Source organism: Bos taurus, chromosome 16 (genome assembly GCF_002263795.3).
Source record: "Bos taurus isolate L1 Dominette 01449 registration number 42190680 breed Hereford chromosome 16, ARS-UCD2.0, whole genome shotgun sequence".
Classification (NCBI taxonomy): Eukaryota; Metazoa; Chordata; class Mammalia; order Artiodactyla; family Bovidae; genus Bos; species Bos taurus.
The window spans coordinates 23404952-23463672 of record NC_037343.1 but is presented as its reverse complement, the minus strand read 5'-3'; the positions used below and the strand labels follow the sequence as shown (position 1 = coordinate 23463672).

Sequence of the window (58721 nt, the reverse complement as noted above, 5' to 3'; positions counted from 1 at the left end):
TGGTCATGTATGGATGTGAGAGTTGGACTGTGAAGAAAGCTGAGTGCCGAAGAATTGATGCTTTTGAGCTGTGGTGTTGGAGAAGACTCTTGAGAGTCCCTTGGACTGCAAGGAGATCCAACCAGTCCATTCTAAAGGAGATCAGTCCTGGGTGTTCATTAGAAGGACTGATGCTAAAGCTGAAACTCCAGTACTTTGGCCACCTCATGCGAAGAGTTGACTCATTGGAAAAGACTCTGATGCTGGGAGGGATTGGGGTCAGGAGGAGAAGGGGACGACAGAGGATGAGATGGCTGGATGGAGTCACCGACTTGATGGACATGAGTTTGTGTGAACTCCGGGAGTTGGTGATGGACAGGGAGGCCTGGCGTGCTGCAATTCATGGGGTCGCAAAGAGTCGGACACGACTGAGCGACTGAACTGAACTGAACTGTGAGATACCAAGGAAATTATTAGGGCTACATCTAAGTAGTCATATTTTAGTCAAAATCAGTGTATTAGTCTTAAGTTCTTCAGATAAATAGAACCAGTAGGATATGTATATAAATAGAGACTTACTAAAAGGAATTGGTTCCTGCCATTATGAAGGCTGAGAAAGTCCCAATGTCAAAATGGCAAGCAGAGACCTATGGTGTAGTTTTAGTCTAAAGGCCCACAGGCTCTAGACCCAGGAAGAGCCAAGCTTTCAGTCTGACCCTGAAAGCTGGAAAAAAGCCAGTGTCCCAGTTTGAAGGCAGGCAGTCAGAGGAATCTTCCCTTACTTGCAGGAGAGTCAGCCAGTTTGTTCTGTTCAGGCCTTCAACTGATTGGATGAGGCCCCCACTAAGGATGTATGTGTGTTATGTGTTAGTCGCTCAGTTGTGCTCGACTCTTTGCAACCCCATGGACTGCACTCCACCAGGCTCCTCTGTCCATGAGATTTTCCAGGCAAGGATACTGGAGTGGGTTGCCTGTTTTACTTAGTCTACTGATTCAACTGTTAGTCCCACCCAAAAACACCTTCATGGAAACACTCACAGTAATGTCTGACCAAATATCTGGGCACCTGCAAACCCAGTCAAATTGATGCATAAAACTAGCCATCACAGTCAGACTTCAAATTCAGTTAGGATTGGGTATAGTCATTTCAATCTGTATTTCTTTAAAGGATTGACTGTAGGCAGTCTACTCAAAGCAATAGCAGCTACTGTTGTTTTAGATATTTGGGAACTGGTAAACCTTTAAGGCTTATACATGACAGAAGATAATATTAAAAGCAAAAATATCTTCTTACATCGGTTAAATCAAGACACTGTAATTTGACTTTCTTCCTAAAACTAACTGGGATTATGTCTTTAGCTCCTTTAAAGGTATTATATCTTTCCTAAACATGAAGAATGTTTTTTTTTTTGTCTTATTTATGGAAAGGGTTTGGAAGTGGGGTGCTTGTTTATTCCAGATCAGTGCGCAAGGCAGAAGAAAAAAATCACCCGAGCTGTTTTTTGGCTTTCACTTACTGTAGCTCTAATCTCTGGATTACTGACCCCTAGAATATTCCCTGTTCCATGTAGTATACAGAATTAAAAGCCACTCACACACCAGGTTGACAAGATATGATTGTTTATGTAAAATGTCACAACGATTATTGCAAACACGGAGTGTGGAATCTAGAAAGGCCATAGCCATACATGAGTTTGTGCATAATTCAGACACAGAGGCTCTTGACTTTTGTAATGATACACACAAATGAGCAAAAGAAGCCCCTCCAGTTCATATCTGGAAGTTGGTGTCTTCTATTTCCATAAGTCCCTGCTCACGTGACATCTCTTGCTTAATTGCCCTTTAAACTGTTTTATGGCTTTATAGCAGCCTGTAAAAAGTGATTTTCAAATATGACAGGCGCTGAAAGGCTGTAGGGGAGAGCTATCCAAGAGCTGTGATCTCTACATCTGCTCCCCTAAGAGCTCAGCCTTCCCAGGAAAAGGAGAGGGACAGCAGAGCGCCATGGGGCGATACTCAGGGAGAAGTTTCCGTTTAATCCTCATGTGCATTGTGAGCATGCTCCTTTTCGTGATGGAGCTAGTGATCTCCCACATAGGCAACTCCCTCTCGCTGACCTCCGATGCTTTTGCGGTCCTCTCCCACTTAGTCTCCATGATCATCGGTCTTTTTGGCGTCAGGGCCAGCAGCATACAGCAGCACCGGAAAAGCACATTTGGCTTTCTCCGGGCAGATGTCGTGGGCGCATTTGGCAACTCCGTTTTCGCTGTGGCCCTGATGTTCAGCATCCTGGTGGAAGCTGTCAAAAGGTATATTGATCCACAGAAGACAGAGAGGCCGCTGCTGGTTCTCAGTGCTGGAGTCATCGGGCTATTCTTCAATATTCTCAACTATGCCATCTTCTTGGACTGCTGTTACTGCGCGGCGCGGGGGCCCCAGGGAGACGCTGAAGCAGGTAAACGCCTCCTCAGATGTTGTAGTTTGGTCAGAGTCCTGCCAGGTGCTATCTTGGGGGCCTCTGGGGGTGTTGTGGAGTGAGACTCCATTCCATCAGTCTTTCGTTCCCCAAACTTTACTAAAGGTCTTTCTCCAAAGCGTCACTTCCAGTCCAAAGTTCCTTATGAGCTGGGTGGCAGCTGACCACGTAGGGGTCTTTTTTAGTAACTGGGGATGAAAAATGTGCAGACAGGTAGAGTGATAAACCGTGGCCATAGAGGGAGTCCTTTGCCAGAAAGTGGATGTGCCATGCAAAGCTGTCTCCTTTATTTAGTGACTCCCTTTTGTCTATCCAGATGTGACATGACTGTGTTTGAGTTTTAAAATAATATTTTAATTTTCTTTCCCCCGAATTGTTCGAAAACTACTAGGCTCCATTACCAGCTCACTTGGAGCAAAGGCTCAAAAACCATCGGTTAGGTTTAGGTTTATAGCCTCTTAAGAATATATTCAAGGAATGTGATGTAAAATGGAGAAAGAAAAAATAAAGATGATCTAGTAAACTTAGCTCTATTTCTGAATCGGAATATTTGTATCTATTTATTGTAGACATCTGTCTTGTTTGAGAAAAAGGAAAGCTATTTATATGTAAATCTTTAGGAGGAACTTAGGAGTGGGTACCAAACTCATTGGATTATCTGTCAAAGGATCAAATTAAATCTCAGAAGAGAACAATACATTGAAAAACATGGATTCCAAAAGATTAGTTGTTAGATAGAACCATGTTTCTTTAGTGCCACAAAAGGAATTTTAAAAATATATGTTAAAAGCTTTTTGCAGAAGAGCAATTTTCAGGGCTTTTTAAGAAGTCCTATAGAGTGAACAGACCAGGTCCAAATCATGGTTCTCCTACAGGGCAGCTGTCAAATTACTTCCCCTGGCTGTGGGCCCACCTGTAATCTAGAGTCAATAAGGACTCAATGGGCTTCTAAGTGCTTAGCATTTAATAGGCTCTTGGTATAGACTAGTTATTGTTCTTTTACAGAAATCACAATGCAAATCTGAATTATGTGATCATCCAGTATCATTGAATTCTGATTGCTTATCTGGATTTTAAGAAATTTCAAGATTTTTCTTATTTGATGCTGAAAAGTTTTCTCTCATTAGTCAGAGGGTCATGTAACTCAATAGGGGGCCTCAGAGTAAGACTTTGCATTTTTATTGTATTCCTCCTGTCTCTCCTGCCATTGTAAGTTTTCCCAGCTGGGAGCAGTCCTATATTCTATCTCTGCCTAAATTTTCCTATTAGTAGAAGATGCATCTTGAAAACACCTATAGTATGTGTTAGGTATAAAAGGGAACAGACAAGAAACTAGAGTCTGTATCTTTATTTTATTTAATGAATCAGTTAGGGCCTCATCTTTTGTAAAATATAATAGTTAACTTGAGATCATATACCTTGTTTACATCAGTCATCATATACTGGAGGTTCAATATCATAAAATTCACATATTTGATAGAAGAAAACTATTTATTGCTAAGTATAAGGCAAGGAAGCTGATCAAATCAACGGTTAGTATTGGCATTGCTAAACTTACCTTGTGTTTTTAATTCTAATTTTTTCTTTACTTTTGACATATGATATTTACCTGCATATAGTAAAAGCAATGTAGGCAAAGAGTTTGACTTCTTGACCAACATGAAAACTGGTAGATAACTGTTGTTCTATTTTTATAAACTGAATTATTATCAAGTAGATCTTAGTTCAGCTCTTGTTTGGGAAGCAGTGATTTCTAATGTTTATGTTCATATTCAGATAAGAAGAGGCTTAAAGACAAATATTTTACCCTGACCATATGGATTTCTACTGTCTTAATTCTAGAGTATCTATCTCCTTCTGAAATGTTTGATGCTGTATAGTAGTCTTCTTTAAATAATTATAATGATAGGTACTATACATACATATAAATGATGCTTTAAGATTCGTATTCTATATTTATTATTTTAGGTACTATGCACACATATAGCTAATGCTTTAAGGTCCATGTTCTATATTGGAATTTTTACTTTGGTAGCTTTTGGTATTGCTGAATTCTTCTTAGAAATTTTAGAGTGTTTAAATCCTCCTAGTGATTTTAGGATAGCTACTTAGTGTCTTAGCATTTATATTTTGAGTTACATATTTATCACTTTCCCTAAAACATATATTTTAATATCCTTCAAATTAGTTAAATAAACTTAGAGTCAATATTTGGCTTAAATAAATCTCATAAACTGACATTAACCCAATTGTCTCTTAGTCTAAGAAAAAATGTGATTAATCCATACATATTGATTTATACCAGGACCTCCTGGTATAAAATATGAAGAAAAAATGATTCTTGATTTCAAAAGATTCAACTCAAATTTAGGAATAAGATTTTCTATATACTAAATTCTAACTTGAAGGGTTTTAAAGTCCTATAAACTAAAGAACTATTGTATCTACTGGTTGAGTGATCAGAATCAAATAATCCATCACTTTTTTTTGGTGCAATGTGTGACCAAAGAGAATTTTTTACTTAGCAAGCCTTTAGTCTCTTCCAGTTCTGTGGATCTTTTAGTTGTTTTATCTGTTTGATAACAGTTATATTTTATGTCTGAGATTATAGGTAAAAAGAAGACCACTAATTTATTCTAAATGTGAACAAAACAGAATGTATATACTGTTAAGACTTGAAAAACCTCTCTGGGATTCATGGAGTAAGATACATTGAAGAATTGGACAGAGGGAGTTAGAAATTTTAAAAATCACCTGGGAGTAAAGAATGTCTGGAACACTAAGCTAAGACTGTGATTGTGGAAGCCTTATACCAGTATCTAGTCAGTGGGAGTCCATCCCCAACAGGAAAAAATGATGGTGGAACAGATATTTGTAGCTAAAGAAAAAGGAAAAGGAAAAAGGAAAAATTGCAAGCACAAAAGAAAAAAAACAAACAGGTTTAAGGTTCAAATTTGGATGGCTATATTTGTGAGATTATTAGGAGGAAGAGAGTTATAAATGTGTTTGAAGAAACGGAAGAGGAGTGAAAACAAGTCAGTTCAGATCCTAGGAAATACAGGGCACCCCTACCTTCTTTCTCTAGACTTACGAATGAAATTTGCTTTGCTTGCAGTTTTTCCTACAGCTTGTTTACTTTATTAGATTTTCCTTGACTTTCACCTTATCTTTTATGTGTGCACTTTTTTTTCCAATTATTTTTCATGTTTGAGTTTTCTTTAAAATTTAACAGACAGAACTCTCTTTTCCTTGACTTGTGTTTGAACAATACTTTGCCTTACATTGGTGCCTCAGAGGGTAAAGCCTACAGTGCAGGAGACAAGGGTTAGATCCCTGGGTTGGGACGATCCCCTGGAGAAGGGAATGTCTACCCAGTCCAGTATTCTTGCCTGGAGAATTCCATGGACAGAAGAGCCGGGCGGGCTACAGTCCATGGGGTTGCAAAGAGCTGTGCATGACTGAATGACTAACACTCGCTTCTCACTGGCTTTTATTTTAAACCAAAAGTAATTTTGTGCAGCTCTGTCTAGGATAGGCTTGCCATTTACACAATTTATGAATGGCACATTTAGGTCTGAAATATGTATTTATTATTAAACATTTTTTAACCAAATGCCTTCCCTGTGAATTTACTTAAATTTTGTTTTGATTTCCAAACTGTGTTCTTTCCCTCTCTCTTCCTCTCTTTGCCACTCTCTCTCATCACCTTTCTGGCATATTTCCTCAACCAACCTGCTAGGGGCAGTGACAGCCTAGAACAGGCTGCTGACTGGGGGCTTTCCCAAGCTTCTCATTAAGTCTGAATGCTACAGCCTAATGGGAACATTTCACACAGACAGTCCTGTAGATACTGAAAGCAAATAGGGTTTGTTTTCCTTTAAGAGCTTGTGTAGGCAGGGCTCTGAGGGTTTAGGAGGGGCCGGGAGGAACTGGCTACCTCCCTCCCAGCAGCAAGTACCACAGAATAAGTCAGGGATCAGAAACTGCACAAGGGAAGGTGGCTTTTCAGACTGGAAAGAGAAAGAAGATTTTCCAGGTATCGGTTCCCTGGGTTCTCTTTGTACTTTGGAGGCAGGATTGGAATGAACAATAATTATTAAATGATTTTACGAACCGTGATGCTTAATTCCCAGAAGCTGTTACTTTGCTGTTTGTATATATCGGACATAATTGTTTTCCAAGTGTTTTGAACAATTCACTTCCGCAGGAGCACTCAGTGTACACGCACCTGTCACAGATCACAGCATCTCCACTAGTGCTTCACAGATTACCTTAGGTCTCTCTCTGTACACTCAGGTCAGCTTGCTTAGCCTCTCACCTCTCTTGCTGCCCAGGGACGGGGTTCTGGGTCATTTACAGGGAATGAGTAAGAAAAATCAAAGGAAGACTGAAAACTTCGTGCTGTTTCACGTTCGTGAAATCAAATTCAACTGAAGACAACAAAACCAGAAGATAAAGAGACCCGTTCCTTATTCTCAGCCATGTTCTTTCAATATGCAGAGGCTACTCTGACTGACCCCTCAGGTAAATCTTAATGAAAACCAAGGTCTTTCTTGACATCTGTGAGTCGTCAGGCACTGTCAAAGTGTGGGAGGATAACCCCAGCAGTGTATCACATGCATTTGGAGAATTATATGTTTTGTGAAATAATTAGCAAGAAGGAATACTTGGTATTTGTTTTTTTTCAGATAAGGAAACAAAAACTGAGAGTCAGGACCACAACCATGCAGCGAGTGAATGGTTGTGGACAGAGAATTACAAGGCTAAATCTAAGGCTTTAGTTATAAACCTACTCTTCTTGACCAAAGAAAGAAAAAAAAATAACGAACAGTGAAAAGTTATTTGGAAATAATCACAAAATGGCATGTCAAAAAGTATGAATCAGGGAATGCCCTAGTGGTCCAGTGGTTAGGACTTGGTGCCAAAACAAAAGTATAAATCAATACTCCATAGGTAGAATCCTAATTCCAGTAGCTGAATGACCTCCAGAAAGTTACTTCAACTTACTAAACCTCAGTTTCTTCTTCTGTAAAGTGGGTAATTATTTATCTCGTCAGGACATCGTGAAGAAAGTATATTCTGTGTAAATTCCTCAACATGGCACTTGGTGGCGGTGGTTGATAGTGAGTGTCCAAGGGCTAAAGAGACAAGAATAAAGGTCATATTAGGCAATGGCACCCGACTCCAGTACTCTTGCCTGGAAAATCCCACGAATGGAGGAGCCTGGTAGGCTGCAGTCCATGGGGTCGCTGAGGGTTGGACACGACTGGGTGACTTCACTTTCACTTTTCACTTTCATGCATTGGAGAAGGAAATGGCAACACACTCCAGTGTTCTTGCCTTGAGAATCCCAGTAATGGGAGCCCGGTAGGCTGCCGTCTATGGGGTCACACAGAGTTGGACACGACTGAAGTGACTTAGCAGCAGTTAGTTCCTCGGTGGACAAGTCCTTGCCTGCTCCACATCCATAAACTGGCAGCCAAACTCATCCTGGGCCAACACCCACAATGGATTGCTGTTATCCATACTTATGATCCATATAGATCCATCACCATTTCTGGCCATGCCATGTGCTATGTGCTCAGCTGTGTCTGACTCTTTGAAACCCCATGGACTGTAGCTCACTAGGCTCCTTTGTCCATGGGATTCTCCAAGCAGGAATACTGGAGTGGGTTGCCATGCCTTTCTCCAGGGAATATTCCCAACCCAGGGATCCAACCAGCATCTCTTACATCTCCTGCATCGGCAGGCAGGTTCTTTATCACTAGCGCCACCTGGGAAACCCATCTACATGTGTGTGTGTGTGTGTGTGTGTGTGTGTGTGTGTGTGTGTGTGTGTGTATATATAAAAAACTCAGGATGATTTGCCTTTTAAACATTTTCCTGCAGTTCTGTCTATATAGTCCCATTTTCCTTACTGAGAGGTTTACTTTCCCAACAAAGTGGAGTAAAAGTAAGCTTATTTTTTTTTCTTTTGGTCGGATGCTTACAGAATATAAAGAATATATTTATTACCTTTTGCCTTCTTCTTGCTCTTTCGTGGAGACAGTAGTCACTGTGATTTATATAAATCACATTGTGTATAGCTGCCTCTGATGATTATGACAAATACTAGTCTTGTCATCATTTTTTATAAGAGGCAATGGTATCTAGAGACTCCTTTGTCTTAGAAGAATGTCTTCCACAGTCTGTGTCCTGATATTTATTGTCTACATCTGAGAAGTTGTCTCCAGAGAATTTTGAATGAAGTAATTTTTGATGAAGTATATCTGGGCTCTTGTTCTTTGTCTGCTGTGACAACTCAAGAAATGTATCAGCCCAATAGACAATAGAAAAAAAATGATAGTCCTGACTCAGGCCAATGAGAACTAGTGGTTGACTGCTTAGATAGAAGAGCAGCCAAGAAATCAGGTTGAAGATGGAACTATCTGGACAGACCACCTGTTTAATGTCTAATTCTTAACTTGAAGAAACCACCTTGAGATTTTACAGGAGAGAAAAGAGAGGAGCTGGCAACCAGCTCTACAGCTCCTGACCAGTTGATTGATGACATTGTTGGGACTTTATGGGACCAATAAATAATGTCCACTCATGAGCCTAGAACTAACTGAGAGCTAAGGGAGCAAAGATAGTCAGATGGCAATAAAAATTGTTTTTGATAAAGGCTGAATTGGAAGGTGGACCTTTGATGTCCCAATAGCTTCCTAATACTTATCTCAGCAGTAAATATACCCATCATCTTCTTCAGGGCCCAGCTCAACAGTGGGAGGCATAGAGGTGGGCCCAGGCGCAGAGAGGATGGACACTCCGAGGGGCATATTGTTCAAAGGATAAACCCTGGGAGGGGCTGAGCCAGGCTTCTGTTCCTTCCGCTAAACCCACCAATGCTTCCCTGGTGGCTCAGCTGGTAAAGAATCTGCCTGCGATGTGGGAGACCTGGGTTTGATCCCTGGATTGGGAAGATCCCCTGGAGAAGGGAAAGGCTACCCTCTCCAGTATTCTGACCTGGAGTATTCCATGGACTGCATAGTTCATGGGGTCACAAAGAGTTGGACATGACTGAGTGACTTTCACTAAACCCACCAATAAAAGGAGACCTTCTTACCCTAGGAGTGGCTTCTCCCATGGAGAAGGAATGAAGGGGTCAGTCAGAGCCAATATGGCAGTCTCCTCAAGGAAACGTAAGACCAGAGGAATCATCTCCCCCCAGTACTCTCCAATTTTATGTGCCCTTCACTGGGGGCTTCCCTTGACGGGCTAGATAGAGAGTTATCAGGAGAGTATTGATGCTGGTATTCTCAAGGCCTGCACCTCCTACAATAACCACTTTTTCCTTTGGGTATAATCCTTGGGTCCAGTGTTTGGTAATTTCGAAACCCATCTCCTCAATGACTAAAATGGATTAGAACAGTAAGTATATTAGTTCAGTAAGTGTATTAGTTAAATGAACACTGAGGCCCCACAAATGTTAAGAATTGCTCATTAGAGACTGCAGAGTGACGTGAAACGATAGCATCAAGATAACTCTCTGGCTGGGAGGAATAGGGCTGCCTTCTATTGAGTTTTTAATCTCAAGTAATGTATTCTTCATTTACAGTGCCTTGATCTTTATTTTTACTTTTCGTACCTTCCCTTATTCCCATATATTAAATATGCTCAGTTTATTTTCTGCATCTTATATTCTTAAAATCAGCAATTTTTGAATGCTCGATTCTGCTGTTTATTAGTTTTGCTGCCTCTCTCAAGATGGTTTGCTTCTTCATGTTTTGTGAGTTTCATGATGTTTTATTGTGAACTCATGATCAGTGGAATTTTCTTTGAGGGAATTTTTTGAGGAAGATTGTAAATACATTTTCCCGCAGAAGATTTACTTTTCTTTTCACTGGGTCCCTGAAGCCATTAGAAACTGGTGAGCAGTTAAAAAATTCTTTGCTTGAGGATGATAATTATAGTGAGAATTTAGACTACATTCCCACATGAAGGCCAGAGTATAGTTCCAACTTGCCACAGGGGATATTTTTCTCTCTACCTAAAACCAAGAGTGAAACATGCAAGTTTTCATGCTGTCTCCTTCGAGGCAGTGAGTTTTTGTGTGTTTATTTTATTGTTTGTTTTGATTCAACCTTTTACCAAAGGATTGAGCTTTATGAGGGGATCTCTGATCTCACCATGGCTGCATCTCAGTTTTGTCTCTTGCATCATACCCTGTCACACGGCTGTTAAAATCCAAGGCGAGATCCTTTGTCTTTGGTGGGCAGACATCCTTAAGTCAGGTTCTGGCTTCAACTCTCCTTTCTGGATTTTGGCTTTCACTTCATTGTTTGACCTCAAAGTCAATAATGTCCTGCCACACTTTTTATATACACAATGGAGTATTACTCAGCCATTAAAAAGAGTACATTTGAATCAGTTCTAATAAGATGAATGAAACTGGGGCCTATTATACAGAGTGAAGTAAGCCAGAAAGAAAAACACCAATACAGTATACTAACGCATATATATGGAATTTAGAAAGATGGTAACACAACCCTGTATGCGAGACAGCAAAAGAGACACAGATATATAGAACAGTCTTTTGGACTCTGTAGGAGAAGGAGGGGGAGGATGATTTGGGAGAATGGCATTAAAACATGTACAATATCATATAAGAAATGAATAGCCAGTCCAGGTTTGATGCAGGATACAGGAAGCTTGGGGCTGGTGCACTGGGATGACCCAGAGAGAGAGTATGGGGAGGGAGGTGGGAGGGGGGTTCAGGATGGGGAATATGTGTACACCCGTAGCAGATGCATGTTGATGTATGGCAAAATCAATACAATATTGTAAAGTAAAAAATAATAATAATAAAAAATTAAAAAAATAATAAAAAATAAAGAGTTCAAAAAGCTTGACAGAAGCACATAGTATTAACCCAGAGCTAGAGCACTTAATATAGGTAAATTTCAGTTCCCAGAACTCAGCACTTAATATAAGGCAGGCCCTCATTACCACTTACAAGGATCAGAGCAGAGACTCAACAGTGTCAGGAGAGGGGCGACTGACAGATGGAGTCCTCTCCGTTTCTGCTTCTCTCAGAGGTGGGTCAGCATGTGCCAGCAGACCTGGCTCTGCCAGCAGACCTCACAACAAGAGGTTAATTATGCTACCAAGATTTTTGTATCTGTAAAACACATTGCATCCTTTTCCAGGAAGCAATGTTTAAAATATTCCTGCCTACTTGTAGAGTAGGCTTTAAAGACTTCTGAGGCTCCAGGTTGTGTGAGAGAGAGAGAGAAAGAGAGAGGGAGGGAGAAAGAGGGGGAAGGAAGGAATGGAGAATGCAAGCAAGCAACCCCCTGGATTCCGTTTCCATCTCGAGCTCCTATTCCTGCTCTGTCTGTGCTCTCAGTCCTATGTCTCAGGGGTTGCTGCCACCACCTCCGTCTCCAGAGCTGCTGAGGCCTGTGACTCTTGCTTCCTCAGGAAGCTTCTCCCTTGAGCCCATGTGGGCTTCTGCCTGAGGGCCGTAGATTTCTTAGCTGAAGCTGTCTGGATGTTGCAAGCTCACCCTGTTGCCCCTGCTCCTGCTTTCTGACCCTCCAGTGACTGTCTGCCTTCCCACAGCCCTTGACTGATCTTCTGTCTTCTGTTCTGAAGTGTTGAAGGGGCCTCCAGGGTTTTCCCGTCTCTCTTCCTGCTCTTCTCTCAGAAGGCTCAGTTGAACTGTTCATGGTTTCATGGTTTAATCAAGTTCTTAAAGTTGCTCCTTTTCTTTCTCTACTCCACATAAGGCTGGTGTTTTTGTTGGACTTTTCCCCCTTTTATTTGGTCCTTGTTTTCTGGGTCAGGCATTTATTTTTCCAATGTAGTTTTTTTCCCCCTTATCACAGTGAGAGAAATGAAGTCAGTGTTCAGGAGCCTGCCAAAAGCAGCTGTTTTCCAAACAAATCTCTTCAACTCTCACCTCTCTGAGTTGGGCCATCTCACTTGAAAAGCATTTTCCAAGTGAGCCCAAAGTCTAAGTTGGGTGTGGCCTCGCACTATTGTGTTCTTGCCTTGATCCCCTTCACTGTGCCTCATCCTCCTTTTTCCTGTCATAGGTGTCCTAATTCTGTCTGTTCCCCATGGGTCCCACAGGAGCAGACAAACCCCCACATCCATGATAACCGTTTTGCTTTGAATCGCTTCTAATAATAGACCCCATGGACTGTAGCCCGCCAGGCTCCTGTGGCCATGGGGTTCTCTAGGCAGGAATACTGGAGTCGGTAGCCATTCCCTTCTCTCAGGGATCTTCCCAACCCAGGGATTGAACCTGGGTCTCCTGTAGGCAGATTCTTGACCATCTGAGCCACCAGGGAAGCCCAATAATACCTTAAATATTTTATGCTAATCTTCCTACTTTCTCCTCTCAAATAGCTCCAAATTGTATAGGAATTTTGTATAGCTCTGCCAATCTTTACATGGTGGTTCCTCATTCTACTTAACTATGTAACAAACCATTACACACAGTGGCGTAAAACAGCAACCATCTGATGATACTATACTCAGGATTCTCTGGGCAGGAACTGGGAAAGGACACAGTGGGAACAGCTTGTCTGGGGCCTCAGCTGGGATGATTCTAAGGCTGAGGGTGGCAAGGTGATGACCGGAGACTGCATCACCGTATGTCTGGCTCTTGGGCTGAAAGGACTGCTTACTGGACCACCGACACAGGCTCTCGCTGTGTGGCTTGGATTCCTCACAGAGCATCGCCCCAAGACATCGTCTGTGGTGGCTCAGGTTTCAAACATGAGTGTCCCATCAAACAAGGTAGATGCCTCCCTGCCTTTTCTGGCCCAAACTCAGATTGTATGGGATACAAGCAAGTGAGAAGATGGAAGGAGTGTCAAGCCCTCAGACCTGTTTCTGAATGGAAGGAGCGTCAAGGTCTGCCTATGAGAAAACATGTTGAATGGGAGATAATGTTGTGGCCATCTTTGGAAAAAAATGCTCTGCATAGTCTGCCCTCCACCTACAGCTCATCTCAGTTCTATACGCAAAATTACTCACTGCTCCCCAGAGCCTTACCGTCTCATCCCATGGGGCATCCACTTCACGTTTAGGCTCTTACTCAAGGCGAGGGCAAGTGAGGCTCCTCAGGGGCTTTTTAGGTATCCTCTCCTCCATCTGAAGATCTGCGAACTAAAGAAACAAAGAAAGGGCTTGCTCTTCACATCCCCAGCACATGACAATGGGACAGATATAGGATAATTGCTGGATTCCCCAGTTGCTTTTATTTCAGATGGTACAGCAGCTTTAAGAGGATGACTTTTTTAAAAAAAAAACTAGACTTCTATTTTTTAATTTTTTAAAAATTTATTTTATTGAAGTACAGTTAATTTACAATATTGTGTTAATTTCTACTGTACAGCAAAGTGATTATTTATACATATACATACATTCTTTTTCATATTCTTTTCCACGATGGCTTGTCACAGGATATCAGATATAGTTCCCATTGCTACCCAGTAGGACCTTGTCGTTTATCCTTCTCATATGTAATAGTTTGCATCTGCTAACCCAAACTCCCAATCTATCCCCCTCCTCAGCCTTGGCAACCATAAGTCCGTTCTAAGGATGACTTTGAATAGCTCCCCGCCTCTGGTTCCCTCTGGGGCTGGTGAGGTGCATTCCTCGATGCCAATCAGCCATCCGGTGTCTTGCCTTCCTGTCTCTGAAAGATATCTTTGGTTCCCAGTTCCCAGTCTGATCTAATCTAATCCCCTCTAAGTATATTTAGATAGATGTGCATCTCCTTTTCTTTTTTGCATCTTTCTCTCTTCCTCTGGTGCAATTTCCCTGCAGTTTCTGAGAGCAAACTACTCTCTCTCTCCCACTTTCTTTGCACAATAAGACTGAAGCATAAGTAAAAACAGTCTTAAAAACTCATGCTCGCGAAGGCCCATTAGAATATCCCTGCATCTATAATAACAGTCATAGGTGATAAGCAGCTTTGATTTGCCAAGGTCAAAATCCTTGCCTGGCTCACTCTTGAGCCAGTGTGTGTTTGTGTGTGTTAAGTCGCTGAGTCATGTCCAACTTTTTGTGTGTCCAATTGTGTAGTCGTTTCCAACTACAACCCATGGACTGTAGCCCACCAGACACCTCTGTCCATTCTCCAGGCAAGAATACTGGAGTGGGTTGCCATTTCCTTCTCCAGGACAGGCTAATAGCACAGCTCTAAATTCATATCAGAGCTGCCTCCTCATGGGCTATAATGCAAATGTTGACAGTTTCTCCCTATCAACAGCCCAAAGTGGTGTGGACCACTACCTAATTTTTATCTTTTTTTGTCTCATGCCTTTATTATTTAAAAAAAGTCACCTCAGTTAAAGTGTCTTTTAAGTTTTAATATATTCTAAAAATCTTCATGGAAGAGAAATACATACTTTTGCATACAAAAATACCTTTGAGTTATGAACTGTTACAAATATACATATTATATGAATTTATCAATGAAGAACTGATTTGTACATAAGATTCCTCAGCTACCTAGAGAAGCAATTTCCTTTTGAAAAGTCATGTTTGTAATATGCTCAGCATGTTTGGAGCTGGGCTGATGATGAGAAAGGGCCATCCTTTGATTATGTATTTGCAGTCTGAAGACAGTGCTGTGCAGAAAAAGAGCCACCTCTTCTTTTGAGTAAGAATTTGCTGCCTTGGACAACATGTCTGCTCTTTTCTCCGAAGGAAGCATCTTCTCTTGTCAAGGAGAACTGAAAAATGAAAACAATAACAGCTGCTTTTTAAATTTCTAAAAAAAAATAGTCTTTTTAGTTTCTGAGCTAAACACCAAGGTACTGAGGTCCAGCCCCAGTGGATCCAGGGAATTCGAAGGGGAGACGGCGTTGGCGATCAGGATATGATAGAATTAAAGATATAAAGAGTGGTTAAATAGGGATAGCTCAGCTAAGAAATTCAGTGAAGAAAAGAGACTGAATAACTTGGTTTATGTGGAAAACCAATAAAATTCCAAGACAAGGAATTTACGCCACCTATGTAGGCCTCAGGGGTCCTCCCGTTCTCCCGAAGGAGAGGAGACACTAAAGCCTCCCCGGTCAGATCGTAGAAGCCCAGGCAAAATTAGTAGGCTTGGCGAGCCTCCACACTCCAGGTGGGAGTTCAGCCAGAGGGTGAGAGAAAGAATGACATGGGGAGACCAAGCTTCAGTGAGCAAGGCCCGCACTTTATTTTCCAAAGTAGTTTTTATACCTTAAGTTGTGCATAGAGGATAATGGGGGAAGGGGTAGAGTCATGCAAGGTCAGCAGTCCTTGATCCTTATCAAAGCCAGGCTTTCTTCCTGCAAACTTACCATATGCAAAACTTTAGGTGATTTACATCATCTTCTGGCCAGGAGGCCTATTAACATTTTATGATCCTTTCTTCAGAAAACTTATTTTTCTCTAAAGGTGATTATTCTAAAGTCAGGCTCCACCCTCCGAAAGCATTAGATAAAGTTGCATTCCTATAGGGCAAAGGTGTGGTGGGCTATAACAAGAAAAGAATTAACTCAAGGGTCCAAGGTTACAAACATTAAAGCTACTACTTACATTCACCAACATATATTAATATGTTATATATACACCAACTATATTAATCAATACACTCCCAGGAACACAGTAGGTAAGGGATATGGAAACTTAGCGGCGAACATTGGCCCAATAAATGAAAACCCTTCACCAATATAATTTCTAATCAACCCACTATACTATACTAATAATCTTCTAACTGCTCAAAGGAATCTGTATTTAGAAAGTTTAGAACATCTCATGCCTCTCATGGTTGGGAGGCTGTGAACAATCACATGTGGCCGGAAGAACCTGTTCAGGCAGGCTAGAGAACTTCCAAAGGAGTTTGTGAACTAAAACACTCTTGTCACGCCCAGGAACTTTATTAACTGGAGCTCTAAGTTAACTCCTCTGAGAGAGGTGGTAGGGGACAGCCCCCCATAAAGTCAGAGGTGTAGGTGAGAGCACAAAGCAGTAAAGTAGGCAGACTCTGGTTTTGGGGGTAGATGCTCGAGAATTTCCAGGGGGGACTCCTGAGGCTCGATCCCAGTTTTGCGTATGCCAAGCCTCCTTCCTCATGACCTTTGCCACGGGCGGAGTTCTTCACGCTGGCTCCCGGCACCAATGTAAAAGAATTTCGGGTGTCATAATCAGACTTTATGAATTGTAGCACATCAAGTGAAAAAGTTGGCTTAAAGCTCAACATTCAGAAAACGAAGATCATGGCATCCGGTCCCATCACTTCATGGGAAATAGATGGGGAAACAGTGGAAACAGTGTCAGACTTTATTTTTCAGGGCTCCAAAATCACTGCAGATGGTGACTGCAGCCATGAAATTAAAAGACGCTTACTCCTTGGAAGGAAAGTTATGACCAACCTAGATAGCATATTCAAAAGCAGAGACATTACTTTGCCAACAAAGGTTCGTCTAGTCAAGGCTATGGTTTTTCCTGTGGTAATGTATGGATGTGAGAGTTGGGCTGTGAAGAAGGCTGAGCGCTGAAGAATTGATGCTTTTGAACTGTGGTGTTGGAGAAGACTCTTGAGAGTCCCTTGGACTGCAAGGAGATCCAACCAGTCCATTCTGAAGGATATCAGCCCTGGGATTTCTTTGGAAGGAATGATGCTAAAGCTGAAACTCCAGTACTTTGGCCACCTCATGTGAAGAGTTGACTCATTGGAAAAGACTCTGATGTTGGGAGGGATTGGGGGCAAGAGGAGAAGGGGACGACAGAGGATGAGATGGCTGGATGGTATCACTGACTCGATGGACATGAGTCTGAGTGAACTCCGGGAGTTGGTGATGGACAGGGAGGCCTGGGGTGCTGGGGTTCATGGGGTCGCAAAGAGTCGGACACAACTGAGTGACTGATCTGATCTGAGCACATCAAGTCCTGTACCCGTAGATGATGAACTTTAAAAAAAGTTCTTTCATTTGTTTAGAACAAAAGAAGTGTTAAGAATGATCAAATTAGTATAATGTGGGGGCAAAGTGTAAAAGTACACTGAAGAGTTTGATGCCTAGATAGTATTTCTGTTTTATCATTTACAGATTGTGTGATTTTAGGCGATTTATTGGGTTGGCTAATAAATTATTGTGTTTTACCATAAGATGTTACAAAAATCTTAAAATCTTTAGGGCTTTATGTTCCTGACTTACAAAGTAAATGCAGACATGTATTTGCATAAAATATTCCTTATTTTATTGTGCTTCGATTAATTGTGCTTGGAAGACAGATACTGTGTATTTTACAAATCAAAGGTTTGTGGCGACCCTGCATTAAAGGAAGTCTATTGGTGCCATTTTTCCAAGGGCATTTGCTCACTTTTTGTCTTTGTGTCACATTATGGAAAGTCTCAAGGTGTTTCAAATTTTTTCATAACTATTGTATTTGTTTTGGTGATCTGTGATCAATGATCTTTACGTTACGACCATGACTCAGTAAAGGCTCAGGTGATGATTATAATTTTTTAAGCAATAAAGTATTTTTAATCAAGTATGTACATTGTATGTACATTTTTTTTAGACATAATGCTATTGCAAACTTTACAGACCACAGTACAGTTTGAACATAACTTTTAAATGCACTGGGAAACCCGAAGCTCCTGTGATTCACTTTATGTGATATTCACTTCATTGAGGTGGTCTGGAACCAAATCTGCAGTATCTCTGAAGTCTGCCTGTACTTATTTTATGGGGCTCTTATGAAAATGAAGTGAAGAAGTGAAAGTGAAGTCATTCAGTTGTGTCTGACTCTTTGCGACTCCACAGACTGTAGCCTACCATAGACTGTAGCCTACAGGCTTCTCCATCCATGGGATTTTCCAGGCAAGAGTACCGGAGTGGGTTGTCATTTCCTTCTCCAAAGATGAAGTGAGATAATGACTATAAAGTGCTCAGCACAGGGTTGGGCAGAGAATCAGAACTCAATGAACAAAACTACTGAAACCTCATAATTTATAATAACTGTAAGATACAGTCTGAATTTTTGGCAATTAACTTAGATTATATATAACCTATATACATATAGATGTTTTTGTATATATACACAGACACCAACTAGTATATGTATGCGTGAGTGCATGCATGCTAAGTCACTTCAGTCATGTCTGACTCTTTGTGACCCATGGACTGTAGCCCGCCAAGCTCCTCTGTCCATGGAATTCTCCAGGCAAGAATACTGGAGTGAATTGGTGCCTTCTTCCAGGCGACCTTCCTGACCCACGGATTGAACCTACATCTCTGGCATCTCCTGCATTGGCAGGCAGGTTCTTTACCACTAGCTTCACCTGGGAAGCCTCTTACATATGTATACATGCAGACAACTATGAAATGGTTGAATAGCATCACTGACTCAATGGAAGTGAGTTTGAGCAAACTCCAGGAGCTAGTGAAGGACAGGGAATCCTGGAGTGCTGCAGTCCATGGGGTTGCAAGGAGTTGTACATGACTTAGTGACTAAACAACAACACAACTATATACATGTACACACAACTATATGTGTATATATACAAATACATATGTGTATATATATGTAGTTATGGTTATTTAGTCAAAACATTTTCCTAAATGCTTTTGGTTGATACCCTTAGCCTTTAGCCTTTCTTCAAGTCAGGAACTAGGCCCTGGGCAGGGCACTACAGCTCCAACCTATGCTTACTTGGTCGCTGGCTTTCAGGTTCCATCGATTGCCCTCTGGGGCAATGACATAATTCTTCTTATCTGCCTTCGGTTAGGGGAATGACTGGGCAACAGGCACAAGTGAGATAGTCCTGCTGCTCTAAGGTTTTTCTTGTAGTTGTGAATGGCAGAGAAGTGCAGTCAGTGAGGTCTGTGTTAGCAATGTCAAGTTATCTCCAAAAGGCCTCTTTCTTTTGTGGTGACTGCTTGGCTTGCTCTCATAGATTACATGTCTCAGGGGACTCATAGTCTGCACTACTTGGGCATCACTCTTCTCAAATTAGAGTCTGCCTCAGTTAGTAATTCTGTTACATGTGCTGTATTACCAATACCTATGCAAATATACTCTCAATTCTCATATGCTCATATTCTCATGTGAGAATATGCTCAAAATTCTCCAAGCCAGGCTTCAATAGTATGTGAACTATGAACTTCCAGATGTTCAAGCTAGATTTAGGAAAGGCAGAGGAATAAGAGATCAAATTGCCAACATCCACTGGATCATTTAAAAGGCAAGAGAGTTCCAGAGAAACATCTATTTCTGCTTTATTGACTATGCCAAAGCCTTTGACTATGTGGATCACAACAAACTGTGGAAAGTTCTTAAAGAGATGAGAATACCAGACCACCTGACCTGCCTCCTGAGAAATCTGTACTCAGGTCAAGAAGCAGCAGTTAGAACTGGACATGGAACAACAGACTGGTTCCAAATCGGGAAAGGAGTACATCAAGGCTGTATATTGTCACCCTGCTTATTTAACTTATATGCAGAGTTCAGTTCAGTTCAGTCACTCAGTCATGTCCGACTCTTTGCAACCCCATGAACTGCAGCACACCAGGCCTCCCTGTCCATCACCAACTCCCGGAGTTCACACAAACTCATGTCCATCGAGTCAGTGATGCCATCCAGCCATCTCATCCTCTGTCGTCCCCTTTTCCTCCTGACCCCATTCCCTCCCAGCATCAGAGTCTTTTCCAATGGGTCAACTCTTCGCATGAGGAGAGTTGACCCATTGGAGTCCAAAGTATTGGAGTTTCAGCTTTAGCATCATTACTTCCAAAGAACACCCAGGACTGATCTCCTTTAGAATGGACTGGTTGGATCTCCTTGCAGTCCAAGGGACTCTCAAGAGTCTTCTCCAACACCACAGTTCAAAAGCATCAATTCTTCGGCGCTCAGCTTTCTTCACAGTCCACCTCTCACATCCATACATTACCACAGGAAAAACCATAGCCTTGACTAGACGAACCTTTGTTGGCAAAGTAATGTCTCTGCTTTTGAATATGCTATCTAGGTTGGTCATAACTTTCCTTCAAGGAGTAAGCGTCTTTTAATTTCATGGCTGCAGTCACCATCTGCAGTGATTTTGGAGCCCTGAAAAATAAAGTCTGACACTGTTTCCACTGTTTCCCCATCTATTTGCCATGAAATGATGGGACCAGATGCTATGATCTTAGTTTTCTGAATTCTGAACTTTAAGCCAACTTTTTCACTCTCCTCTTTCACTTTCATCAAGAGGCTTTTGAGTTCCTCTTCACTTTCTGCCATAAGGGTGGTGTCATCTGCCTATCTGAGGTTATTGATATTTCTCCCAGCAATCTTGATTCCAGATTGTGCTTCTTCCAGCCCAGAATTTCTTATGATGTATTCTGCATATAAATTAAATAAGCAGGGTGACAATATACAGCCTTGACATACTCCTTTTCCTATTTGGAATCAGTCTGTTCTTCCATGTCCAGTTCTAACTGTTGCTTCCTGACCTGCATATAGGTTTCTCAAGAGGCAGGTCAGGTGGTCTGGTATTCCCATCTCTTTCAGAATTTTCCACAGTTTATTGTGATCCACACAGTCAAAGGCTTTGGCATAGTCAATAAAGCAGAAATAGATATTTTTCTGGAACTCTCTTGCTTTTTCCATGATCCAGCAGATGTTGGCAATTTGATCTCTGATTCCTCTGCCTTTTCTAAAACCAGCTTGAACATCTGGAAGTTCATGGTTCATGTATTGCTGAAGCTTGGCTTGGAGAATACGTCATGGGAAATGCGGGCTGGATGAAACACAAGCTGGAATCAAGATTGTTGGGAAAAATATCAATAACCTCAGATGTGCAAATGACATGACCCTTATGGCAGAAAGCAAAGAAGACCTTAAAAGCCTCTTGATGAAAGTGAAAGAAGAGAGTGAAAAAGTTGGCTTAAAACTCAACATTCAAAAAACTAAGATCATGGTATCAGGTTCCATCACTTCACGGGGAATATGTGGAAATATGGTGAAACAATGGAAACAGTGACAGGCTTTATTTTGGGGGGCTCCAAGATCACTGCAAATGGTGACTGCAGCCATGAAATTAAAAGATAGAAGAAAAACTTGCTTGCTTGGAAGGAAAGCTATGATACACCTAGATTAAAAAGCATATTAAAAAGCAGAGACATTACTTTGCTGACAAAGGTCTGTCTAGTCAAAGCTATGATTTTTCCAGTAGTCATGTATGGATGTGACAGTTGGACTATAAAGAAAGCTGAGCACCGAAGAACTAATGCTTTTGAATTGTGTTGTTGGACAAGACTTTTGAGAGTCCGTTGGACAGCAAGGAGATCAAACCAGTCAGTCTTAAGAGAAATCAGTCCTGAGCATTCATTGGAAGGATTGATGGTGAAGCTGAAATGCCAATACTTTGGCCACCTGATGCGAAGAACTGACTCATTGGAAATGACCCTGATGCTGGGCAAGATTGAAGGCAGGAGGAGAAGGGGACAACATAGGATAAGATGGTTGGATGGCATCACCGACTTGATGGACAGGCGTTTGAGCAAGCTCTGGGAGTTGGTGATGGACAGGGAAGCCTGGTGTACTGCAGTCCATGGGGTCGCAAAGAGTCAGAGAGGACTGAGCAACCAAACGAAACTGAACTGAGTGTGGCCCTCTGGATTACTTCACTCTTCCCTCCTCTTGCCTAGTTTCTTTTTCCTCACTCCATACCTTCTATTTCTTCCTGTCTGCTTTTTTAAATTTTTTTAATCAGCAGCTAACATTTATTGACTGCTTGCTATTATAATCTGTTACAATATCACTGTTATAGTCACTTTATGCCTACTAACCCATTCAATCCTCATAACCCTGTGAGAATACACTGTTATTATTCCCTCTTTACAGTAGTTAAAACTGGCCTGGACAATTAAAGAACTTGTGTGAGGCCACTCAGCTTCAAAACTTTCATTGGCCTGTATCTCCTTACTGCTTTTACGTTCTTGATCATTTTAATATTAATTTTTAGAGAAGACTTTGAAAGATCAATTTCCTCAGTTCTCAGTGTACTGATATTTTCCTGGAAGTGGGAAAGGAATGCATAATAGTCTCCCCGAATTTAGAATTTCAAGGCTCACCTGATATTAGGTGGAATGCTCAGATTCAGGAGGTTTTTGCATGCATTTTAAGGCCCCTCAGGGACCATTAAAAGACAAGATCATGATTTACAAGGCTAAGACAATGGGAATTAGGATTAGAATGTTCCGTGAATGGATTCTGTGGCTTTTTTGGAGTGAGACATTTTTATTCATTTCCAAGCCCAAACCAGATGTGTGTGTGCGCATGTGTGTGTGTGTGTGTGTGTGTGTTTGTGTGTGTGTTTATCAATGGTTAAAGTTCAGGAGTTGGGTAATGGGGGAGGGAGAAGAGCGATCATCTGACTTCACCCTCAGATCTTTTTCAGAATGAGACAAAAGTATAACACTGAAACAAACCAATAAAGGAAACCTGCAAGGGTTCCCCTCACCCCACTCCCTGAACTGACTAGGAGCAAACACCCTTTTTCCAGGACGCCTATCCTTGGTTTCTCCCTGAGAAACCCTCTTCTGGGCTTCTTCACTTGGACTACAGCCTGTTCTCAACAGAAGATCTCTATTTGGGATGTCTTCATGTAGGTCAGTCACTGAACTCTTGAGTATCAGGTCATGTTGGGAGGGACCCACCGGGGTGAAGAGATACTCTCTTCAACTGAGAACGAGACAAGTACACAGAGGGGGCCGACCCTGGCTTCTTTGGTGGCCCAGGGACCTGCACCTACTGCAAAGAAACTGCCTTTCTGAGCGCTGGGTGGGAGGCGGGACGCACAGTCCAATCTGCCCTCTCCCCCAGGGCTGCCTGCGGCTTATCTCCGGAAGGCCGCCTTGTGAGCCAAGATCCTCAAAGGAAGATGCTGGGCCATGAAGGGGTGACAGCAGCGACAACGTGCCCTTTAAGAAGGCTGTGAACAAGAAGAGTGGAATAAAATAGCTCTACTACGGTGGTAGTGGAGTGGGAGCCCCGAGTCAGCTCAGACTTCAGAAATGCAAGGCAGGAAGCACGGGAAGGGCAGTGGGGAACAGGTCAGTGCTCCCGGGTTAGTGGGGAATGAATTGGTGTCTGGGCACGTATGCGAAGGTGCTCACGTCCACCACTGCGAACACACCCCACAGCAGTCAAGGTCCTTATCCCTGAGTCAACAGTCACGGCCCGGGTGACCCGAGGGGCTTCAGAAGCGGGTCGTCGGGTGAACCCCACCGCTGCTTAGGGGGTGTCTGTGACGAGTGCCGTGCAGGCACGCCCCCTCTTTTGGGCAGCCCCCCTCTCTGCCCACTTCCGTTCTTAGGAGCACAGACACTGGCCGGTGGCCACGTGCCAAGTGAGGCCGAGCAGCGAGGGAGGGGCAGCGGCCGGGGAGGCGGCGGAAGGTCCCGCCCGGCCCCTCCTTTAGACTCTGGACGTGCGAGGACTGGGACCGCCGGCCTCCGCCTCCGCCTTATAAGAAGCCCCGGGCGCCGGCCGGCAGGGCGGCCCGGGAGGCGGGGACCGGGGCACCGCGGAGTGCAGGACGTCGCGCCCCACCTGTGGCGGCGGAGGCGGCGCGGGGCGTCCGGCCGGGCCGGGATGGGCCGCTACTCCGGCAAGACGTGCCGCCTGCTCTTCATGCTCGTGCTCACCGTCGCCTTCTTCGTGGCGGAGCTGGTGTCGGGCTACCTGGGCAACTCCATCGCGCTTCTGTCTGACTCCTTCAACATGCTCTCGGACCTGATCTCGCTGTGCGTGGGGCTGAGCGCCGGCTACATCGCCCGGCGCCCCCGCGGGGGGCTGGGCGCCACCTACGGCTACGCCCGCGCCGAGGTGGTGGGCGCGCTCAGCAACGCAGTCTTCCTCACCGCGCTTTGCTTCACCATCTTCGTGGAGGCCGTGCTGCGCTTGGCCCGGCCCGAGCGCATTGATGACCCCGAACTGGTGCTCATCGTGGGCGCCCTGGGGCTGGCGGTCAACGTGGTGGGGCTGCTCATCTTCCAGGACTGCGCCGCCTGGTTCGCCTGCTGTGGCCGCCGCCGCCGACTGCAGCAGCAGCAGCATCCGCAGCCCGCGGCCGGGGTCGGCAGCCGCGGCGCTTTCGGGGATCCCCAAGGCGCCGAATGTGGCTGGCACGCCGGCGCCCTGCCCACCCCCGGCCGCGACTCGGCCGTGACCCTCCGCGCGTCCTCGGTGGACAGGAAGGATGAGAAGGGGGCCACCGTGTTCTCAAACGTAGCAGGTGCCTTTCGGTTGCATCCTCTGGCCCGCGTTGCCCTTCCCTCCTCCCGCGCGGTCCCTTCCTCCTCGCCCTCTTTTATACCTGCCTGCTTAAAAGTAATCGATTTCCACTGCAGGCCGGCTTTAGGTCTCTGCCGCTAACTGAACATATTCCTACAATTTCTCTTTTTCCTCCTGGATCCTTGGGCCCCTCTTTCCCCCTCCCTCTTGTATAGGAGTCTCCTTGTATAAGAGTATTGATTTCCTTGGAGATCAGTTATTATTATTGGGCAACAGATAGCACCCCTCCCCCTCCATTGTAGCTATCTGCACCTTGTTTGCCCTCTCCCCCTTTGCGCATCCTTCAGTCTTCTTGCGAGTTAAAGGTTTGGGGGGGATGAGGGTGGGTTCCCATGTCCGCCCCCCCTTTTTTGTAAATCACAAGGCTCATTTCAAGGCCAAAATTGGACTGCGTGTTTGGAGAGGCGGGAATCTGGGAAGGTAGTAGGATTTGAAAATAACAAAACTGTGTTTTGAGTCCATTGGTTCTTTTTGCTTGTAGAACTTATACACAACACGAGGTTTCTTCTTTGAATGCAGGTGATTCCCTGAACACCCAGAATGAGCCAGAAGAGACGATGAAAAAGGAGAAAAAGTCCGAAGCCCTGAATATCAGAGGTAGGATTGACTTGGGGTTAAGTTGAAATCCTTTTAAGTGTTACATATGGACTGCGCTGAACTCTTCATTTGTTTGCCTTTTCATAGGTGTGTTAGAAAGTTGGCCGGTTACATGTAGAGACTATGACCTTAGTCTCTTGCCTAATGGTGGCATCGATTCTCGATTCTCGGGAGACAGAGTTGCTAATGATTTATCCTTGTTCTACTTAGGCTCATGCTCATGCTGCCTGCTCCAGGGCCCCCCAGATCTCTGGCTTGCTACTGCTCCATTTTGCCCACCCATGGATATTGTGAACATAAAGCGCAGCCTGTTTGAATTGAGTATCATTTTGATAAAGCTTGGAAGAGAGTAGGTGGGATCTATCCGAGGTCATGCCCCAAGTGAACTTGCTCAGTGACCCTCATTGCTTCACTTATTTTGGCCAGAAATATGCTCCTGTGATGGGTCTGTCTGTTGGTTCACTTGAATCTCCACCTCCATGTCCAAAGTGGGGGTTCGGGGAGACAGAAGGAAGGCACATCACTAGCATCTCTCCTACTGTGAGCTCAAGGTCAGACTCAGGGTGAAGGTCAGCACTGAGATTTCAAAAGTTTTCTCACTGGACACTAACATGGTATACTATATCTCCCCTCTCCAACTTCTTGAGTACAGGTTTTTCTTCAGAGAGATTCAGGAAGGGTCAATCCCCAAACTGATGGAGAATTTCAGCAAAGAGTGAAAGAGAAAGTGTTAGTCAATCAATTGTGTTCGACTCTTGGCAACTCATGGATTGTAGCCCACCGGGCTCCTCTGTCCATGGGATTCTCCAGGCAAGAACACTGGAGTGGGTTGCCATCCCCTTCTCCAGGAGATCTTCCCAACCCAGGGATCAAACCTGAGTCTCCTGCATTACAGGCAGTTTCTTTATAGTGAGTTACCAGGAAAGCCAGAACAAAGATTATGCAGCCCTTTATCTTTAATTGATTTGAGGAAGGTGGAAGTGGGGCTTAGAGGTAAATATTACAAAGAAAAACAAGTAATACAGAAGATATCTTCAGTTCTGAGAATCTCACATCTGTTTTATAAAGTGATATCCAGAATGAATCCAGAGAGAAAAGCAAAAAAGAACAACAGCAACACATGAGCTCCTAAACATTTCTAAATGAATTTGTTTAAAAAAAGTTAACTGCAATAGGGGAATTTCTAAAAAGTGTGGTGGTGACACTTTTTGAAAAGAGAATCTATGATGAAAACTCATAATCCTTTAATTTATCCTTTTTTTTAAGGTTCAGTTTATATATATATATATATATATATATATATATATATATAAAATTTAGTGAATTTTAAAAATGGAGTTCACCATCATAGCATTTTACCATTTCAAAGCACATTCTGTTTTTATTCTTTTTTAATTGAGATATAGTTGGCATATAACATTAGTTTCAGGTATATAATATAATGATTCGATCTTTGTATAATATTGTGAAGTGATCACCAGTGTATAAATATTAACAGATTAATAGCAGTGCATGCTTAATGTCCATTGTCATACATAGTAAGTTTTTGTTTTCTCTTGATGAGAAATTTTAAGATATACTCTCTTAGCAACTGTCAAATATGGGTTACAGTATTATGAATTATAATCACCGTGATGTACATTGCATCTCTAGGGCTTATTTATCTTATAATAAGCTTGTACCTTTTGACTCCATCTACCCATTTTGCACCCACCGCTCCCTGCCACCACCTCTGTCAACCACCAATCTGTTCTCTGTATCTGTGAGCTTGTTTTTTAACTTTTTTAAGATGCCACATATGTGAGCTTGTTGGTTACTCATCCTCATCTTATGTTACTGAGAAAGAGAACAGGTAGGTGGAAAGGAGCAAAGAATGAAGAGTAGGTCCCAGTAGATATTGTGACCTCGTTTGGGAAACATACGTAAGGGAAAACTGGATGATCCTGCTCATTTTCGCTCCACAGCTATTGGAACTCCTGGGTAGAAAAACATCAGTGGTGAAGTGCCTTGCCGTACCTAGCTGAGCCCTGCGGTCCACAGGGGCTGACAAAATGCACTGGTAGCTCCCATAGAGGTAAAGAATTCAGAGGCAAAAAGATTGGGGTTGGGCTCAAGCTGCCTGGGTTTGGGTCTGGGCTCTGCCACTTAAGAACCAGATGACTTGAGGCAACTTTTGAACCTGTCTCAGCCTCCCAACCCCTCATCTTTAAAATGAGGATAGCAGTAGTACCCATTTCATGGGGTTGTTGTTTAAGGGGGTCTGGGAGGTCTGAGACATCTGGGAGCTAACATTTTTATGGAGGGCACACTTGCTCTTAGGCACCATTCATGAATAGGTCACTTAGCATTCAGAACAACCTGAAGAGCGGGATTCTATTGTGCTTCAGGTGGTGAGTGGAATTGCTGGGTCCCAACCTAAGCTGCTTCAGGGACAGGTGAGCTCAGTGCCTGGCTGTGTTAACAGGAGCCTGTCTGTATTTCAGGCCAAGGGGCAAGCTGGCCTTACCTTGAATCCTGTGTCCTCATTCAGGGAAAGACCACAGCATGTTACAGCTGGAAAGGCCTTGGGGAAATTAGACTCCAAGGCCTTCACTTTATAGATGAGCAAAAGGGACCAGAGATTCTGGTGACTTCTTAAGTCACCCCAGCTAACAGTGGAGGCAGGGCTGGGATCTTGGGCTTCCGTTTCTGGCTCTTTCTGTCATCTTGCACTGCCTCTGGACTCCATCAGGATGGCTGGCTTCTCCAGTGTCCACAGTCCACTGAATGGTTACATTTCTGACATTTTAGTCACTGCTTTAGAAAGCAAGACTGTCCTTCCCAGACACTCAGGGGAACAAACAGCTGATGTGAAGTCTTGTGAACAAAAACCATTTCTCTTTTTTTAACTTAAAAATTTTACTCAAGTATAATATACATACTCAGAAGTACATATATCATAAATATGCAATCAGTGGATTTTAGTGAACTGAACACTTCCATGTACAACACCCAGATCAAGAAATAGAAGATACCATCACCCCAGGGCTCCCCCCCCTCCACCCGCCCCGCATGCTCCTGTCTAGTCACTAGCCACCCTCCCAGGTCACCACTATTCTGACTTGTAACAGCATGGATTCATTGTACTTGCGTTTGTACTTTATATGAATGGAATCTTATAGTTGGTACAATTTTTGCCCAGCTTCTTCTACTCAACATTACATTGAGGAGATTCATCCATATTGTTGAAGGTTGTCCTAGATCATTCATTTTCATTATAATGTTCCACTGTGTGAATATTCCACCTTGTAGTTATCCATTCTTGGTTAATGGACATTTAGGTAACTTTCTGGTTTTGATTTCTGAGAATAGCATGGCAAAAGCCATTTCTTGATTTTCTTATTTCCATGGAATAAAAAATGCCTTCTAAAAAACACACCCCATCTTCTGCTGCAAAGCACAGCAGAAGCACATTTCTTTAAAATTCTCATCAGAGAAACAAGTGCCCTTTGTTGTGGTTGATTTTATTTATTAGGCTCAAACATGATCCATTAAGAAAAACTGCAACAGGGTATCAGAAAGACAATTAACCCTTTTTATTTCAGTATAAATATAAATGGGTGAATAACAATCTTGACATCTTTTGAAAAGAAATCTCCTGGGATGAAGTATTTCTTTTATTTTCTTTTTAATTGGAGTATAATTGCTTTACAATGTTGTGTTGACTTCTGCTGTACAACGTGAAACAGCTGTTATGTATACATATATCCCCTCTCTCTTGAGGAGGTGTTTCTTTTTAATTCTTGTGGGTTTTTTTTTTTAACCCATTAAGAAAGATCTCCCATCCTTCCTTAGCACTTGATAATGTCCAGTGCTAAGGTACTATGTTTCCAGTTATTCAATAAATTCAGTACCACTGATACATGCTGGGACACACATTAACTTATATCAAGTTTCCAGGCTATATGCCAGTGTTTTGGTTTTGTTTTTATCTTAAGACAGCAAGCCAGGACTAAGGGTCCTCGCTTTTGCAGAGCTACCTGTGAGCACCGTGACTAATCAGGTGACTGGGTGTCTCCTGGTGGCAATCTTTGCCTCTCAGACAGTACTTACTGCCTGATCTATCTTTCTGAATCACAGATGAGGTCTCAGCAGAATCTGCTCTGAAACCTTCATTGCATCCAGAATGAGGCCCTGACACTGCAGACATTCAAGGACTTGCTGTTCTAGTGCCAATGCTCCTTTCTAGACATTTCTGTCCTTCTGTTCACTCATTTACTGCCTCACCCTTACCCTTTAACAGTCTCCCTGACTTCCCCACTGTTACCGACTGGGGTTCTTGGCCTCCTTAATCAATAAAAATTGACTAGAGGCCAGACAAGAAAGTCAAGGGTGCTCAGCAACTGCAGGCACTCCGATAATCTACTGTTGTTTAGTTGCTCAGTCATGTCTGACTCTTGCGACCCCACAGCTATAGTCTGCCAGGCCCCTCTGTCCATGGAATTTTCCAGGCGACAATACTGGAGTGGGTTGCCATTTCCTCCTCCAGGGGATCTTCTGGACCCAGGAATCGAACCCACCCCTCCTGAGTTTTTGGGGTTGCGGGTGAGTGAGAACAAGTAACAGTTTAGCTGTTTCCCTATATGGGGTGAAGGTGGGGGTCAGCCGGGATTGGGTTGGAGAATTGGCTTACTTAGGTGGTTTGCCCACCCCTTTGGTAGTGACGTGTGCGTGGAGGGCATTCTCAGTCCCCTGCTTTTGCTCCAGGCTCTTCAAAAGTGGAAGTTGGGCTTTTTGGTCTTTTTGTATCTTGAGTGAGTGAAGTCGCTCAGTCGTGTCTGACTCTTTGAGACCCCATGGAGTGTAGCCCACCAGGCTCCTCCATCCATGGAATTTTCTAGGCAAGAGTACTGGAGTAGGTTGCCATTTCCTTCTCCAGGGGATCTTCCGGACCCAGGTATCGGACCCGGGTCTCCCACATTGCAGGCAGACGCTTTACCGTCTGAGCCACCAGGGAATCCTTACTGTTCATAATATGCCCCAACTGCCCATACACCCAGCTATTTTTAGTCCCTTATAGTTTCTTTGTATTTTGTTGCTGGAGGAGGCCTTTGTCCAGTTGCAAGCACTGCAACAAAGGGTCCCAGGTTTCAGGGCCCAGGTCACTCGTAGAGCGGGTGAGGAATGTGCTTAGCAGGGAGGTCTGGTTTGAGTTCTGTCTCTGCCTTTAACTAGCTGGGTGACCTTGGGCAAGCAAAGTATCCTCTTTGAGTTTCAGTTTCCTTATCTATGTAAGGGAGATAATAGCAGTGTGAACATCGCTGTGTTATTGCGAGAGATACATGCTGGTCGGAACAGCACGGAGGATTCCCTTAACCAGTTGCCTCCCCATCAGTTCAGTGCGCTTACTTCTCAGTGGGTTTCCGGATGTTGTTTCACGGCCTCTTCAGAGCTAGCCTCTTTGGGAAGTGAGGCTGACGTTATTACCATCCCCAGTTCACCAGTGAGAATCTTGCTGCTGTAAGAGGTTGATGTTCACAAGGTCCGTGAGTCATAGAGAGAGAGACCGTCAGGTCTGTCTCTCACGTTGCCTCACAAGTCTTCATCTGCAGCCTCGTTCCAGTTCTGTGCTTGGAACACATTCCGGCTGTTTCCCTGCCTGGGACATCATTGCCTTTTGAAGTCTGCCTCCTCTCTGGAGGCTTGAGAACCCTTTCCTGAAGCTTGAGAACCGTCTCTTGAGACCCCTTTCCTGAGATTTCCCATCACAGGGAATAGTCTTCCCTCTAGAAGTTACTGACCTACTTATCTCAGAATCCTGCCAGTGGACTGTGGTCCCCAGAAGATAAAGACCATTTCTGCGTGGGAGGCCAGAAAACACACCGCAGTGACCAGTCTCAGGAATTTAGTGACATGATGCTGTAAGCAGTTTTTCAAACAGGTCATGATAGTTTGGGTCATAAAATCAATTTAGTAGAGTATGATCATCATTTAGAAAATAAACTAGAATTGAATGAAATAGAAAAATAGTAATGAATCCTGTATAAGGACAGGTTTTTGGTTTTTCCAGAAATATTTCTTTCACTGTACGTTTATGCCTGGGCTAGGATGCAAAATAGGGTCCTTACTGTGGATTATGTGAAAAATAAGTTTGAACATTTTTTTAGGAGCTAGTAGTGGGACTTCTCAGAAGGAGAACCTGAAACTGGAATTTGGGACTTAGATGGGGCAGGATATGTAATGGTTCTCTAGTCAGACTATGCAGACTTATTTCCCCACTCAAACATGTTTTAGCTGTGTGATCTTGGATAAGTCACTTAGCTACTCTGTGCTTCAGTTTCCTCATTTGTAAAACGGAGAGACTAACCACTTCAGAGAGTCCTCAAAAGCACTCAATGTATAAATATCAATACATGTAACATACAACTATGTCTGGTGCATATATCTTAGCTGTCATTACAGTTATTCTTACTAAGAGGCAGAAGTTACTTTGTATTGTGGGAGTTCTGACTAATCAACCAGAAAATACTTTTTAAGTGTCTAGATGGTATACTTCCAGTGCTAAATAAACAAAGGAAATTTAGGGTACAACCCTCACCCTTATGTTACTTATAGTCTAAATGAAGAGTGAAAAAGAGAAGGACAGTCTCAGGCAGTGAAAATGATGTTGAGTGCATAAAGGCAATAATTGGTCTTCATATTTTTATGGTAGTGTTTGGTACTGCCCTGGGGAAGGTTAAAGCTTTGATCTTCAGTTTCTTCTCGAGACCAACTCTTGGGAACATTTTGAGATTGTCTTGGTGGCTGAGGACAAGGACTGGGAAGTAAGACACTTCTGTGGGGGTGGGGTGGACAGAGTGGGCACAGAATTTAAAAATCGGACTGTTTAATGTATTTATTGAATCAGGATCCTATTGCCACTAGTAGATACTCAGCCTGGAGGAGATGTGGAGCTTCCTTTTATTCTTGTGCTTCTTTGGTTGAGGGAAGTTGCCACAATTTACATTTGGTATGTTTTCAAAATGCCATTTGACACCATGATGCTACTCAGAAGTTGCCAAGAGGAAGAGTTAGCCTCTTCTAAGTGGAACGATTCAGTCGCAGCCATGAGTGAGTTTGTTAGTATTTTAGATCATTATTAATTCTATTGAGTGAATCTGGGATACCTGGAGAGACAGAGCAGATCTTTCTTAGTTCATATGCTTTCTTCTAGAGAAGCGCTTTGAAATTTTTATCTGCATTTGAATCACCTGGGGAATCTTATTAAAATGCAGAATTGGACTCAAAAGATTGGAAGTGGGGCCTGAGATTCTGTATGTCTCACGAGCTTCTAGGTGATACTGAAGCTGCGAACCATACTTTGAAGAGAGAGATTCTGATGTACAGAAAGTTAAAAAAAAGACACAAAAACAAAAAATGTTATGTTTATACTGTATAATCCTTCTGACAAATCTTCACCTAATTCACTAAATCCCAATTTAGTCTGGGCTTCCTCGATGGCTCAGACAGTAAAGAATCCACCTGCAATGTGGGAGACCTGGGCTCGATCCCTGGGTTGGGAAGATCCTCTGGAGGAGAGTATGGCAACCTACTCTGGTATTCTTGTCTGGAGAATTCCCATGGACAGAGGTGCCTGGCAGGCTATAGTTCATGGGATCGCAAAGAGTCAGATAGGACTGAATGACTAAGCACAGTTTATTTAGTCTATGTCCAACAAATGACTGGACATTTAGATCTTCTTTGCTGGGATGACATGTTTTCTATATCATAATTAAAGCTTTTCAAAGTGGTTCCCTTAAGTAAAGGCAACCCCAATTTTTGCTATTATCTGTAGAATTTAAATGTTATTTTATTGAGACAAAGAGTTCTTTAGTGGGAACATTCCGGAGGATCTCTTACACCAAATGCAGTTTAAGTAACCACAGGCTAAGTCAAAAGTAGGCAAATATATTTCGGGAAGGGAATGTGGCAGTTTGAACTAGCCCAGTCCATCTTCCTGCAGGCGTTTGCAGCTCAGAATCTTCTTAGGCTATTCCGGGTTCTCTGGGTCATGGGATGGTGGTCTGGGGTTTTGTTTTTCTGTGATGCAATGGTCATTGTTTTTGCTTTCTAATCCAGCCTGCTGTTCTAACAGAACAGAAAAAAAGTAGCAACAGGTATTCATGGAGCTGGGAAGCCAAGTCACTGAGTGTCATGCGGCTCCCAGACCTGGATCTGGGCTTGATTGGTCTTTCTTTCTTCCCCACAGGGGTACTTTTGCATGTGATGGGGGATGCCCTGGGGTCAGTGGTGGTGGTGATCACGGCCATCATATTCTATGTGCTTCCCCTGAAACGCGAGGACCCGTGTAACTGGCAGTGCTACATTGACCCCAGCCTGACTGTCGTCATGGTCATCATCATTTTATCATCTGCCTTCCCACTCATCAAGGAGACTGCTGCCATTCTGCTGCAGATGGTCCCCAAAGGTGTCAACATGGAAGAGCTGAGTAAGTCATGCCATTCAGATCTCAAACCGCTGCCCACTGAATGTTCTTCAGGCCAAAGCGCCAGCATTATTTCAGAGCAGTGTTTGATTTATGTATCTTGAAATACTTTAAATCACCAAGCAATTGAGACATCCTTCTATGTTTCGTAGACGACTACAGCTACTAAGATGACTCGCAGCTCCGAGAACCAGAGGTCCTTTTTAGCCCGTCATTCTCTGACTTTACCGCGAGTTTTTGAGAATGTGTTCCTTGGGCAGTCCCTATTAATATTCCTGGGATATTTATTGACTTCATGTCAAGGATTTATTCTAACTCAGATAAGGCCACTCTGCCCAGGACTTGATTTGTATTCCCCCTATTCTGAAAATATGAGTCATTCCTTCATATTCTAGATCCTGCTTTCTAGTTAATTGATTTTTGTGGGCATGCAAGTCACCGTGTGTCTTAAAACACAGGCAAATGGACCATGTTTCAATCCACTCATTCAGTAGTGAAATCTGTTTCTTTGCTCTGCTCAAACAGAAGGGCAAGCTCTCACTGCAGTTTATGTGCATCTGAGAATAACATTTTTAGGGACCTTCTAGAATGTCTAAATGGGAGCTGTCCAGATATTGGTGAGAAACTGAATTTACAGCTTTAGTTCTAGTGTTTTTAAATGGAAAGAATGTTTTTTATAGGAAAACACTTTTTTAAATGAATCTTTGCTATTTTTCTATCATTACTTCATTGGTGAGACCATGAACATGAACTAAAGCCCAGGCCCACTATGTGGCTGAAAATTGGAAGACCTTATTTCATGACAGCTAGCTGAAGTTAGATTTGATGGGTCTTAATACACTGTATTGCCGTGGCTAGGCTTTCCCTCCAGAGGCGTGATTTACAGTGTGACTGTTCTGCATACCTAATCTTTGTGCAGTGCTGCAGGCTGGGGAGGACAGAGGTGAAGGAGGCTCTCTCCAGGGGCTTGTTTCCTCATGGAGAGAGCAAAATAAACACATACTGGGTTGACCAAAAAGTTCTTTGGGGTTCTTCCATAACATCTTGGAAAAACCTGAGTGAACTTTTGGCCAACCCAATGGCAATTTGTGATATATATCCTTTTATTGCCTTTTAACAAAGTTATATATATATGTATATATCCCTGGAGAAGGGAAAGGCTACCCACTCTAGTATTCTGGCCTGCAGAGTTCCATGGACCACATAGTCTATGGGGTTGCAAAGAGTTGGACATGACTGAGTGACTTTCACACACATACACATACATATGTATATATATAAAGCAGATATTAATATTAAAATTAGATTGTAATAACAATAGCAACACTTTAATGGCACTGATTACATGCTAGGTAATATTGTCCAGATGCTTTGCTTGTATTAACTCATATTAATCTTAAAATAATCCTATGAGGTACTGTGATTATCTTAATTTCCAGGTAGGGAAACTGAGGCACAGAGGGACTGGGTAAGGTCATGCAGGTCCTGCAGGTAGTAAATGACTAAACTGGAATTCAGATTATCTGGCTATAGGTTGCTTGGATTCACTGTTCAATACCATGTTTATAAATGCTAGAAAGTATGAAAAATATAGAAGAGCCTAAATAAGGAAACAGAAATCTCTCATAATCCTACCACCCAGAAATTAACACTCAGTATTTTTGTGTCAGTCATTCACTGAAACAAGACTTTATCTGCCTAAGAATTTTTGTGTGTGTATATACACCGTTTAATTAAAAAAAGGGGAAAAGATCATGCCACATATACAGTCCAGCTATTGGCTTTTTCATTTAAAAATACCTTATATACCTTTCCTCATAGCCTTAAATATGCAGTTTGCTTTTTCACAGCTATGTCATCACCTGTCACGTAATTGACTGTTTCCTTGCTGTTTCCATTTTTTTTTCATTAACACAAAAAGTATTGCCCAAAGCATTCTCATATGTAAATATTTGGTTGTTTCCTTTTGGTTAATTTCCTAGTATTAGAATTGCTGCTAAAAGTTTTTGTTCTATATTGCCAAATCCCCTTTAAAAAAAGGCATCCTATTTTATATTCCTATGCCAATCCATCAGAGCACTTAATGCCTTGTACACTCAACAACCTGGGCATTTTGGGAGGGCTGTTGTGAATCTTATTTTCTTCAATTGCCTTTTATGGGCTAACCCTGTATGTTAGAGGAACTCAGAGAGGAAGAAGAAGATTATGGGAAAATGTGCTCGTATAGGTACAGCTGTTTTCCTTTCTTTATTCTTAATAATGACATCATTCTGGTGAGAAGGCATACAGGGACCCTACCTGTCCCACGGTGGTTCCATGTTCCAATTACAGCCCTCACCTTGGCTATTGTTTTCTCTTCCTTATTCTAGTGAGTAAGCTCTCTGCTGTGCCTGGAATTAGCAGTCTCCATGAAGTCCACATCTGGGAGCTTATAAGTGGGAAGATCATTGCCACTCTGCACATCAAGTGTCAGCAGGATGGGGGAGATCAGGATGCCAACAGAAAAATTCGAGAAATCTTCCACAACGCCGGAATTCACAGTGTGACCATCCAGTTTGAGAAGGCAGACCTGAAGGAGCCCCTGGAGCAGAAGGACTTGCAGCTGCTCTGCAGCTCCCCTTGCATTGCCAAGAGCTGTGCCAAGCAGCTGTGCTGTCCCCCTGGGGCCCTGCCACTGGCCCATGTCAATGGCTGTGCGGAGCACAATGGCTGTCCCCCTCTAGACATGTCCCAGGGTGATGTCCTCCGTAGACGACAGACCACCGAAGTGGCTATTGAAGTATCTTTGGAAGGTTGTCTGACTGACCACGGACAAGCTCTTGGCAAACCTCAGGAGGACTCACGTTATGTCAACAGCACACATTTTTAATCTGGTGCCCACATCAGTAAGACTATATCGACGAGGCACTTTGGAACCACTCGCTTGGCTTGTGGGAAGAACTTTGTGGGCTATAGGCAGTGACCAGTGAGCACGCTCTGTGTTCCGTAAGCAGCTGGTGGTTTGAGATGCTAGTTGAACTGGTCTGTTAATTGTTATGTGACTGAGAACTCCTTTACATTATCCTGGGTGTTTCATGCTGCTCTTCAACAGTTTTGTTTGAACATTTATTTTCCGAAGCAAATGCGCTAGTGTACACATCAGGGACATTGAAAGCTGGGACTCTGATCGTGGACCCAGGATTCAAAGTAGCTTTTTGTTTTAAATTGACTAGAACTTCTAGCTGACTCTCAGGTGAGCTCATAGCCAAGTACGTCAAAAAAACTCAAGAACCATAACAGCTATATTCTTTTCCATTCCACTGGGTGACCATAAAAGAGAAAAGTTAGGTAATCTTATCATGGCAGAAGTTTTTTTTTCTTTGACTCATTTTTTAATGAATGTAAAATGAATACCTGGTAAGATAGAAAATATTCTCAGAACATTAGAGGATGTTGAGTTTACTGAGGATGTGGAAAGGCAGGAAGAAAATGCATTTTGATGATTTCTTCATTTCAGGAAGTGGTGAGAAAAAGACTTTCTGCTGTGAACTACAACTATTCAGTTCAGTTGAGTTAAGTCTCTCAGTTGTGTCCGACTCTTTGTGACCCCATGGACTGCAGCACGCCAGGCCTCCCTGTCCATCACCAACTCCCGGAGCCTGCTCAAACTTATGTCCATTGAGTCAGCGATGCCATCCAACCGTCTCATCCTCTGTCATCCCCTAATCTTCCTGCCTTCAATCTTTCCCAACATCAAGGTCTTTTCCAATGAGTCAGTTCTTTGCATCAGGTGGCCAAAGTATTGGAGCTTCAGCTTCACATCAGTCCTTCCAATGAATATTCGGGACTGATTTCTTTTAGGATTGACTGGTTTGATCTCCTTGCAGTCCAAAGGACTCTCAAGAGTCTTCTCCAACATCACAGTTCAAAAGCATCAGTTATTTGGCACTCAGCTTTCTTCATGGTCCAACTCTCACATCCATACATGACTACTGGAAAAACCACAGCTTTGACTAGATGGACCTTTGTCGGCACAGTAATATCTCTGCCTTTTAATATGCTGTCCAGGTGTGTCATAGCTTTTCTTCCAAGGATCAAGTATCTTTTAATTTTATCCACCACCTGCAGTGATTTTGGAGCCCAAGAAAATAAACTACAACTATAGGTTGCTTCAAATGTTTAAGAATACAAGATGCTTGTGTTTTTCACTTGGAAGTATGGGAATATCTCTACTTCTTTAAGTATGACACAGTACTTAAATACTGTCTTTTAGAGTCAGTCCAGTTGGGACTGATATCATTTATTGCTTGTTAATGATTTGCTTATTTACCCAAATTTCCCTTGTGTTTTCTTTTATATGATCACATTGATCTATGTAGCATTTACCAGGAGAAAATGAGCTTTCTCAGGATAGAAGAATATATGACATTGAGTATGCATTCTCACTCCCCCAAATAAGCTAGATTGACTTTCCTTTACTTAGATATATTTAAAGATATTTATTATAGTTTTCAACTAATAATTTTATTAAGAAGTATATGTCCAAGGGAGAAACAAGCATTTCTTAAATTGCTGCCTTTAATGTGTTTCAAGGAGGTTACATCTTACTTTCTCTGACCCATATTACCAAGCTTCAGATACATTTATTACAATCTGATTTGCTTGCAAAATGAACCTATATTAGTATTGGAGAAACATCTGTCACGTGTTTAACAAATTGTTTAGGCAGCAATGTTTTAATCAGAACAGTCTCAAAATAGGTATAAGCAAATGGGAGGTGCCTTACTAGACAACTAGAATCTTTGATTCTAGGGTTGCAAAATTGACTGAGAAAGATCATCCCTTAGACTGTAAGCATTGAGTCTGCATGGTCTGGAATCTGCACAGTTCTCGTAAGAAGTTATGGGTTGGGACCAGAAAAGGCCCCCACATTTTTCAGCACAAACACCATTAAAAAGCTGTGTCTTAGTTTTAAATTCTAAAGCTGAAGTAAAGAAGCAACTGTGGTCAGTAGCATAGGAAATTTTTTATTCCTGTTAAATTCATTATCTGAGTTTAAATTGGTCATGAATTACATAAATATAAAAATGCATATAAAAATGCCTAAATATGTTTTTATCCCAGAAGTTTATTAAGCATATATACTTAATGGTATTATATGGAGCAGCCTGGCAGGCTGCAGTTGATAGGGTTGCAATGAGTTGGACACGATTGAAGTGACACAGCATGTACACATGCACGTAGCGTATATAGACTTAAAGCTAAAACGAGAGAAATATAAGACATTTTTATTTTTAATGTTGAAAGTATGGCATGTCCTCACACAAAACGAGGATTCTCTGTCTGTGAAACTCACCACAGTAATATGCGGATCAAATTCTCTTGTGTAAATGTTGGTTGAAATATATTGATTGGAGTCAAAGAAGAAATCTGTCTTTCACTTCCAGATTTGAAGGTCTAATTTGATTTTGTATCCTTCTGCCTTCATGAAAAAGAGGAAAATATCATTTTATCGTTTTTGTGCAGCTGGATAAAGGAATGCATATTCATTTACATCCAAATAATATTCTTTAATTAATCTCTAAAGTATTTGTCTGCAAAGGAAAAGGCTCTTAATTCCAACATAATTAAATCTAACCTCAGGAAATTATCTTGATGGACACTTATGAACATACCAAATTAGGGAATATAGTTTGGCTTGGTGTGTTTAATAATGTCCAAACAAGCTAATTAAGTGCAATATTTTTGTATTGGGTTAAGTGTTAGCATTTGCCGCCTCAGGCATCTGATGCTTGCTCTATGGTATTTTCACTTTGGGTTTTACTCTCCCTTTTAATTTAAATTCTCCCAATGCAATGCAAGAGTTTTCTTTTTCCCTTTGCATATTGGCCATGGTGCCTGATGAACAGTGGATTTAAACAACACTGTTTTTTTCTGAGATTAGAAAAGTCCTGCTACCCAGTTTAGCATTGCTGTTTGTTTAGGTTAGTTCCAGAAAAATTCCCTCTTTGTCCCTAGGAACTGAAAATAACTTTTTAAGCATCTAAGGAATCCTTTGGGTGTCAGATCAGAACCAGCCATCAGGCCCACTAACCTGGGGACACGAGGCAACACTTAACCATTTCCTCCTATTTCTATGGAAAGAGTCCTTTCCACATTATTTCAGCACCAGTTATAGGAAATACCATGTCTGCTTTTATTTCCCAAATTTCAACTCTGTTTTTGAAAATAGAGGTTGATTTTTTTCTCGTATTTGGCCACTATGAATGTTCATTGGGCTATCAGGCTCCATTGTTGACAGAAAAAGAAATTATCCCTTTAATTTTTTGTTCACTAAAATAAGGAGACATTGAGGAAGAATTTAGAATGTTCTCCATACTTAGCTACTTTTTGTTTGTTTTCTTTCTTTCTTCTCTTTTTGGCCACCGAGTGGCCAGTCTCTAGTGGAGGTACATCAGGAACTGAAAAGTTCAGTTGGAAGGGGTACTTTGAATGTCAAAGAGATCACTGAGGTAGATTTGGATTATAATAAGGCAGCTGCCTTTTGAGGTAGTAAGAGGTTTTTTTTTTTTTTAATGCTGGATCTTAGTTTTCGGACCAGGGATCCAACCGTGCTCCCTGCATTGGAAATGCAGAGTCTTAACCACTGGACCTCCCAGGGAAGTCCCTATTAAGCTGTGCCAGTCTTGACCTTCTGAACTGGATAACTCTGTGTTGCGTGGGGCTGTCTGGTGCCTTGTAGGACTTTTTGCAGCATCCCTTGACCTCTACCCACTAGATATCAGTAACTTCCCCTGCACCCCACCCTACCGAGTTGTGACAACCAACGATGTTCCCAGACACTGTCACAGGTCCCCCAGGAAGCAGAACAGCCCCTAGTTCTGAGTCTTTGACTTAACCTAAGGGTTCTTGAGGGATATTGTGGGTGAAAGACCTTCCAGGGTCCAACAGTCCTTTTAATATAATCACTCTGCAGAATTTACTCTTTAAAAAAATAATTTTTAAAGATGAGACCAAACTGTAAAAATACAGTTATCTTTACATAGGAATTTGGATAGTTAAAGAAAAATACAAGTTGGCAAAAATAAAGCCTTTACCAACCTGATTGTACAGTTCAGACCATGTAACAGTGAATGAAATGCTCTCACTATTCTGTGATAATCTCTTCAACTTTTGACTATCCTCAATTTGATGGACTCACTGCTAAATGAGAAGAGCACATCAGCATGATTGATTCTTGGAGTTAATGTGCTTAATTTTCCACTGATTTTAAACCTGATATTTTTTATTATTGGTCCCTGACAAACAGCTCATCTTAGGGCTAATGACAAATTCAGGCGTTAAAAAAATTTGTTTTGTTGTTCATGACCCATTTACTCCTTTGCCAAATTATATCCATTTTTCCCCCAAGAGGACAAAATACATTTCCTGACTTAAATTATCCCAGATTTAATGTATCTTCACACTCTTGCAATTAAAGATTGTGAAAAAAGACTGGTTTAAAAGCAATGATGAAACATGACCTAGTTTGGGTTTTTATTTAAGACTGAGCAAGCATGCCTATTGTATAGCCCTGTCGCTGATAAATTGTCACCTATTTGTGCTTCTGAGTGTATTTGCATGTGATTAGCCACAGGAATAAAATAGAAATGAAGTTGTTGAATCTGGAAACTGGCTGCTCAAATGAAACTCGCATCAGCCTCTAGTCTTCACTGTCATCTGAATGTTCTTAGGAATCTGGAATTTACCTAATGAAGATGTGTCATTTTTTAATGGAATTTTTCAGGTATTTCTTTCTGGACTTTTTTTGTTTACATGGAACTTTCTTGCATATTGCTAGGTGGATCAGTGGTCTCCTTTTGGTACGAAGCCAAGACACTGAACCTGCTCTGAATTCTGATGGGAATAATCCGGAAAGAATGTTGATTTTCAAGGGAGAATGACTCCTTCCTAGAGATCTGAAATTATGTTACAGTATTGTGGAGTTTTGTTGCTTGAAGTCTTCCTTCTGTCCTCACAGGCGATTTTGCTGAAGTATAATTGTCACATTTGGGGGAATTATTAAAACTCTAAGATATAAAGTTTCAATAACTCATTGCTAATTGCATGTGAAGTCCCCCAGGGATATATGCACAGGTGCATACCTTTAAAAGCAAAAGATGTTCGATGGTGCTGTAAATAAAAAGGTTTTAAAATAAACACAGGACTGAGCTATGTTTGTGAAAATTAGGCAGCTCAAAGTACCTGAATCATTTTGTCTTTGTCACTTACCTAAGTCCATTTCCCGCACAGTAGCTTGTTGGATTGATTTCAATAATTTGGGACTAATTCTCTGTCTCCATTTCTCTGTTCTCTTCTTCACACCCCTCTGCTACCCTCCACTCTTGGCAGAAATGTCACCAATTGACCCCACTACCTTAGTTTGGTAACCTGGACTGATCTGGTTTTTTAGTGTTTGACCCTGGCCACCTGATGGGTTTGTGTAGGAGGGGAGCTCCTGTGATTTAGGGAATGGTGAGAGGCTGGGCTTTCTCGGAGAGACCTTATCGATTTGAAAATCTCTCCAGTGAATTGACTGGCAACTATATGACTGTTGAATAAGGGGAGCAGTCTCCCACTTCTTTCAGTTGCTTTTATGTTATCAATCAATCAACTGATTAATCAGCATATACTTATTATAAACCATGTGCAAGTTCTTCTTGCTTCTAAGGAGGTTATAGTCTATATGTGAAGCCAAAAAAGGCAGTCCAACTTTGCGGGCTTTTAAAGAGAACTGCATTATAGCCTGGATGTCTGGGGGGTGGGGGGATCTTGGGCTGGAGGGGTTCTGGCACTCAAATGTGCACATGCTAAGCCCTGGGCAACATTTGCAAAAGGAGAGGCTTATAGAGCATTACATGACCATCGACTTGCTTCAGCTACAAGAGTCTGCAGTATGGAGCAGAGGTGAGAGTACTCAGTACTCCAGGGCTCAGGCTATAGAATCTCTGACTACTTCATTAAAGATATTTTTAAAAATTAATGTTTTGGCAGCATAGCATGTGGGATCTTAGTTCCCCAGCCAGGGATCCAACCTGTGCTCCCTTGCACTGGAATGTGGATTCTTAACCACTGGACCCTGACCCTGGAAGTCCCTCTGACCACTCCATTTAAAAGAGGACCCCACCTCTCCCTGTGTCTCTTACCCTCCTTAATGCTTTTTCATAGTACTGTCACTTGGTAACATCATATTACTTATTTATTTTCTGTCTCTCCAACTAGAATAAGGCTTTGTATAATCAACCACTGTGTTTTCCACCCTCTTTGCCAGTGCTTAGAACAGTGCCTCAGTACCTGGCACATGAATGAGTAAATAAGTAAATACATAAATATGCAAATAAGCATCTGAATGAATAGGTTCAACACTTGGTGTTCCCAGTGGCAGGCTTTGGACAAATCATTTAGCTTCACTGTCCTTCAGTTTTCTTATCTATATGTGAGGTTAATGAGGAAGGCCTGTGTCACCTTCCTGCTGCTGCTGCTGCTAAGTTGCTTCAGTCGTGTCCGACTCTGTGCGACCCCAGATACAGCAGCCCACCAGGCTCCCCCATCCCTGGGATTCTCCAGGCAAGAACACTGGAGTGGGTTGCCATTTCCTTCTCCAATGCATGAAAGTGAAAAGTGAAGTCGCTCAGTCGTGTCTGACTCTTCGAGACCCCACGGACTGCAATGTACTAGGCTCCTCCGTCCATGGGATTTTCCAGGCAAGAATACTGGAGTGGGGTCCCATTGCCTTCTCCAGTTACATTCCTTACAGGGTTGTTATAGGAATCCTAGGAGATCAAGTGGGTAAGATCAGAGTTAAATGTCAGTGGATTTTATTTTGTTATGCTTTCAACTCGGAGTTCATACCCTTCCTTCTCTTGTCCCGCCTCCTCTCATCTCTGTTATCCCATTTTGTCAGTTAAACACCATTTAAAGCTAAATGGCACTAAACAGTGGTGCAATCAACATGGATAAAAGTGAAGAAGAGAGAATGAAGAGTGAAGGGCAACTGCTCAGAACATGTCTACCTGAAATTGGCCTTGGAGTAGTTCAGTGGGTAGAGAAAGAGGGAGAGAACCATACATCTGGAGAACTGAGACTTTATTCTCTAGGCAACTGGCACTGAGCTTTCACAGCAGGGAGGCTGAGGGGGGCAGATTGGGGAAACGGCAGGAACAGGATTTGGAGAAGGGATTTTATGCAGACATCTTTCCCACCATGCTCTATACTCCTCTGTGTTCAGGGTTCAAAAGCCCTGCGACCTTATCTCCTGCCCCGCCCAGGATCTTAGGCCCTGGGAGTGGTTGCTAAGGACTCCCTGGGCACGTTCTCCAGGAATCTGCAGACACTCCACATTCGCTGGGAGTTTGTCTCGGTTCTGTTTTCTTTAATGAAGTATAGTTGATTTACAGTGTTGTGTTAATTTCTGTGGAGAAGGCAGTGGCACCCCACTCCAGTACTCTTGCCTGGAAAATCCCATGGACAGAGGAGCCTGGTAGGCTGCAGTCCATGGGGTCGCTGAGGGTTGGACACGACTGAGCAACTTCACTTTCACTTTTCACTTTCATGCATTGGAGAAGGAAATGGCAACCCACTCCAGTGTTCTTGCCTGGAGAATCCCAGGGACGGGCGAGCCTGGTGGGCTGCCGTCTATGGGGTTACACAGTCAGACATGACTGAAGCGACTTAGCAGCAGCAGCAGTTAATTTCTGCAGTACAGCAAAGCGATTCAGTTATACATCCACATACACTCTTTTTAAAAATATTCTTTTCCATTATGGTTTATCATGGAATACTAAATATAGTTCCCTGTGCTATACAGTAAGGCCTTGTTGTTTATCCATTCTATATACGATAGTTAGCATCTGCTGACCCCAACCTCCCACTACATCAGTCCCCAAACCCCTCCCCCTGGCAACCTCTATGTTTGTGAATCTGCTTCTGTTTCATAGATAGGTTCGATTGTGTCATATCTGAGATTCCACATATAAGTGATATCATATGATATTTGTCTCTCTCTGACTTCACTTAGTATAATAATCTCTAGCTGCCTCCATGTTGCTGCAGATGGCATTATCTCATTCTTTTTCATGACCAAGTAGTAGTCCACCACATCTTCTTTATCCACGAGTTTATCCCAGTTCTACAGTCAGCCCTTCGTTGGTTTTAGTGGGAGCATTCTGCCCACAATCCCCACCCACCCATGCTCCTTCCCCTGAACCAACTGGAACCTTGCTGCCGCATTTGACGCTACCTTCCCCTTCATCCTGTGTCTAACCAGTCTTCAGTTTCTGTTTCCTTCAAAGGACTCGCCACAGCCCCCCCTTTTGTATTCCTGTCCTGTTTCTTGGGTGTGACTTTATCCCTTCACACCTGAGCTGTTGGCAAAGGCGCTTGACCAGCCTCCTGGCACCTTGAACCTCTCGTGACCCTCTCGCCTTCTCTCTGCTCCAGGAGGAGGACCAGCTCCTCAGCATGTCACTGAAGCCCCTCTGTCCCCTGGGCCCCTGGCAAGCTTTATCTTCGTCAGCAGACCAGAAGAGCACCAAGATAAACGAAGGAAGTTAGAGCATGAGAGGGGTGAGGGCGGTTCCTTGTGGACTAGTAAATGGAGGTCGGTATGAGTTGAGGAGTGAATATCACACAATAGCCTGCTCTGTTTAACCTAAAAAGACATTTTCACCCTTTTTGAATTTTGAGTTAGGCTTGCCAAGCTATCTCCTTGCTTGCTCTCTCTTTTCTCCGATTTCTCCCTTTGCTATGTTAGTGTGTCACTTTACCCCACAGGGTGACTCCCTGTGGATGACAGACGGCCACCTTTCCATTCCTCGTGTCCTGATTCAGGAGCACACTCTGGGATGAATATATCCTGTGTAGAGGAAGTACAGCCGTAATCTCACCTATTATTATTATTTTTTTTGGTGACACAAAGGTGATTGACCTTCCTTTGTCTCATACTTGAGCCACGTGGTCACAGAGGCCATAAAAATAAGCTCCAATTTAGAGCCAAAATATTTGGCACATTATACCCATTCTTTTAGGCTTAGGGGTGCAAGTGTCACTTTTCATGGGATTTATAACCACAGGGCTGGGTGTTTTTTGCCTGTGTTTTCTCAAGGGAGGGAGGAGTAAATTCTCAGAGTGGCCAGTGGTGATAGGGGCTTGCAGCCATGATGATAATAACCAGGTCTCCTATCTGCCGCAGAAAACTGGGACCCATGCTGGGCTATGAGTGCATGACTGCAATCTGATGGTCAAAGGTATTCAGAAAAAACAAATGTGATGCTTTTAGAGCGAGTGATGCATGAAGCTTTGCTTTATAGGTTTTGCTTTCTATCTTCAAAACTTGCACTGCTGCGGCTGCTGCTGCTGCTAAGTTGCTTCAGTCGTGTCTGACTCTGTGCGACTACAGAGCCCTAACTGTGGAAACATGATCTGGCCCATGGCCTGACCCAATCTAGGTTATAGAAAAGGGCTTTACAGAGAGATTTTATTATAGAAATTATTGTATACTATGAAGTATAGCTTGGAGTTTGAGCATTCTGGCTCTGAAGTCTGCCTGCTATCAAAACCCTGTTCCACCAGCTGCTTAACCTCAGAAAGCACATTGTCTGTGAATTTAAAAAGTGCCCTGAGCCTCATTTTTACCATCTGTAAAAGCGGTTGTTGTTGTTCAGTTGCTAAGTCATATCCAACTCTTTGTGACCCGAGGGACTGCAGCAAGACAGGCTCCTCTGTCCTCCACTATCTTCCAAAGTTTGCTCAAATTCACGTCCACTGAGTCAGTGATGCAATCTCACCATCTCATCCTCAGTTACCCCCTTCTCTATGGGGCTTCCCGGGTGGTGCATTGGTAAAGAGTCTGACTGCCAAAGCAGGAGACGCAGGAGACTCAGGTGTGATTCCTGGCTCAGGAAGATCCCCTGGAGGAGGGCATGGCAACCCACTCCAGTATTCTTGCCTGGGAAATCCCATGGAAAGAGAAGCCTGGAGGTCTACAGTCCATGTGGTTGCAAAGAGTCGGACATGACTGAACATGCACACTCATGCACTGTAGAAGTGGAGAAAGTCATAATTCCTGCCTCATGAGATTGTTGGGAGGATTAAAGGAGATGGTGGTCCCTGTGGAGTGCCTGGCACAGGGCCCGGATCTGTAAATGCTCTTAGGAATGCTAGGCCTCCTTTAAACTACCAACTTTAATAAGTAAGGTTTCAAGATTTAGTTCTATTTTAACTCACTGTTCATAGTGGAAATGTCAAAATGTATAGTGTAGACTGACCTTGGGTGTCTGCACCCAGTTAGATCTTAAATGTCTCGAGGGCAGAGGCCAGATTCCACTACTTCACCAGAGAACCATATAGACTTGATTATATGACTGAAAAATCCCAAGGCACATTATTCCTAAGAAAGCGAAACTGACCCAATGCTGAAGGGCTTCAGTGGAATACCAGGGCCCGATTCCACAGGACCTCACCTCCCAAACAAGGCGGCATCTTCAGCAGGAACACTAGGGAGGGTCCTGGGTCCAGGTTCCATTCAAAGGCAGTGAGGACTCCCACTCCAGGTCCGTCACTGCCTTTCAGCCATAGACACACCTCGGGATAAATCGTAAGACAAATGGGTTTTAATGCTCAGTGCAGGGGGGAGAACTTCCACCACGGGGAAACAGTGAGGCGTCTTAGCAAGAGCGTGTTCACAAGGATTTGTTCCAGCACCTGGGTTGTTAGGTGATCTGGGGAAGGATTCAAGGAATTGGGGCTTTGCTGCCAGCAAAGGGGATCATTCTATCACTGGGTGTCAATATATTCTGTCTGTAAAATGGGAGGAATGAAGTCAGGCTTCAGGTTTCATTGGTAAAGAACAGTAGCCACTCATAATCCTGGGCAGGGGGAAGAATGGTATTTCTATGCCTAGCAGAGTGTTCTTGTTTTTATCTGAGCTTCAACAAGAATGCAAAGAATTTGCCTGCCAATGCAGGAGACCAGGGTTTGATCCTGGATCTTTCAGATCCAGGAGAAGGCAATGGCAATCCACTCCAGTATTCTTGCCTGGAGAATCCCATGGACAGAGGAGCCTGGTGGGCTACAGTCCATGGGGTTGCAAAGAGTCAGACACGACGGCATCTGAGCACGCACCCAGACAGGAGTGCGGAGCGGCTTCTTGTCTGGTGCTGCTATCCTGAGAAATGATGTTCAGCAGGACACTCCTGCTTAGCTGTGAGGGCCCGGCCAGGCCTAGCAACACCAGGGCCGAGTTGTGTCAGTTCCAGAGGTTAGGGGACCTGCTTGTCTCTTTTTTGTGTTTTCAGTACTTGGTATATTTGTTGGTGCATTTTAATGAAGCAGGTGTGAGCCTTTAAATCCTGGTTAACAGGTCCCTGAGACGCTGTATGACCCTGGGCAAGTTACTTCACCTCTTGGAGCGTCAGTATCCTCCATACTTTTTGGTGAGGTGTGATACCTACTCCTATGGGAGTTGTGAAACTTAAATGAGATCCTGCGTGATCCTGGCAAAAAGTGATCCCTTTGTGATCCCATGGACTGTAGCCCGCCAGGCTCCTCTGTCTGTGGGATTCTCCAGGCAAGAATACTTGAGTGGGTTGCCACTTCCTTCCCAACCCAGGGATCGAACCCTGATGTCTTGTGTTGTGGGGTGGATACTTTACCACCTGCACCCAGCAAAGAACTGGGCTAACATTTTAAAATGTTAGTTGTTTTTATTGAGCCCCTCTATGCATATGTCTGCCTCCATGACCGCCTCATTTTAGGATGTGAATCAAATGCACTTTCTCCTTTTGTATCATTTTATTTCCTTGCATCACAGGACTATTAAAAAATCCTCCTACCCTGTTGGTGGGAATGTAAACTGGTACAGCCACTAAGGAGAATAGTACAGAGGTTTCTCAGAAAACTAAAAATAGAGCTACCATATGATCCAGCAATCCCACTCTTGGGCATACATCCAGAGAAAACATGGTTCAAAAGGATACATGCATCCCAGTGCTCATTACAGCACTATTTACAATAGCCAGGACATGGAAGCAACCTAAATGTCCATCAACAGAAAAATGGATAAAGAAGATGTTGTATATGTATATATATATATATATGTACACACACACAATGGAATATTACACAATCATTGAAAAGAATGAAATAATGCCATTTGCGGCAATGTGAATGCACTTAGAGATTATCATAGTAAGTGAAGTAAACCAAAGACAAATATCATATGATATTGCTTATATGCAGAGTTTAAAAAAATGATACAAATGAACTTATTTGCAAAACAAACAGACTCACAGACTTAGAAATGAACGTCTGATTACTACTGGCAAATGGTGAGGGGAAGGGATAAATTGGAAGGTTGGGATTGACATGTACACATTGTTATATTTAAAATAGTTAATCAACAGGGACCTACTATAAAAAAGATTCTTTCTTTAAAAATCATGATCAGAAGACTTGCCAGATGCTTAAGGGTATTTCTTCCTTTGTGTTTACTGCTAGGAAATACTCTCATGTCACTGCCACCACCACTTCCACTGTTAACAAGCCCATGGTATCAAATAATTGGGCCTAGAGAGAGTCTGGCTCATGTGTGTGTCCTAACATGGGAGGTCCCATGGCTTGTGAGTGGCCAGACTATTATCAAAATGCCCAGATATCTATCTGTCAATCCTCAATACGTGAATGAATGAAAGGATGTAAATGATGAAGTGTGGTTCACCTTTCACCCCATCAAGCAGATATTTTCTTTATCCTTTGACACCAACATTCAAATGAGGTTCTGATATACAGTTTACAAGTTACTTCAGTGCTCAGTGCTTCAAGGCAAAGAATGAGCTGGGTGAGATATCTGTGGTTTCCAAGAGTCAATGGTGTCGGCCTCCTATCTCCTCCTTACAGTGTCCTGAACTTGCACTTTCTCACCCACGTGTTTCAGGCCATCAAGTTTGAAACAGATATTTTGAGCCTCAATGCTCACATCCTAAGATAGTGTCCTTTGTTATCTGGGGGTTCTTTTTTTAATTTAATTTGTTGTCCAATAGTTGATTTACAGTGTTGTATTAGTTTCTGCTGTATGCAAAGTGAATTAGTTATACGTAGACATATATCCACCTTCCCATATAGGTTATTACAGAGTATTGAGTAGAGTTCCTTGTGCAATACAGCAGGTCCTTATTAGTTATCTATTTTGTGTGTATGTGTGTGTGTGTGTGCTCAGTTGTGTCCGACTCTTTGCATCCCCATGGACTGTAGCTCGCTTGGCTCCTCTGTCCATGAAGTTTTTCAGGCAAGAATACTGGAGCAGGTTGCCGTTTTTTTCTCCAAGGAATCTCCCTGACCCAAGGATTGAGTGTATGTCTCTTGCGTCTCCTGCATTGGCAGGCGGGCTCTTTACCAGCTGAGTCACACATTGACAGTGTATGTGTCAATCCCAGTCTCCCAATTTACTCCTCCCCTCTTATCCCCTGGTAACTGTATATTGTTTTCTACATCTATGACTCTGTTTCTGTTTCGTAAGTTCATTTGTATTGTTTTTTTAGATTCCACATGTGAGTGATATTACATGATACTGGTCTTTTTCTAACCACTTCACTCAATAGGACAATCTCTAGGTTCATCAATGTTGCTGCAAATGGCCTTGTTTCATTGTTTCTCATGGCTGAGTAATACTCCATTGTGTTTATGAACCACACCTCCTTTATCCATTCCTCTGTTGATAGACATTTAGGTTGTTTCCATGTTATTTGGGGGTTCTTGATATCTGTGTTTCTTCTTCTTCCTCAGCTCCCTTTATATGGTCTTTTTGCCTTTCTTAGAGCTATTGTTTAAATTACTAAATTGCCATAAAACAAAATAGTGAAAATATGTATAAAGTGTTTGAAATAATCCCAAACTTCAGAGGAAAGCATGCCTAATAAAATAACTATTTCAAACTATTTTTTTTTTAACCTGCTTGTTATTCATTTAAAAAGTTGAAGTATAATGATTTACAATAGTGTGTTAGTTTTAGGTGTACCACAAAGTGACTTGGTTATACACACACATGCATATATAGGTATATATCTATATTCTTTTGTTATTCTTTTACATTATCATTTATTACAAGATATTGAATATAGTTTCCTGTGCTCCACAGTTAATTATTATTGTTTATTTTACATATGGTAGTGTGCATTTGTTAATTCCATGCTCTTTATCCCATTTATCATCAATTTGCTTTTTAAAACTAACAATATATTCTGCTATTTTCCCATTTAAGACATAAAGTTCCAGTCTATTTTTATTAATTAGGTATATAGTTTTCCACTGTATGACTACATCAACTTAAATATACACTCTCCCTAATGATGAATTTTACTTCCTTTAGAAAATCATCTAAATCTTTATAGATTTAAAATTTATAAATTTTATATAAATATATTAATTTTCTATAAATATATACATTTATAGATTTAAAACATTAATTCTAAATACTGTTTTATCAGTATTATGTGTTTGGACTTTATGCCATTAAAAGTGTTTCTTCTTTTTGCCTCCTCTTATTTTTTTCTAATGAACATATGATACTTATATAATATCAGAAAAAATTATTAAAAAATAGTATTTATTTTATAGGTGTTTGATTCATTTGACTGATATTTGATTATATGTCTTATATCTTCGAATAAACAGTTGTTCCTTGGCAACATAGAACGCATCTTCAAATTAATGATAAGATTGACTCAGCCCCTCCATGTGCCAGGCACTTGACTTGTATGTGTGCTAAGTCGCTTCAGTTGTGTCTGACTCTTTGTGACCCCATGAACTCTAGCCCGCCAGGCTCCTCTGTCCATAGGATTTCTCAGGCAAGAATACTGGAGTGGGCTGCCATTTCCTTCTCCAGGGACTCTTCCGGACCCAGTGATCAAACCCACATCTTCACGTCTTCTGCACTGGCATTGGCAGGCAGGCTCTTGACCACTAGCGCCACCTGGGAATCCCTGACGTGTGTATATGATCTCGTCTAATGGTGGCGCAAGGGTAAAGAATCACCTGCCAGTGCAGGAAACGCAAGAGATGTGGATTTGATTCCTGGGTCGGGAAAATTCCCTGGAATAAGAAAATAGCATCCCACTCCAGTATTCTTGCCTGGGAAATCCCTTGGACAGAGGAGCCTGGTGGGGCTACAGTCCGTGGGGTCACAAAGAGTCAGAAAGACTGAGCATGCCTGCAATCTCCATAAATGCCTGCGAAGTCAGTTCTCTCTTTTGCAGTGAGGAAAATAAAGCTCAGAGAGTTTAAATGATTTGCTCAGTTCAGTTTTATGGAGCTGGGATTAAAACCAAGTTCTCCTTGGCCCTTCTCACTGCCCTGTCCCGTCTCCTATTTTGTAATCCACTGCAGCATTTAGCTCAGGGATGGATTGTCCAACTTGGGTGTAATTGCAGCTTCTTTGCTTAAATATGATGGAGGGCAGTTCTTCCTCTAAAGACATCTCCCAGACAGTATACCCAAACCTGTCTCCTCAAAGATCAAGTCTGCATGATATGGCCTGATATCATATGTATCCACTAATAATTCCTTTGTAGTATCCGTTACTGAATTCTCTTCAGCATATTGGACTTGAGACATCACAGCATAGAAGGAGAAAAGGCAACTGGGGAAATTCTGGAGACAAACATTTGCTGGAAAACAGAGTGAAATGCAGTAGATCAGAGTGAATGACTACTGTAGAGCCCTGATTATTGACATTGAATGTGGGGGTGTCTTTTAGTTAGCTGTCTTATCTAACAGTTGTTCATTAGAATTCATAATTGCCTTGTCATAAAAGAGGGCTTGCATTGGGAACTGCTGGGAAAGCAAAAACTCTGGACTTTTAAATGTTTTTAAATGCACTAATTATTCCTTCCAGGAGTAGGAAATGGCAACCCACTCCAGTGTTGTTGCCTGGAAAATCCATGGACAGAGGAACCTGGTGGGCTATACTCCATAGGATTGCAAAGAATTGGACACGACTGACTGACTGAGCATTTATTCCTTAGGACGTTAACCAACATCTCATGGTGATCTTATCCAGGCTTCTGGAAAGCAAGTCATGCCTTGCAGTTTAGTTGTGGTTTTGCTTCTTTGTCTGTGGTGTTTTTCATTATAAACACCTCTAGGTATGTTAGATTAATCTGTCCTTAACTACAAATCTTATTTCATTAAATTCTAACATAATGTATTCCTTTTCAACATCTGCAACAATTTGGATTTTAGGGCAAGCTAATTGCACGCCAACTTCTGTGGGGGTAATTTGGAAAAAGAGGGAGCTGGGTCTTAGAAGGAGAGAAAAGAAAAAGTTGACACAGCAAGAATTGGAGCTCTTTGCAAGGACGTTTTTAGATAAAAGCAAATGAAGGAAATTAACCTTGGCCTTGAGATTGTGTGCGCACTTGTGTATCTGAGAACAGCCAGGACCAAGTGAGGGCAGGGGTTGTGGAACATTCCAGGGGTCCTGGAACGACCAGAATTGCTGAGGTCATAGAAGGCTGGATGTTGGGAGAGGGGTTTGCGAAATATTTACTCAAAAAAACCCAGGCCCCACAGGTGAACCAAAGCTTCCTATGTTTGCACTGAAATGTTGCTTTGAAGTCTTGCACTTTCCGAAAGCCTGGGGAAAATGGATGGGCCCTGAAAGCCAAGAGTTAACAATTACAGAACTTAACATTGGAAAGGCACTGAATATTTGGCTCAGGAAAAATTGTCTAGCAGTATGAGGTTTATCTGTTTAAGAAACACGAAAAACAAAACCTCAAAATGAATCTAAAAGATTGTTTCCAAAATGGAGCTCATGAATATTTTCTAGCAAGCAAATGATATCATGAAATAATACATCTTTATTACTTATTTACAACTATAATAGGATGACTACTGTCTATGTTTGATATTTTCTTCATAGGTTTATTTTTATGGATATAAAATTATTGGGCTTCCTTGGTGGCTCAGACAGTAAAGAATCTGCTTGCAATGAAGGAAACCTGTATTCGATCTCTGGATCAGGAAGATCCCCTGGAGAAGGGAAAAGCTACCCACTCCAGTATTCTTGCCTGGAGATTTCCAGGCAGAGGGGCCTAGTGGGCTGCAGTCCATGTGGTTGCAAAGAGTCGGACACAACTGAGCAACTAACACACAAAATATTTATTAGGGCATTCCTTCTTAATTTTTTTAAATTTCAACTTCTATAAAAAATATTTAAAAATTTTTCAATAAAAAACCAATTCTTGGTGCCAAAAATGTTGGGGACTGCTGCTATAGGTTGCTCTTTCTGCCCAAAATTATTTCTCGAGGATTCATATCGAAAGGGAGCAAAAATATTTTGTAAAAGTCAGGGAAAAGCCTGTCTATGTCAAGGGTTTTCAGAGTCTCATTAATACTTGAGGCTGAATACTCTATATAAATCCTCATCCCATCCTAAGATTCTGATCTAAGATGGTATGCTGGAATTCTATCCTTTTTATAGGTGGGAAAATGGACTTAAATAGTAAAGTTCTTATATAAAATTTCACAGCAAACCAGATTTTGGGGAATAGTAGAACTTTTGCATCATAAGGAGATCCAACCAGTCCATTCTAAAGGAATAAGTCCTGGGTGTTCTTTGGAAGGACTGATGCTAAAGCTGAAACTCCAATACTTTGGCCACCTCATGCAAAGAGTTGACTCATTGGAAAAGACTCTGATGCTGGGAGGGATTGGGGGCAGGAGGAGAAGGGGATGACAGAGGATGAGATGGCTGGATGGCATCACTGACTCGATGGATATGAGGTTGAGTGAACTCCGGGAGTTGGTGATGGACAGGGAGGCCTGGCATGCTGCGATTCATGGGGTCACAAAGAGTTGGACATGACTGAGCGACTGAACTGAACTGAACTGAAGGAACCCTAAGCACTTTCTTCACTTTTTATGTTTTTAACTGATTTTTAACAGGTACCAGAGGCTCTGGATTTATTCTGTCTGGATGTTTAAAGTATTTTGGGATGTGGATTGTTAGGTTTCTACAGAAATACACTTTAAAATTCATCTCTCACCATGTAGTTCTATGCCCTTCCTCCCTCCTTCCTTTCCCTGCCTCCCTTTCTTCCTTCTTGCCATATTTATGTTTTTATTTTTGAATTTGTATTTATTTTCTTTTAATTCTATCCTTTCAACCTTTGCCTAGCCTGTTCTCAAGGGAGTTTATTGTAAATTCCATTTGGAGATACAGAAAGTTGAAGAATAGCAAATGTATCTTTAAGAGTCATGCCTTGGGTTTTTGTTTTTTTTTTTTGTCATTTAAGTGAATTCTCTTTTACCCTTTAATTAAAGAATGGGTTCTATTTTGGTGTCACATTTTGGATGTTGGATATGAACTTGGAGACAGGACCCTGGGCTGGGCTTCAGAGTTTGGTTAAGTCTTTCCCCTGGACCTTCTTTCCTCTCTCTGTGAAATGAGGTTGGGTAAATGATCTCCAGGGTCCCTCCAGTGTGTCTATCTTGGGGTCTCATGGTTCATGTTTGAATTTTTCGTCTTATTCTTGAGCATCTTGAATATGTCTTGCTACTTTGCTTTGGTGTCCTCTGCTTGTACATCTGTGGCACACGACGAGTTATTGCAAGTCTATTCTTGGCTAACTCTATTTCCCTTCAGCTCCCTCTTGTTTTCTTTGTCCAAAGGCTTTTTATCTTACATCCTTTCCCTTATGTTCTTGCACTGAATTCTTTCTGGGCTCCTGTTCCCCCACAGTTCCCTCACACAGGACTTCTTTGTAACTTGAGTATCAGAAGATTGGCCTAAGGTCTGTTCTGAAGGCCACCTGTGTTCTTTCAGGATATCTTCCCCACGGGAGATAGCTGATCCATGGAAATAGAAGTCATGCAAAAACTGTTTTTTCTTTCTTTTGCTAGATGGTTTTGGCATCTGCTCTATTACATTCCACTTCTATATTTTGGTTTTATTTTTTAATCTTATTTCCCCTACATCTAGGAAGCTTAAACCTTTCTCTGCAATTGACTTCAAGCTTTAAAAACTCAACTTCTTGTATGGTCTTCATGGTTAGCAAACAACCTGGTGTGGAACCGTATTCCCAAAACAGGATCTAGGAAATTATTTTAGGCGATCCATGAACAAACACCTTTTATTTTAATATTGTGTATTGGTTGGAGTGTTTCTTGAATTATAACTATCACATAAAACTTGTAGGTTCACAATCATGTTATAAAAACTCTCCTTTTAAATACATTTTGTTAAGTAGCAAATGCGTGATTTAAAGACAATTCTGAAGTAATATGAGTTGACTTTGACCACGTAGTATAATGCTTTAACATATATTAAGTCATTTAATCTTCAAAACAGTCTTTTGAAGTAGGTGCTATTATAACCATGAGGAAAGAGGCAGGGGTCAAGTCAATTGTCCAAAGTTGTAAAACAAGTAAGAGGCAGCACCAGGATCAGAACTTAGGAAGGCTGATTTCAAGACTGTGTTCTAATCATGAAACCAGGCTGCCTCTAAGAAAGTAAAAGAGTACACGGCACACGATTTTAGCAGAAGTCATGAGCGTGGTTTTGAATGACTGAAACTCAAAAGCTTCCATGTAATGAAAAGCACGTGGGCTTTGGCCTCAGAGAACCCACAGGTGCTGGATTATTATTGATCAATTGTGTGTTTTTCTAGACACATCACTTAACCTCTATTAAAGCATTGGAAAAAATATAAAATAATCTCTGTATCATAATTTTTTTAAGAAAAAACTTTGTTTTGTATTGGGGTATAGCTGATTAACAATATTTTGATAGTTTCAGGTGAACAGTGAAGGGGCTCAGCCGTACATACACATGTATCCATTCTCCCCCAAACTCCCCTCCCATCCAGGCTGCCACATAACATTGAGCAGAACTCCATGTGCTTACTATATGCTAGGTCCCCATAGGTTTTAACACATATTAATTCCCTTCCCTCTTCATAAATCTCAGTTTTTTTTTAATCCATAAAACATCAAGATCAGTGAACATGAGAAATTCAATAAACTAATAGCTATTAATGCATGGTAAGTGTTTGAAAAGATACATTGATATCTTCCATGTCTTCCACTTTGCTTATCATTCATAATTGGCAACTTGACATTTATGATCCCCAAGTGGTTTAAGAAAAGGGCCCTTTTGTCTGTTCCCCACCAGTGGCCAACACAGGGTCAGTCTGGTGAATTTCACTGATGCCAGGTTCCCCAGTGGAAAAGGCAGAGAGTGCAGGGTAACTATGGCCAGGAAGAGAGTATGTTCTTGATTGGAGCTGGGCTGATGCATGAGGGGTTGTATCTCCATCAGAAGAGAAAAGAGTGGGAGATGAAGGTGACCTCTCTAGGTCCATTCCAGGTCTGAGTCTACATGTGGGTAGCCTCAGAATCGATTTGTTCACTACACGTATCATCATAAAACGAAGATCTTGACCTGCAAGATACAACTGAGGTTCAGAATGGGAAATGCCTACAGCAGCATTCTTGTGGTAAAATATTTCCAGATTTTACAACTTTGAACCCAGTATCCTGTAAAGAATAATACAAATGGCTCCAGACTATTTACCCAAGTGATTACAACGGCATTTGGTAAAGATAGGGCCATTATATTCTTCACAAATGATTAAACCTCTGTGACTAACACAAGGATAGTTGCATTTTAAGGAAAAAGATTGATTTGCTAAGCATTTTGAAAATAGCCATAATAATTTCAGTTATTATAATAACTGAAAATGAAATTTCATGAATTTTGGTGCACGGGCTTCTTAAGAGGTCCACAGGCGAGCTTTCTTGGGGTCCTTGCCAAATTTTGTACATATGTTCATGTATAAACTTTCTGCAGAGAGAATCTGTAGCTTTTATCAGTCAGGTCCTCAAAGGATCTGTGATTTTTAAAAAGCCAAACAAAACTTAGGACCTTATGAACTGAGTCAGAGAACATGGCTGAGTTATAGACAGTCAGTAGTAAACTTAGAAAACACTTTTAAAAAGAAATTATTTCCTTGCATATGAACTGCTGAGAGAAACATTTGGTGCATTGTTAAAAAAAAGAAGAAATTATTGAACTAGGTCTTAAGCTAAGACCGATTTCTGCTGGGTCTGCTTATATGGATATGTTAAATTAATTTGTAGCAAATTATGATAGTAAGAAGTTCTATTACCCAGGACTCCACTAGTTGTGAAATCTTCAGAGAATTGCATTAGTCATGACTCTCAATTTAACTGTATAATCTAGTAATCGGGCTTCAGCTTCAATATATTTTGAAACTTCTTTGAATAAGATACAAAGTTCAAACTAATATAATTTTGAGGAAGCCAAAGAAAGAGTAAAGGTGAAAGTAACTTTGGTGGAATCTTTGACCAGACAATCTTCTTTCCTCCATTTGGTCAGTTTACAGTATAACTAAGTTTTTTCCCCTAGTGATTCAGTATTTGTAATTGTTTTCTCAGTAAACATATACTTAATGAATCCCAGACTCATAGACTTAGAGAAAGAACTTAGGGTTGCAAGGGGGAAAAGATGGGGAGAAAGTTAGGGAGAGAAGTTAGGGAAAAGTTAGGGAGTTTGAGATGGACATGTACACACTTCTGAATTTAAAATGGATAACCAACAAGGGCCTACTGTACAGCATAAGGAACTCTGCTGAATGTTACATGGCAGGTTGGATGGGAGTGGGGTTTAGGGGAGAATGGGTACATGTATATGTATGATTGAGTCGCTCGGCTGTGCACCCGAAACTATTACAACATTGTTAGTCAGTTATACCCCAATGCAAAATAAAAGGTTTTTTAAAAGAAGGAGGCACAGGCAGAAAGAGATTTTACATGTAGAAGAGGAGGAGGTACTGTGACTACAGAGGCACAGAC

General features: G+C 42.1%; 1 protein-coding gene across 3 annotated transcripts; it reads left to right on the top strand.

Moving 5' to 3' along the window:
• Positions 1–1983: 1983 nt before the first annotated feature.
• Positions 1984–42011, top strand: SLC30A10 (solute carrier family 30 member 10). Of its 3 annotated transcripts, none has more exons than XM_059875318.1 (4): positions 1984–2434; positions 25292–25369; positions 33597–33836; positions 36203–42011. In XM_059875318.1, the coding sequence occupies exons 1-4, from the start codon at positions 1984–1986 to the stop codon at positions 36700–36702; spliced, it is 1269 nt and encodes a 422-aa protein (XP_059731301.1). In that variant the 3' UTR covers positions 36703–42011. The 3 variants fall into 3 exon arrangements, with proteins under 3 accessions (XP_059731301.1, NP_001179109.1, XP_059731300.1); NM_001192180.1 differs by lacking the exon at positions 1984–2434 and adding an exon at positions 24071–24713 and having other exon boundaries at positions 36203–36702; XM_059875317.1 differs by lacking the exon at positions 1984–2434 and adding an exon at positions 24653–24713 and having other exon boundaries at positions 25254–25369.
• Positions 42012–58721: the final 16710 nt, after the last annotated feature.

What these genes read in the sequence shown, in the direction of transcription:
- SLC30A10 (NM_001192180.1), top strand. Translation starts at nt 24,071, where the DNA reads ATGGGCCGCTACTCCGGCAAGACGTGCCGCCTGCTCTTCATGCTCGTG. An exon ending in CGAAGCCCTGAATATCAGAG is followed by an intron (nt 25,370 to 33,596) that starts GTAGGATTGACT and finishes TCTTCCCCACAG; the next exon opens with GGGTACTTTTGCATGTGATG. An exon ending in TGTCAACATGGAAGAGCTGA is followed by an intron (nt 33,837 to 36,202) that starts GTAAGTCATGCC and finishes TCCTTATTCTAG; the next exon opens with TGAGTAAGCTCTCTGCTGTG.